Source organism: Mesitornis unicolor, unplaced genomic scaffold, assembly GCF_000695765.1.
Source record: "Mesitornis unicolor isolate BGI_N332 unplaced genomic scaffold, ASM69576v1 scaffold17028, whole genome shotgun sequence".
Classification (NCBI taxonomy): domain Eukaryota; kingdom Metazoa; phylum Chordata; class Aves; order Mesitornithiformes; family Mesitornithidae; genus Mesitornis; species Mesitornis unicolor.
The window spans coordinates 1-51,589 of NW_010202760.1; the positions used below are offsets into that span (position 1 = coordinate 1).

The 51,589-nt window shown below is 39.2% G+C and overlaps 2 protein-coding genes across 3 annotated transcripts; both read left to right on the forward strand.

Annotated features, from left to right (window-relative positions):
- Positions 1-664: 664 nt before the first annotated feature.
- On the forward strand, positions 665-11,461 carry LDHB (lactate dehydrogenase B). 2 transcript variants are annotated; one of them, XM_010190496.1, is made up of 7 exons: positions 665-814; positions 5,175-5,292; positions 5,813-5,986; positions 7,876-8,049; positions 9,330-9,447; positions 10,333-10,456; positions 11,111-11,461. In XM_010190496.1, exons 1-7 carry the CDS (start codon positions 689-691, stop codon positions 11,276-11,278), a joined length of 1,002 nt encoding a protein of 333 aa, XP_010188798.1. In that variant the 5' UTR covers positions 665-688; the 3' UTR covers positions 11,279-11,461. The 2 variants fall into 2 exon arrangements, with proteins under 2 accessions (XP_010188798.1, XP_010188799.1); XM_010190497.1 differs by lacking the exon at positions 5,813-5,986 and having other exon boundaries at positions 689-814.
- Positions 11,462-23,174: 11,713 nt separating this feature from the next.
- Positions 23,175-49,363, forward strand: GYS2 (glycogen synthase 2 (liver); the record flags this gene model as incomplete). The annotated part of the gene is made up of 6 exons (XM_010190498.1): positions 23,175-23,295; positions 32,525-32,706; positions 36,274-36,465; positions 37,264-37,449; positions 48,292-48,436; positions 49,331-49,363. Coding segments are annotated over exons 1-6 (859 nt in total), but the record flags the coding sequence as incomplete, so codon positions are not given.
- Positions 49,364-51,589: the final 2,226 nt, after the last annotated feature.

A 51,589-nucleotide genomic window follows, 5' to 3' on the forward strand; every position in this document is an offset into this window, starting at 1 on the left:
AAGGAAGGGGGGTGGAGGGGAAGTGTGTCACACCACTGGGCGACCTCGTGTGCCGGTCTCTCGCTGGTCTGCGGAGGTGGGGGTGGCACCCCCGGCGTGGAGGGAGGGAGGGATGTGCGGGAAGGGGGCAGTGGGTGGCAACGGGTAGGGCTCTGTGGGTTGAGCGAAACCGAGTGGAAACGAGCCGGGGAAATCCCAGCAGGTTTACTGCTCCCAAACTGGTTCGTGGTGTTATTGCCAGTGCCACAACTCGGAGCCCTGATGGGTGCTTTGAAAGGAGGTGAATGCCGAAGAGCTGTTAGCATAGGAGGTGTTTCTGCCTTCCGCGGGTAGGCTCTGGCAACTCAGCGAACAGAATGATACTCTGTTATGTGCTGCTAAAATAACCACTGCCACTCTTCAGCCCCTCACTGGGCACCAGTAAATGCAGGGAAGGATGGGAGCTGGACTGTGGCCAAGGAGGGGTGGGTGTGTGAATGGGCTTGTAATTCGTGAGATGGAAGGAGGCCTGTGAGCAAGGGCAGCATGCCTGTGTTGTCTTACATAAGCCGTCGACAGCAGCGACTCACAGCACTTCCATCTGCAAGTTTCCGGCTGTGGCAGATGCCCTCTTAAATTCAGAGTGTGCCTTTCGGTTCATGATAGCTTGCTTTGAACCAGATCTTTCTGTCTGTCCTTGCAGAACACCATGGCTACTCTCAAGGAGAAGCTGATGACCAACATTGCTGCTGGATCCAAGGTTCCAAACAACAAGATAACTGTTGTGGGGGTTGGACAGGTTGGGATGGCCTGTGCTATCAGTATCCTTGGAAAGGTATGTCTCAAGGACAACGTGTTATTCAAGTTTCTGCTGCTGTAATGTTCTGCACTGCCTGTTTGTCTTAGCAAATGATGGGAAATTTGGTAGATTAGTACAGGAACGCACAAATGGATTGTTTGCACTTTATGTGAGTGAGCAGTGACCTGCACTGTTCATGCAAGGCTGACCTCCTCATTCAGCTTCTCTGTGTTCTCTCACCTTTCTTCTGTGCTTAGCAGTAAATCTTTCATTAGGCAGAGTTATTTTTCAGGCTGCTGGGAAGATGTAGTGACCGATGGCTCTGAATCCCCTGCTAAACTTTTCTTTCTTCTCTTAATTTTTTTATTCTTCCACAAAAAAAGCTGGAGTTTGCTTGGTAGAAGGGTACAGCTGGGCAAAGAATGCAGATAGAGCAGAGATCCATGTGAAATACAGGAGAGGAATTGGGACTATATATGTTTGCTTTCTACTCTTCTATTGCATATGTGCTGTAATAACTGAAAATACTGTAATCCCCCTCAGTAGGTTTCTTTTACTTGTAAGAAGTCCTTGTTGCTTGGTTATATGACTTTATTGTTTCTAGAGAGGATTTAGCTGCTTTTCCAAAAACTGAAAATAGAGAATTAAAAATAGAGGGCTGGACTTAGAGGTTTTTCTGATTCTTCCTGTTACTGGTTTCTGAGTTTTTTTGGCAAATCTTTTATTGCAGTGTTTGAGAGAAGAAAATACTATGCAAAAAAAAATATCTCTGTACTTTACTCTTTTTTTAGCAAATATTGTGAATGACTTAAATTTGATTTCTCTCGTGTTGTTTTTGAGGAGAAAAATGGGAGCCACAGATCTCCCTTTTTAAAAGAAGGCATAGACAGATATGTTCTACCTATGTGCAGGGACAGATCTTAAGTAGCTCACAGTGAGATCGGAGATCTTGCATGTACTGCTAAACCAGCTATACTTTATTTGGAGATGATCTTCTACCTATTTCCTTGAGGATGTATGTTTTAAAGTACTGGGGTTTTAATAATTAAAGAAAAATTTAAGGGTTTTCACTTGCTGATATTCATGAGACTTGTGAGCAAGAAAAACTACCAGCAAGAAAAGGCCACAGTGAAACTAAACATTGATGTGGAAGTAACAAATAGTTTTTTAAAACCTTGTGGTCTGAACTCATTTGTTTTTGAAGGAATACTGTAACCTGTAAAGTTGGCAATGAGGGACTGTCATGGTTTTACCCCAGCTGGCAGCTAAGCACCACCCAGCCACTCATTCATTCCCTCTTAATGGGATTTGGGAGAGAATCAGAAGAGTAAAAGTGAGAGAACTCATGGGTTGAGATAAAGATAGTTTAATAGGTAAAGCTAAAAGCTGTGCACATAAGCAAGTGCATGAGAAATCCAGCCATGTCCAGGAAAGCAGAGTTCCATCACATGTTTGGACTGATAGCATTTGTCTTCCCAAGTAACCATTAGATTTCCCCCTTTTTCTTCCCTTACCTTTATATGCTGAGCATGATGTTGTATGGTGTGGAATATCCCTTTGACCAGTTGGAGTCAGTTGTACCAGCTGTGTCCCCTCCCAACTTCTTGTGTACCCCCAGCCTACTCACTGGTGGGATGGGGTGAGGAGTGGAAAAGGCTTTTGATTCTGTGTAAGCACTGCTCAGCAGTAATGAAAACAACCCTGTATTACCAACTTGTTTTAACACAAATCCAAACCAGAACCTCATACCAGCTACTATCTCAGCCAAAACCAGCACAAGAACCCAGGAAGGTTACCATAGACTTTACTACAATCCAGCATTCATCTGTGATGTACTGGGTTTGCATGGCAAGGTTTTGGTAGTGGAGGTGTTACGGAGGGGACTTCTGTGGGAAGCTTCTAGCAGCTTCTGTTATGTCCAGTAGAGTCGATGTCCATGCGGGATCAGTCTGTTCCTGAAAGACTGAACCCTGTGGAAGGGAGGGACCCATGCTGGAATGTTTAGTGAAGAACTGTAGCCTTTTGGAAGGACTTTCATTGTGGAAAGAAGGAGCAGCTCAAACATGGTGAACTGACTGCAGCCTCTGTTCCTGGTTCCCTTACATGGCTGGGGCAGAGGAGGTACAGAAATTGGGAGTGAAGTCAAGCTGGGAAGAAGGGAGTGGTGGGGAGAAGGTGTTTTAAGAATTAGGGGTTTTTTCGGTATTCTACTCTGATTTGTTTGGTGATAAATTCATTTTCCCCCAAGTCAAGTCTGTTCTGCCTGTTACTGTAATTGGCAAGTGACCTCTCCCTGTCCTTATCTCAACCCAGAAGCTTTTAATTTTATTTTCTCTCTCCTGTCCAGCTGAGGAAGCGGAGTGATAGAGCAGCTCTGGTGGGCACCTGGTGCCCAGCCACGGTCAACCCACAACATGTTTAATATGCTGCTCCAAGCAGGATGAGAAATACAGGCACAAAGTTTTAATGTTAATAAGTTATATGCACCAACCTCAGAGTAAAAACAGGTTATACGTCTTTTCAAGCTTGGATTATGGCATGGAGTTTATTTTAATGAAGCTTCTGCTCTCTTTTATTCTCTCTCACAAGTATAAGCTGCAGTATAAGACATTTGTATAATGAAACCATCTGATGCTTGTCACTGAGTTAGATGTGGCTTTGACTTGTACAAGATGATTGGCTCCCCAGTATGTCTTTTTGTTAAACCATGGCATAAGATTTTGTACTGAATTTTCTATACTCTAATATGTAGATGAAATTGAGTTTTACATGGCTTTAAATTTTATGAAGTTAAACATTGTGCTAATACTAATTTCAGTTTGCTGGTACTGCATTTAATATAAATTTGAATGACACTGAAACTTCTGTGTTGGTTATTTTTAGCTTCTTCTCAGTGAGAAACATCACCAGTGATGCCATACCATTTTAGAAATGGAAACATCTCCACAGTCACAAGTCAGCTGTTTTCAATGAGAGTATTTTAAGCTGCATTTGGTGATTTTGTAGATTTCATTCTTGTGTGTGCTAATAAAGAGTTGAATTCTTCTCTAGGCAACACTGATGCAAATTAATGCAATTAGTTTTGGAGTTATTCAAGATGCCCTTCTGTTTCAGTGAGAATTGATTCCTTGAACTGAGTCTGGTGAATATCAGTTGCAGGGTCTAGACAGAAAGTCCCATATTGTTAGATTGTGTATGCTAAATTGATACAGTTGCACATGTCCACACACCCTTCTTCAAAGTTGGATTTCATGAACTTGTTAGTTTAACATCAGTGACTTCAGTTAAGGATACTTTTTCATAATGTTTAACTGAGAAATTAATTTTACCATGATTATTTTGAGAACAGAGCAATTGCAGATACAGACTTCTAGGATTTTCTTCACCAGTTGATCAAATCAACTGTGAAAGGAAAGAATGCAGGAAAGCAATGAGCTCTAACTTGACCTTGAAGTGTAAAAGGAAAAACTCGAATATGCCTGCTGCTAAATGTTTTTCCTCAGATAAAACAGTTCGTATGGTTGCTGCATGTTTGATGTAGTTTAGTTGATGCTAATAACTAGTATTTCCATCTGAAGTAATGAGTGTTACAAGTAGTAATTTGAATCTCAGTCTTAATTTACTGAGTGATAAACCTTTAAGTATAGTATAATTTACAAAAGTAGTAAACACTTCTGTCAAAAGGCCGTAAAACTTTGCATTATAGCATTATGCATTTTTTCTCCACTAGCATATTTTGCTGTTTTCCTGTTTTGAGACTATATGTCATTATCTCGCAACTTTGCCTGGCTGGACAACAAGCATATGTGGCTAAATCTGTTCTGCAGAGTAAATATAATGTTGTAGCTCTAGTAGAGAAAAAATAGGTAAATAATCTGCTTTCTCTTTATATCATTTTCAGTATTGAGAAAGATAAGGCTGTTCACATTCTAATTTTTTTGTGAAATGAATTGGTTGAAGGAATGATATAAGAGTACCTGTTTGATAATTATGTGGAATGTTGTATTAGGTGTTTAAATATTTAAAATGGGTCTATTTGCTGGATAGATTTAGAGGGTTTGTTAAGACTCTGAAAGATGCAACTCTTTCTTAACATAATAGCTACATCATGAAGTGCCTTACTAACAAAGGGGTAGCTGTGCACTTAAACTCCCCACAAATAATATTTTTTTTTGGAAAGTCTCAACAAGTTTTATGAACTTGTGCTGTAGTAGCCTCTGAATTTGTTACTGTGAAATACATCAGAACACCAAGATAGTGCTGTCCTGGTTTACCTTTGGAGAAGAGATACTTTTACATATATAACTCTAAAATGTAATATAGCTCAACTCAGGGATAACTTAGAAAAATGCAAGTGAACTGCTTCATTGGTTCCTTCAAATTTTGTGGTTTTCAGGATCTTTGTGATGAGCTTGCTCTGGTTGATGTTTTGGAAGACAAGCTAAAAGGAGAAATGATGGATCTACAACATGGGAGCTTGTTCCTTCACACCCACAAAATTGTGGCAGACAAAGGTGAAACTGTTTCATTTCTCTAATACTGATGTTCTGTGAATTTGCTTAATAGTGAAGGATTAGTTCTGTAGTAGTAAAGAACTCTAAGGATTTAGCATTAAAAAGTTTAAAGTATATGAATTAGAACGAGAGTTCAGATGAACACCGTAACAATGGGAATGGCTCTGAATCTGGGCTTTCTCTTGTATCTCTAATGGTCACTGTACAGTTTTGGGCTTGTTGAGTAAAATTGATTTTAATGAAACTCTAGTATCTCTTTGATGTAGAAGAAATAGTATTGTTATTTGAATAGCGGAAGTGAGATTCAGAAGTACTGAATGTACTTTCAAGATCCGTGTATTGATGTATCAGGACAATGTAAGAGATGTTTTAAGCTTTAATGTTGTCTCATGGTTTTTGGTTTTAAATGTATGCACAGTGGAGAAGCTACCTGTAATATCTGTATGCACATAGTGATGTTGAAATTAGTGATAAGACTATCTGACGCATTCTGTATCTTCTACCATATGCTCTGTTGTAGACTATGCTGTCACAGCCAACTCCAGGATTGTGGTAGTAACTGCAGGAGTTCGTCAGCAAGAGGGAGAGAGTCGTCTCAACCTGGTTCAGAGGAATGTGAATGTCTTCAAATTCATCATCCCTCAGGTTGTCAAATACAGTCCCAACTGCACCATCCTGGTGGTTTCCAACCCAGGTACGGCAGACTTTTCCTAGAAAGTTTAAAAATATTGTTTGTCAGAGAACTGGTGTGTTATTTTATCAGTCTTCTTAAATACAAATTGAATGTTGAAAATTAATAGCTTTTTGTAGATGTCTGCCATGTAGTTGCTAAGAGCAGAATACAAACAAATACTTGACTTTCTGATGCTCTTTATACAGAGCTCCTCATGGTGTCCATATTTTAAAAGCATGCCTTATGGTAAATACTTCAGTTCTTTACATACTTTGGCTTAAGCAGTAGTTTAAAATTCTGTCTCTGAGACATCCATTTTGCTTTAAATTGTTTGTAAATCGTAACTTTTTCTTCTCTATCTGGATATCAAGTAGCCATTTTTAGGATTAAGAACTTAGGCTATAGTCTTGGCTATATTTTCAGGAAAAAGAATTTGCATGCTGAAGCCTATGGTTGGGGAAAGGCTAACTGCACTGCATAGTTCACTTAGATTACAAAAGTTATAATTGGTTACAAATACTTGTGTGCTCACTTGCAAGCATCTGCTTGCACTGGGGCAGCTTGAATGTTTGGATGTCTAAAGCTGTCTGTAAACATTGTGATATGCTTTGTAAGGTGTCTCTGTAGGGTTGTCTTTGCTTGATTTGGCATCTGAGTGAAGCCATTCTTATAGAGCCCTGGCAGTGAAGTGGTGCTGCCTGTAAAGATAACTTGGCAGAGTCAAAATGTGCATGTAAAGCTGCTCAGCTGGTGGTTGAGCAATTAGCCGGTATACAGTTAGTACTACTGAATGCTAGGGTACTGAGCAAGTGACTACTGTGCAAGTACAATAACTTAAGGCAATTTTAAACACTTAATCTAAAAATTTAACTGAGTCTAAGAACAAATTGTTCTTGTTCTAGCAAGGCTGAAATTGAACTATAGACTTCTCTCCAGTAGAGCAACTGCAGGAGAATTACACATTGTGTTTTTCAGAATTATTTTTATAATGCTTTTTCTCAATGTGTGGGGTTTTGTCCACTAGTCTTATGTAGTGAAAGTTATGTGCCCATTAGAAGGGGCTTCAGGGGTGCTGGAGTGTCAGGGCTATCCAACCCATGTGTGTTGGTATGTGACCTTGGTGTTCTTTCCTGTACTGAGATGACATGCTTTTGGTCCCTGAGCAGAACAAATGATGTATTTTGGATCTGTATACACAAATATATTCCCACCTGAGAACTGGCCGGCTTTTGAGAATTTTGGAGCCATAATTAATTAGTGCAGTCTGTTTATTGTTGCTTTGAGCTGCGGATTAGAAGTTTTACTTTCTGCTCACATCCCTCTTTGTTAGCCCCAGCTTGTGTTTGGTTTTTATCTAAAACTACATTTTTAGAGCTACACTTAGTTAAAGCATACTGCTCTTCTGGATTTTCATGCTACAGAGGTAATCAGTGCAGAAACTGCTTAGTGGTTTGAGAAATTAAACTGAAATACTTACCAACTAGAAACAGAGTATGTAAATAATCAAACATGTTTTATTGTGAATCGTTCTACCTCTTATTGTGATGGAGTGGAAGGTACCATTAATTCTGGAAATTGCTTGAATGTGTTAGCCATCTGAGTTCAGTCCCCATTCTGGATGCCCTAGGGATTTAGCTGTGACAAAAAAAGTGCCTCCAGCTTTAGCTGGTAGGATTCTAATCTCCAAAGGCCTTCCTCAGTTCGCTTTACGCAGTAGCTTGACGGGTCCTAAATTTCAAGCAGTGCATTCATTTTAATCTCCCAAATAGTCAGACCTAAAATGCTTTGGTCAATGAGCACAACTGTGTTTTTAGTCCTCCTGATTGTCCTACTACTTGTAGTAAAGTAATTGTTGGAGTGTTCTTGGTGTATGTGAATGGTTTCACTTACTGTGAAGCTTTTCTTTTCAGTGGATATATTAACCTATGTCACATGGAAGCTGAGTGGCCTGCCAAAACACCGTGTGATTGGAAGTGGCTGCAATCTAGACACAGCTAGATTTCGTTATCTGATGTCTGAGAGACTTGGTATCCACCCAACCAGCTGCCATGGCTGGATCTTGGGAGAACACGGAGATTCTAGTGGTAAGGAGCAATTCTGACCTCCTTGGGAATAAGCAGTACAAGGTTAGAGGTTGAGTCCTAAGGGTGTTACAAAATTCTGAAAGAACAGATGCAGTTGAGCTTGAGTAACTAGTACTTTGCTGTATTTTTATGACTATTACAGTTGAGACAAGTCCAGAAAATCTAGCTACACACTTTTATGGCTGTATGATTAAACTCTGAACTGAAAAGGGCAGTTTTATTAGCTAAAGTTGTGTCCTAAAGGCTACAGCTCACTATTCTGTTTATCTTCAGTTTTGCAGTATCATAATGTAGCCACTAGCACAGATCTTCTCTGAAACCAGTATTAGTTCTTGTTATCCCAATGGCAAAGCTTGCTGCAAGTAGTAGAAAAACCTAGCAATCCAGATTCAGGCTAACAAAATTATCCCTTACTTTATTTTATGACTTTTTCTCCATGCTGTTTAAATTTGAAGGTTGTTTTAAAGCTATGTGGAAAACAAAACTTACTTGTCCTCAGTTCACATATTTTAAGCCTGAAATGTTGCAGCAAAACATCTGTGTAGATTGGTACTGCTTTATATTTTAGTGCTATGTATTTCTAACGGAGCCATTTCTTCAGTGTCCCATTGCAACTAGTCAAAGTACAGTGTCTGATCAACCACAGTATTTACTGAAACCAGCCTTACACTGTTATGAAAGCAGAGTTCAGCTGAGCATACACAGAGCTCATCTTGCTGCAGTGTTATAGCTGCTTTTGCTTTGAAGTAACTAAGAAATTGCCTAGTTGCTTAACGGGAACAGAGAACGAGTCTGCCTGTAAGCTTCCAATGAGGGGAGATGTGCAAATTCCTCTCTTGGTATTCTCAGCTTGCATAGTGCTACCCGTTACTCAGGTAAATATGAGAATTCTTGAAGGCTAACCCTAATACTGATTAGTGGGACAGCAAATACATACTTGCTGCAATTTTCGCATAAAATTAACTTTTAAAGGCTGAACAGGCAACGTGCTTTGGGTTTTTTTCTAGAATTTACTCCAAAAGTAGCTGTCTAGACCTTTAAAGAACTGAAAGTTCTGTTCATGTGTTGTGATTGACTTGTTAGTGTCAGTACTAAAATAGTCTCATATTTGACCCTTGATTCTCAGAATTAACTGTAGTTAAACAAAGACTTAAAATCTGCTTCAAATGTTATTGTGGTTCTGGCTGCTACTACTGCTTTGTTTCCAGTTTTTTTAGATGGGAAAAGTGGAGGGGATGTTGCTAAATGCTACTGAAACTTATATCCTCTCTTTGTTACAGTGGCTGTTTGGAGCGGAGTTAATGTGGCAGGAGTTTCTCTCCAGGAGCTGAATCCTGACATGGGATCTGACAAAGACAGTGAGAACTGGAAGGAGGTCCATAAGCAAGTGGTTGACAGGTACAATGACTTGAGGAATAAGAGGATATACGTGGTGCTGGAAGTAGCTGGTCTGTATGCTGCCTCTCCATTCTGCTGCAGGTTTCCTGCCCTTTAAATAAAAGGGTTGCATTAGTACACTAAAGTTTCTGATTTAAACACAAAATGCAGGGTTTCAGTTGGTAAGCTTTATTATCCTGCAGTGAGACAAGCTATTGCATAACATACCCACTTTAATACTGCAGTGCTTAAAGCTATGTGCATTTGTTTTCTCACAAGTAGATTCTTAAATGGTTAACTTTATTGAAAGGGCACAAGACCCTGAGCAAAGATAGTGTTTCTGTGAGCAGAACACTGGAGTTGACTTGAGAAAACTTGTTCATTGATTTAGGGAAATACGTCTAGATATAACTATACATGTTGCTAAATCACTTGTCTCACCTGTGAAAGAAGGACTACACTGGTATAAACTGTATGCAGCTGTTTAACAAGTTGTGTGTGTACACTGTGTGTACATAGTGCAAGGCTTTGACTTTAAGTGTTTACCTATTGCAAATATACTCAATGATTGTGCCACTGGAATGGAGAACTTGTTCAGTTGTAGGTGTTTTTTTTTTACTTAACACCAAGAACAATTTGTAGCTGGAAGCTATTTTTCTTTTCAGCTAATCCTGTGAGAACAATAGGGTTTCTTTATTATACATAGGGGATAATGTAGACTTTATACTTTACTCTCTAATGCTGAAATATGTCGCTTTCTTACTTTACATTTTAATTCCAAAAGTTACAATGTGTCACAGGAGTTTCATATTGTTTTTAGATGGGAAACATTTGCTCATCTTAAGACATAGCATTCAGACAATGTCTTGATGATATCTTAATGCAACTGTTTCAATATTTCCTTAGTGCCTATGAGGTAATCAAACTTAAGGGATACACAAATTGGGCTATTGGCCTTAGTGTTGCTGACCTGTGTGAGACCATGCTGAAGAACTTGTGCCGCATTCATTCAGTCTCAACACTGGTAAAGGTAAGAAGTGGTAGCTAATTGGATGCTCTAGTTAATTTTGTTAATGGAAAAGGTAAATAGTCTTAATTAGCAAGGTGTTGAACAAAGGAAGATTTGTAAAATACTATTTTGATTTTTAAATGTAAGCTTACTATTGTAACTTTTTTGTACTCCCCTTGTGTGAAGTTTGCTATGTGTGGCATGCAGACTTATTAAACGTAAGTGCAAAAATGGAAAACTTCATGGAGGCCCATCTGCAATTCCATGAACCACTGCCTAGCAGAGGTGCTAGGGAAGGAAGCTGTGTCCTTTTACAGGTAGTGTAACTGGCAGCATCTAGTCTGTACCAGCTGTATAACCTTGGGTGCAGCAGGGACTCTGAGCAGGCTGAACTTACTGCTCCCTCTATAGTTGGGAAAAAACCCTGCCCTAATCCTGTGTCTGAATTTTATCAGCTACTTGTTGTTAGTAAGTGAGAGTTTTGGAGGTGCCACTCACTTGGTCTAAAACAGCTCTGCACTTTTTATTTTCCTCAAATGCATTGTGACTGAATTTTCTGCAGGCTACAGAATGATTCAGTCTTAAGTTTTGCTCTCAAAGTTTCCTTCTATATAAACTAAAAGCACATCTGGGGTGACAGGCTCATGTCTGAATGATCTCTTTTGTTTGTGGCAGGGCATGTATGGCATTGAGAATGATGTCTTCTTGAGCCTTCCTGCTGTTCTAAGTGCCTCTGGATTGACAAGTGTCATTAACCAAAAGCTGAAGGATGATGAGGTGACTCAGCTGAAGAAGAGTGCAGATACACTGTGGAACATCCAGAAAGATCTCAAAGATCTGTAACTCATGAATGTTAAATTAAATCAGCAATAGAAAAACAGCATGTTGTGTGGACATGTGGGCTCTGCTCTACATCTGTATGTTTTAACATTTAATGGTCTTCCAGACTGAGCTTTGTCCACAGTAGCTAAACTTATGCTTGCTGTAACCCGCAGACCTTATGAACAAATAAAGCAACTTTCAGGCGTGTTTTGTTGTCCTAGTGACTTATTTTTTGGTATTTAATTTATCTGGCTTGCTCTAGCATATTCCTTTAATGTTTGTCACAGACTATGTGGATGTGTAGACACACGTCCTTTTAAAAGGTCAGGAACAAGGTAGTAATCACCTGTGGTGAGATTTCACTAATACCATCTTACTGGAAGCCTTTTCTGTATGATTTAGTTTCAATTCAGATGCTGAGTAATTGTAGTTTGTTCCTGAACCTTTCTGAAACAGTACTTCCTATTTTTTTTATTGATAGGTAGAGGAAATTGAATGGGAATTTACCTCGGGGCAACCTGCCAAAAATATGCCAGTGTTAGGATTCTTTATGCCACTGGTGTAGAAAAAAGGTCCTTTAGATTCTTCTGTCTTCTGGATTCAATTCTTTGCCTGTTACTGTTGTCTAGTTTTCATAATGTTTAAAAGAAACAGTCTGTGATTATCAAATTCCAAGGGTTTTTAGAGCTTAAAGACTGGAGTCTCATGGTAAGCATCTTTATAGAACAAGTCAAATTGCGCCTTTAATATCAATTTTGGCATGATTGTTTCATGAGTGCTTATATACCGGGGGGAGGGGGTGGGAACCAGATTAAAAAAAAAAACCACAAAACAAAACCAAAAGTACTGAAGTTTTATTTCTTAACTTACAATTGTGGGGTAGACATTGACTGTAAAATAGTACTTGCTTGGCATGTCTAGAACTGCTCAACCTAGATGTCCAGGGGACAAACAATATCAAATCCACCTTGTATCATAATTCATGGGCCTGCAAGTCTTGTTTCATAACAAATGGTCTGAGACTAAGTTTGCTTTGAGTTTGCTCAAATGCTTTGAGTAGTGGACTAAAACACTTGCACTTCATTTTCATAGCTCCTTTTAAGAGAAAAGATTGTGCAAGTCCTGTTATATTGCAAGATAACTCCTGTGACTTAGTAAGTGTCTTGTAGTTAGCAAAATACCATACATGGAATGCTGGTGACAGCATTATTTACAAAGGGCATCCCAAGGAGACCTTGAGAGATGTTTTGTTCTCAGTGGCAGGCTAAATGCCAGACTTCTTTAATGATAGGAGAAGGAAAATTGCAGTCTCTGCTTTTGTAACTCGGCATGGACATCTTACTGCAAGGCTTTCTACACCTGAATAGAGCTAAGTTCCTGCTAAGAACTCTTGATGATCAGCTGTTATGAGATGGATAGCAAAAGCTTCTGCTCTTCACTCATTCTCACATCTAGCTGGCTGCCTTGCACAGTTTCTTCCTGGCTTTCTTGTTACTTCCCCTGTTCTTGGTTGATGAAGTAATTCAAAGGGTCACTACTTTGCAGGATTCTTGGTACTCATGTGCATGAAGAGGCATCAGTTGTTTTAGAGGACAGGGAGTGGGACCTTTTCCCTTCTGGTAGTGAATCTTGATTTTTTTTTTTAAATATAGCTCTGCTACAATAAAACTCGGTTTCATCCCTGATGGCATCAGTGTGCATTCATTGCCTATTAAAGTGGGTGGTTCTGTGTCAGCAAACTGAGACCTGAAGTAGGTTCGGTCATCTTGAAATGAATGTGGTAATCAGTGCTTGAGCTGGGAAGCTACTGTCATCCAATGTCTCTTAACACTCCTTCAGTCCCCTCTGAGTCTGCAGAAGTTTGGAAAGGGTTTTGGGTGGGTTGGTTGGTTGGGGTTTTCTTGGTTTTTTTTTTTTGTTAGTGATCATAAACTTAACAACAGTACAAGATCTTTTGTGCCTAGACATTAAGCAACCTGAGAGCTGATTACAGTCTCTACTACAAAAAAACATGGATACAGATGAAGCAGGGAGCTGAATAAAAGGGGGAAAGAACAGTGGCTCTCATGATGAACACTTCTTAGCAGCAGCTTCACTATATCAACTTCTTCTTTTGGTGAGATGACATAATGAAGGAAAATTCTAAGAAATATAAGCAACAATGAAGTGGCCTTGTGGGTGTTATGGGGGATTGGTTCAAAACAGGACTGAGTATCTCAGGCTAGAGGATATTGAGATTTTATAAATAGGCTCTTCAGATTACTTTTCTGTAAGTATTATGTTCATAAGCCCTATGCAAGTATGTTAATTATACTGTAATTATTTTTAAGAGTCTTATCACTCAATCTTGTATCTTAACTTAATTGGAGCTTCCCTGTGTATGCTTACACAACATCAGCTTGTCACTTTCTGTTACTTGGAGTCATTCTATAACATAGTCTTACATCAACCATATAAATCCCTTTAACTATATTGGCATAGTACTTTAAAAGATATCTGTGGGTTTTTTTCTGAACTTAATAGACTCATGTTTATCTTGTATATGCTTTGTTTGTACAGCCCATTGATATATGAACTTTCTTCTTGTTTTATCCCGTGAAAGGCAAGACAGGTTTTTAACTGCATTTCTGTGTGTCAGGAGGTACCTTTGTCACTTCTTGGTCTAACAGGAAACGTTGTGCTGTTGGACAGAGTAGTACAGCCAGTAAGAAGCAGCACAGCAGAATACTTCAGAAGGTGGTGAGGACAGCTTGCTTGGCTCACATGAGGTAAGACCAGCAATCTTTTTTTAATAGTTGTAAGGATTTAGATCCCCTCATATTTGCAGCTATATAGATACAGGCTACAGAATGGGAAGTCAGTCTGACTACCCTGCCTTGTCAGACAAGAAACAAGGAGATACTGACAGACTGGGGAGGAATATTACTGGTATGGTTGTTCCAGAGGACTGGAACTCAGTCCTGTAAGTTATGCTCAGCCTCAGATATGTGCTGTTATCACTGTACTTCTATCATGACTTTCCAAAGAAATATACATGAAGGAGAGACAGCCTTAGTTTTCAACCTGCACATCTAGAACTTTGAGATACATGAGTAGCATCCTTTGCTTTATTTCAACCCGCATAGTGACTGTCTGCAAGCTTAGTAAAACAACAGTGCTGTTAGTGGTAGTCGACCATCACCCAGGCAAGAGGTAGGCTTGTTCTGAGCTCAGATGTCATGTTAAAACAACTGCTTTTTTTGGAGTCAAAGGATAAAAGTGGAGCAGGGAATTGAAGGCAGTTTTAAATAGTAAAATAGTGTGAAAAAGAACATATAGGCATAGAAGAATGGAAATGTTTTATAGATGTGTTTTGCTAGACTGGTAGTGCTTATATGACTTTCATACTGGCTTAAAACTGTTAAGTAGGTGACTTTTGTCTTAAGTTGCTCACAGAGTTTCTGCATTGTGTAGATGCACTTCATGTCAGCCTTCTGCTGCAAAGAAATACTCTTCTCAATTTACAGATATAAATCAGAACAACTAAACCACAGATTCTCAGTGGAATGTAGATGCTGAATTCTCACTGATGTCAGCATGACCAGGAGCCTGAAAACATTTAAAAGTCATATACTTATATTGTAGTCCAGAACCACACAATGCCATAGTGCAATGGCCTCCCAGGGCAATGTGTAATTTTGGTCATTTCTTTCTTCTATGAACAATTTTCCTCTAATACACATCTGTGAATCCAGCCTCACATAAATTAAAACTTTCAGAGCTTTTCAGAGTCTATGGAAGCCAGGGCCTTCATAAAATCCACACCAATCACTGTGCTATACTACATTTTTATGAACCATTCCTAAGATACCATTGCTATGTGAGTTATTCTGTGCAAGCAAATGAGTCATGCAAATAATTAACTGAGATTGGTCTATTGGAGAGGTCAGGCTCTGGAGGGCTGGATTTGCTCAATGTCTGAAATTAATAATTTACCTGCAAACATAAGCAACAAAGCACAGTCTGACACAAGCAGTGGCTATACAAAGTAAGATTTCTGAGTAAATGTTTTCTCCCTTATGCTCTCCTCTGTAATAGCTCTTCAACATTATTTAGATGTATTTACACATTCAATATCTGAGGTAAAAAAAATCCAGAAAATTTGTCAAAGTAGCATGAAGGTAGATTCCTACCAGCACTGATTTCTGGAAGGGAATATTCATAATTCTTGATCTGTGGGAGATGCTAAATGAAAATCCAAGGGGAAGAAAAAAGACATTTTGCTTGAGAGAGTTTTCTTTGTGCTGCTAATACTGTATTTCAGACAATAAGACAGAAATTCAATGATTTCCAAAGCCTCTGTTCATTCAGTGGTCTCCACCAGTAGTAGAAACTGGAATTCTCTCCCAGTGGGAAAAGGACTCAGGAGTGATTACAATGTCTAAAAATCACATAAAATACATTTTCCTATGCACATATGACAGTAGAGTAGTCCCTGATACTCTCAGACTGAAAATCAGTCTAGAAAAGTATTTGTGGACCTTCTGTTTGTTTTACTGAGTTTGCTTTTTCCCAAATTGTTGTGCAGTAGAAGGAAATAAATGATTTTTAAATTATTTCTGTATGGGCTGATTCTGCATGCTGCAGTTCTAGGTTTTGGTTTGGTGGGGTTTTTTTGGTTTGTTTGGTTTGTTTTTTTTAAGATAAGTCTGAAGAAGAATAAACAGAAACATCTATTTGACATGCTTCGAGGGCATTCAAAGTCAGTGGAATGGTTCTGAAACAGAAAAGAAGTTAACACCACAGTCACTTTAGATCAAGTGCCTATATTCCACTGAGTAGGATTTATGCTTAATTGGTTTGGTGAATGGAGTTAAATTTCAACATGCTAAATTTAAATCTTAATGCTGATCATGAGACAGCCTGGTTTTTATTATGTCTTTACTGTACTGAAAGTCCTTGCTATAATTACATAGCTGAATGAATGGAAATGCCTCTCTCAGCTCTACACCTTTGAATTTACGTAATAGTCTTTCAAAGCATAGAAACCCTTGTTTGCAGCCAGAAAATTAAAATTATGCACTCCTGGTAACTTGAGGAGATGCAGATAAGGTCTGCAAAGCTGAGCTGCCAGTCCTGATAACAGTTCCTCCAAGTTCACACATGGTAAGAGATGTACTAAGAATTCATACCTGGCTTGAGCTTTTTAACATTTCTAACAAAAAACCCCAACAAAACCTAAACCTAAAAGAGTGCCCTTTGATGTAACAGAAAGGAAAAATTATGAGAAAAGGAACCTTGAAAAAAAGGGAAGCTCCAAGAATATTAGGCAAGTGATGCTTCAGTCTCTCTGTGATTACTACTTACAGTTAAAGAAAAAATACAAGTTACACCAACACGCTGACAAATCCCTGTGCTAAATATGGTACACACACTGTGCTGATCAGATAAATAGCAAAGCAAATATGTGTGTGTATATCTATGAAAGTGTTTGTGAATGTCTTTGTACATAAGTCAATTATAGGTGGGTGCATGGCACTGTGCAGTAGAAGAGGCAGGCAAAACAGTGTGTTAGTCTTGCATTTTACCTACTCAGTTACAGCCATATTGGACACCACACAGAAAATCTTGGTGTTCCTCAGAAATTGTGTTTGCATGTGCCTGTGTATGTATTTGCTGAAAGAACTAGTGGACTTTTATTTTCAGTCTCTAATGCCTGGCTGGAGATAGAGAAAGGGTGACTGCTCTCTCAGAGAACATGGGCTATATGTCCATCCTTTGAGAAGAGATCACTTTAGGTACCTGGAGTGAAGTTGCTTAAAAATGGGAATATTTCCAAATCTCTACTCATGTGGGAAAATGCCATACATAGTTTGTAGCATAGCTTTTATGTATTTAATAGTCCTGTCCCTCAGAGAGATACTTGGTCATCACAGTATTTATTTTAAACTTTGAAATAGGATGCATTCAGATGCCTTTTCAAGTTGCAGAATCCAGCTTAGTGGCCAAGGTACTCTGGCATCCTTTTCCAAAGCCAAGTCCAAAAGGTTTAATATTAAATTTTCCCCTGGTGAACTAGTATCTGCAGGATGACTAACTCTCATTCACACTTTTCCTGATGAAGCAACAGAGGCCATAGTGATCGGCAGAACTGAGAACGTCAGCCTCTCAGACCACCTGATATGAACAACTTCTGTTTGATGTGACTGTCATACAGTCCATGCATTCCATGTCTGCTTGGGACAAAACATATACCAGATGTCACTGAGAAAAGTCCATTGTGTCACATCACTCGCTCAAACTTGAAATGTTTCATACCTTCTTCTGCCTACTGGCCATTTCACAGAGTCACAGTACAGCTGTCTTATAACTGGAAAGAACAATTCTCCACTCGTGAGATTTGGAGCATTTTTTTGGACTTGCACAAAGCAGAAGTGAAGGCTGTCACTTCACAGCTGGAGCAATGTGAACTTGCTGAGTTCAGGCAGACAATTGGGGCTGGCCCTAGAGCATTTCTGAAAAACTGATCTTCCCTAAACTCTGCAATGACTCTAAGTGACCAATGTGCTAGAAATCGAACTGTGCTCTCAATGAGCTATTCTATCTGCAAACAGCTCTGTTGTCCAACAGCTTTCTGGTGTGCTGCTAACAATGCTGGAGAGCCTTCAGCTGGCTGTTCAGGCAGCCTCACTTCTCATGACATTTACACAGCAAAGCTAGCAGCTCAGGAGAGCCCATGCAGTAAACAGGTAAATGGCAGCAAAAAAGGAACACAATCTAGCTGACGGTGTCTGATTCCCCAACAGCTAAGGCCCCTGTGAGCAGTCTTTTGCAGTCATTGCAAAAAGAGCATTCAGCAATGCTCCTAGGAGTTCATATGCTGTCCTGAAGCATGAATTCCTTTAACTTTCATACATATTCTGCCATGGGTAGGAAAACAAAATTGTTTAGCTCTGTCATACAACACAACTGCTATTATCCTCTCATCAGTAATTATGGTTTTGAACAGGCTGTTTTCTCTAAACCCAAATTATTCCTTTCATGGCAGCCCAAATGCCATGAAGACCTGGGTATTTTTGATTAGTATTTTAACAGATACATACAAAATAGTTTGTAGTGCAGATACAGACTCAGTGTCTATCAGACTGTGGCTTTAAGAGGCTTATAACCATATACAATTATCCTTAACGTGTTTGGGAGTCAGGATTGAGGAAGTATCTACGAATTTGGGAGTATCCTCAGCCAGGAATTTCTCAACAACCATTTATATCAGAATGCAGGGGTCTGAGGCTGAGTTTGAGGCTCAAGTCTTCTACCAAAGTTAGAGTGCTTAATAATACTTCATTTTACAGTATTAGGAAAGTAAGACCAGGCTGATAAACATTTATGATCCATCAAAACTAATTGATGGGGAAGTTGTACATCCCCACCAGCAGATTTTTCCAGAGCTCCCTTGGGTAAGCAATTTACCACAAGTATTGAATGGAGAAAAATCATAACTGTGTCTCAACTGGAGAAAGAGAACAGGGTAGCGGAGTTAATCAGACACATGTCCCCTACCTCTTCAGAACAGGTCCTGATTTTATCAGCTACTAGGACCTGGATGTGAAGCTCCCAGAAATATTTTCCATACACTTTAAAACAACTTTGACTAGAGTTTCATCATACACTAAATGCCAAATGCTCTAAGGGTAACTAAAGACCCTCAACATCTCAAGCAGTCTTATGCATACCTGTACACTACTTAAGTCTTATTTATTAAGGAAAGCCTGTCCATCATAGTCCATCTCTCCCATTGGGTTTTGCACCACATGACAGCTTGTCAGGTGGCTAACAGAGCTAAGATGCCTGATCACAGCACCTCCTTAAAAAAAGAGGAGAATGCTGGTGAACAACTTCAGACACATCGCTTAGAGAGGCTTTTTTGATTATTCTAATTTTTCACTACTACTTTGGGATTTATAATGAGCACAATATAGTATGACTTTACCCTTTCCTCTTTAGAAGAGTTAAAAAGAAGGGCAGCTGATATCTTACTGTGGTTGCATAACATAAAAGTAAACCACAGAAAATAGAACTTTCTACCTTAATTTTTTTTTTAATTGAGTAAAAATCTGAATTTTTTTCTAATATATTTCTTGGACGTGTCCAGGTGAGTTTTGAATGTCTCCAGAGAAGGAGACTCCACAACCTCTCTGGGCAGCTTGTTCCAGTGCTCTGTCACCCTCACAGTAAAGAAGTTTTTCCTCATGTTCACATGGAACCTCCTATGCTCCAGCTTGCTCCTATTGCCCGTTGTCCTGAGACATGAGAGAGAAGAGCCTGGCTCCTTCCTCCTGACACTAAATTTTAATCGTTATATTTTAAAATCTACTATTTTGGGTAGGTTTCCATCCTCCCACTTCAGAAGTTGTCCTCTGTTTTGTTAAAAAGTGACAAACTGTACAGTCATCGTCACAACCTTTCCCGCTTCTGACAAAATGGACACATTGTGTTAGTGTTAGCAGAGTGTCCCTTTTACCACTTGCACCTCGCTGTACTTCGCATGGAGGATAGAGCTAGTGACTACCTTTCTGCTCTTGGTGACTGCCCCTCCACTGTGTGTGCTAAGTTTGCCCATTCTTAATGTCAGAATATAGCTTTTTTCCTGGAGAGCTCATTTTGCTGTTCGTGCACAGCTACAGGCATTATCTCCTTTATGGCAGTAAACATAGATAACTCCAGGTACATCGCAGAGATCTCACATTTAATCCTCACAGTTTGAATAAAGTCAAATATACCCAGACTATGCAGGAATACTAATGTTCATAGTGCTATTGAGCACTTTTTGTCAGAAGATCAGGAAGACTTAAGAAAGCCATTAGTATTATCTCTAATATGTGAAAGATAAAAATGAAATACAGGATAGTTACACGAGAGGCCCAGGTTCACACAATGATTGTGTTGCCAGTGCTTGTGAAATTATCTCATGGTATCTTACAACCCTTTCAAACCAATTCTCCAAGGGGTTATATTGTCCTTTGCCAAATCAAAAAATTAAAAGAAGTATCTCCTAATTACAAAAAAAAAAAAAAGCTGGAAAAATATGACACCTAAGAACCTCAAAACCACAGACTATATAAGGAGCTCAAAAAATTTATTATCACATCTTCATTTATTTGCATGTTTTTAGGCTTTTGAGTGCTTGAGGACAGTGATGATGTCAGTGAACCAGTGCCACCACTTATCTAGCATCACTACTAGAACTACTAGACATACATCTCTGGAGAAGTAACTGGTATGAGCAGGACAGCTTACATGTCCTGAATGAATCATAGAATCACAGAACGTTAGGGACTGGAAGGGACCTCAAAAGATCATCTAGTCCAATCCCCCTGCCGGAGCAGGAACACCTAGATGAGGTTGCACAGGAAGGCGTCCAGGCAGGTTTTGAATGTCTCCAGAGAAGGAGACTCCACAACCTCTCTGGGCAGCCTGTTCCAGTGCTCTGTCACCCTCACTGAGAAGAAGTTTCTTTCATGGGTGGCCATCTCATTTTTGCTAAATAAAAGTCCATACATACCACCTAACACTATAATCAACCCCACCGGCAGTTCTGCTAGTGAGCTACCCCAGTACCTCTGCCGGCCAGCGTATGAGCGGGTTGCAACGGGCCGCGGGGACGCTGTGCCCTGACATGGCGGCCGATAGGCGGCGCCGGGTGCCCCCTGGCGGCCCCCTGGCAGAATGGCAGCAGACGGGCCCGGGCGCTAGTGGAGGCGGGGCGGGAAGGAGTCCCCAGGCCGCAGTTAGCGAGGCAGTTCGGGACGAACAGTCCCTGCTGTCACGTTTAAAATGTCTGGGATTGCACTGTATTTGTTGATACAAGGTTGACGAAGGCTTCTGAGGTTAGGACAGGCTTGTGGGCTGCGTTGTTCTTACCTTCTCCACTCGTCATTGCCTGAGGTGGCCTTTTTGAGACTGTCAGTTTTCAGCCTCACCTTCAGGGTCTCCAGGGAAAAGTGTGAAAACATGACTCAGGCAAATTTGATGGTTCAGAAATAAAGCAAACTTTAAAGTATTACTGTTCTTTTTTTTATTTTCTTTTAAATAGCATGTTTTTTAACCTATAGGATGATCTGATTTCCTACCTACTCCAGGTAGTAAAAGCCACAGACTTTTTTTTTGTAACAGGTAAACGAAGCAACTCAAACCTTTGAGATAAAAAAAGACACCCAGCCAACAGAGCCCTGAATCCTTATCCTAGGCAGGCTGTAATGCCTTCCAGTTAGCCTAGAAGGGAAAATTCTTTCCCTCCAACACCCAGCCCAGCATGTGGGGTGAAGGGGCACAGTTGAGCATCCCTACCAGCTCCACTGTCTGGAAAGGTGAGGCAGCACTTGCTCTCACCTGTCCCATCTCTCCCTCTTCCTGGCCATGCAGCTTCACCCCCTTCTGTCAGGCTCTTTGTGGAGACGGTGTCATTCCTAACCTGGCAAAAAAGTTTTCTGCATCCTTAGGTTGTTTTGGTGAGCTGCATCCATCAGCTCAGGAATGGTCCTGACTGCCATAAGCGCAGAGAGGGCATGGGAAGTGTAAGTGGAAGAGCAAGTCTTCTGGGGGAGAGTTGGCCATTAAATAGGCTTGGCTATATTATATTATGTCAAGATACTTTTATGCAGATTGATTGCTTGTGTTCTAAACCAATTGCTTTGGAATTGTTTTGTCTTAAGTGAGCTCAGAGCCTTTCCCTCTATGCTAGCTACTATGTAGTCTATGCCTATTGGTGCAATGTTATTCTCCAGAGTGCCAGAGATGCCCTGGATCTCACCTGGAGATTTGCTCACTGCTGAACTGCGGATGTTGGGCAGGTTGTGCTCTAAGCTCAGAATTGGATTCAACTTACACAGCTGTCCCAGAAGCACCAGCTTCTCAACCAGACGCATAAGCGCATAAGCATCTTCTAAGCAGGCAGATGCTCTGTAGAGGTTTGAGGATCTCAGGTGGTGAGTTAGGGACTGACATCTCTGCAGATGTGTGTGCACCACCTGCAGCATGTGCTGGAGCAAGTTGAGGCATACTGTTCCCTGAGTTAGTTTCCCTGAGTAGAGGACATGGGCCCAGAGGCCAGAAAAGAACTGTGGCATAGAAAAAGAGAAACCAGGACTGCAAGGAGGACCAAAGTGTATGCCAAAGTAGAGATAAAGCCTTTTTAGCTCCGTTTGTAAAATCTCTCAGGGCTACTCGAGAGCAGAATGAAGCCAATAGCTTGTGCAGAGCCCTGGGAACACAGCTGGGTTTAGTTGTGGAGAAAGGGTATGAGATAAACCAGTGTTTACAGACTGATGAACTGAACAAGAATACGCAACAGCATTTAACCTGGCAAGTAATCTAAGAGACATCACGTAGAATAAGTCTACTAACCCAGCTGCTAAGTGGCCAGCACATAGAAAAAGCCCATGGCTGTTAATGGGAGGGTGTATCTCAAGGGGAGGACTCAGGGGCTGGGCTCAAATCAGGTGGTGAACTGAAAGTGTCCTCTCTGCTGGAGTTTGCTTAGGGCAGTGCTGAATTTACAAGTGTTGAGTTTCATTTGTCTCCAAGGCGGTAGATACTGAATGCTGTGACTGAGGAGCTCGAAACCACTTTTTACCTCCCTGTAAGAGAAGAGAAAGAGAAAGCCCTGGCCCCAAAACAGGCAAGACCTTTCTCAGGTCAGTCTTAAATTCTTACCTCTGTCAGCAGCTGCTTCTCAAGCCCTGAGGATTTCACTGAGCCAATTTAATGCTGGTGAGCAGACAGTTTAAACCCATTAGCTCCCAGCTATCTGAATAATTTTCTCTCTGGAGCCTAGCACACCAGCCGACTGCACCAACCAGAACTGTGGAGAACTGCCACATTAACTGGACATTTGCTAACTGCTGTGGCCTGTGTGGTGATCATTCAAGGGCTGAAGAAAATGCCACTGGCTAGATCATTGTCCATGACTTCTCTTAATGGGCTCCCTCAGTGGGAGGATGAAGACTTACCAGTGGAGGACTTGTTGCTCTTTGAAGTTTCTTGGGAAGTTACCAACAAAGGTTTGTACAGCACTCTTAGGTGTTAGTATTGCTGTTTTCATGGGAGCAGTGTGAGGCACGAAGGTCTTGGACAAGAAAGGCATGAAGGTGAGACTGGGAAAAAGTGAGCCACAGAGCTGTACTATTGGAAGGGAGTGCATGTGGCATCTGTGTGTAATTGTGTGTGCTGCATGTTGGCTGCATCTGCCTGTGCTTGTGTGGGATGAGCCTATAATCAGGACATCTGTGTGTCTACATGATTCACCACCAGGGATAGGCTGTTTAAGCAAACATTTAAATGTTATGCCTGGGTGTGCAGATGTATAGATGTTGCTTTGAACATATTTATATTTTACCTTTCATGCAAATTCACTTGAGAATATAATACATGAAAATGAGCTGTAAAACAGACATCAGATTCAGAGTAGTTTAGCAATCTCTCTCAGCCTTCTAGAGCAGTGTGGAGAAGAGGCCAAATCTAAAACAGGTATAAATAAACAAAGCTGCACTGAAGCCACTGAACAAAAACTAGATGTCAATGACCAGCGGTCTTTATGCCAGGTGAAACCCTTTTGGTCTGGTCTTTGCAAACACAGGTGGAGCCAAACAGGGACTCCATGCTTTGTGCATGTGTACAGATTTAAAATTTGTCCACTGCGTGTTCAGCTTGTCATGCAAAGTCCACTCTGCTTGTTATGCAAAGACCTTTCTGCCTCCATTTCCAATTCACTCATCAAATCCTCCACTTTCAGCTAGGTGCAGTTTATCAAGGGGGAATGGGCTCCATTTTTGCCACAAAAGTGAGTTAGTATGAGTAAATGATTGACCTCATGTATCTTATTGTCCTGGCAGATAAATAGATTAGTCAGGAGAAGGGATCTGTAAACTGTTAGGATTTTAACTCTAAAGGGGAAATGTGTGTGAGAGGAACAGACACTGTTAGGGTTTATCTCTGTGGTGAAACTCGACTTACTATTCTGTGGTAGCTTCTGGTATTTCATCTGCACTGCAGTGCAATTTTACATTGCTCTTTTTAGGGTAGTGAGTAGTATCAATACACAGAGGTAGTACAGAGTAGCTTTTGCACTTTGAATCCCTGTGGGCTTATTTTTCAGCAGCTTCAGTCAGGCTTTTGGAGTGAATTTGCTATTGTCAGAACTTGGAGCATGCAGCATTTAGCTTTGCAGTGTGTGTGATAAATAAGTCACTGGCAAGCAGATGGCAGCAGAAATCTAGCAAATTCAGGTGTTCTTGCTCACATCTCTGAACTCTATAGTGTATGATATTTTCTGAGTCATCTGGACCCACTGGTTATAGATATCAAACAATATGTTTAAGAAAAGGTTAAACACAATTAGACTTTCTGTGTATGTACAAAATGCAGTGAATCTAGCTCTTGTTGACTTCACTGAAGCCAAATCGACTGACACAACTAAAATTTATTATTCTCACATTTTATGAGAGAATTAATATTTATGAGTATGTATATTTATTCAGTTAGTTTAAAAATATGGTGCAGTTATAACACCATATGGGCCACATAACAAGCCCTTATATACAGACAGGGCTGACTGAACTAGTCATGTAAAAAAATTTCATCATTAAAACCAGATCTCTGTGCAAAGTTTCCATCAACCAACCTTGACTGGAAACATTTTTGCAAAATGTTTTGCACAACTTTTTAATAAGCTTATTTCAGCTTATTTTTTTTCTGGTAAATTCTTGATACTGAAGGGTTTTTTCTGTATCTTCCAGGCAATTAAATGTCTAAGTCATGTGGTGAGATACTGTTCGCTGGTGACCTAACTTTTATAAACAGTTCTTGGAAAATGTTAGAGCACTGTGTTTCTTAGGAGAGAGGGTAGCCAAAAAAATATAGGGAGATTCATCACAGAAGATACATAGGCTTAGGAAATAATAGCTTACACTGTATTTTTCTGCCTCCTTTAGCAGAAGAAAGAACTGTTTATTTGACTAAGTAAGCTGACCCCATATAGATTTACTACTGATATGTGTTTTGGTTTTAATGTTGCTAAATATATTCCTAATATAGAGGGAAGGATAAGCATTAGCTGGGTTTATTGTCTGACAACCTAATTTTAAGCATTTTGTCTTTTCTGGCATGCAAAGTTGTGCCAGGGCAGTTCAGCATGAAGCTTCCTTGCACTGCTAAAGTGGTACAAAGCTGTTGTTGCCTATAGGAGAGAGTTCAAGTCTTTGTATTAACTTTGTGTGCACCCCTATATGCTTGGCTATGGGTTTGTTTCCTCCTTGACCTGTGCTGCTGCTTAGTGGTTGTTCCATTTCTCCATCGCAGTGACAATAAGGCTGCATGTCTTTTTTCCTGTGAGGAACACGCTCATAGATGACTATCTATTTATAATATTTATAATATATACTTTTATAAAGATGGCACTTTATAGGTGCTGAGCTGTTTGCTGAACCTCTTAAATATATTCTCCTTCAGAGGCTGAGGATGATGAAGGGGTCCTGCAAATTGGAGCATATCTGAATATGGATTGTGAGAGGATTTTCATGTGCGAGGCTGCCCATGGGGAGTGAGCATTTACTGGGATTTCTCTGAGCAGGAGATGGTACTGGTTGGTACTGAGGTACAAAATGCAGCTGTAGGGAAGGACAGGTTAGTTGTATGAATTTGGTGCTTGGAGATCTTCAAGTATCCATTATTTCCAGAGTCTCATTACTTCTTTCTCAGCAGCTGGTACAGTGGCGGTGTCTCTCTTCTTTTTTAAATCTAGATCATTTTAACACATGCTCTAACTAGCCAGAAGTTTCTACTTCTGTACTTTTTTGTATATTGTCTGTCCTGGCCACTGCCTGTGTCAAGTGGCAATTTCTGACATATATGTTGGAAAGCACCAGCAATTCCTTCTTTCTCTTTTCTCTGGAGCAAGGAAAGTCAAGGTAGCTGAAGGAGAGAATGAGAAATAAAAAAAGGCTCATCTGCCAGTATCGCTCTCCATGTGAAAAGGAACTCGCAACCTAAGCTGAGCACAACATTGAAATAATCTTGCATTGAAATCCCCCTGCGAAAGAAATGAGAAAAATGTAGTTTGTTTTGCAAGATTTTCCTCACTTTATTTGATTCTTGACCAATGGGCAAGACCCATACTCTGGAGTAGGTCTACTGTGTTTCTGCGACAGAAGGGAAAAAATGCAGGCAGACCAGGGCCCCAGTGCCCTGCAGTGCCACATGGTTTGGTAGTAATCTTGGAGAAGTTCAGCTATTTTCACTCTTCCCCTTCTCTTCTGGCCACCATGCTCCAGGTCTGGTCATAGCTCTGTACATGCTGGAAAGGAAGATTGGTTTTACTTCCCCTATAACATGAAGACCAATAAAAACCTGAAGGACAGAAGCACAAACCAAGTGGCTACAAGCTATGTAGGTCTTATGTCTGAAGGCCCAGAGATGCAAATTGTCAACAGGGAGCAGCCAAAGGCCATTGCAGGAGTAATGGCAGCAGTCCTGGACATTTTTCCCACTAAGAATTTAAATATTTAATCTGAGTACGAGGGAGCAGTCCAATTCTGTAAGTTACAGTAACAGTTAACTGTAGTTTAGTGTTTTTTTTCTGATACATTAATAAGACGGGCTGAGAATGTTCAAGATCTGGACTGTGCTCTATAAAGATGTATTGAAAATAATTCCAGTAATATTTAGACTAATATCTCCTGCTGTAATACTAACAGCTTTTAGATAGAAAATAGAAGAATGCTTAAAAATGCTGGGCAAACAGCCGGTTTGTATCATCATTCAGCTGTGAACAGATTAGCTCAGGAGTCACTGGTATACGAATCCTAAGTAATTTTTTCCATCCCTACTGGAATGTAGGACTTTGCTAAAAAACAAACCTTTGTTCAGTTCTTCCTGGAGCAGAGCTCTATGTACAGTTTCTCTGGTGAAAATTTGGACTTCTGGAAATTAAATCCTGAATCCACTGAAGTTAGTAGAACCAGCATTTCATCCTCTCTGCATTAAACATCCATCTGTGATGAAAGTTCCTTGGGAGAATGTGAATGATGTAATCTGTGACACACCTAAGCTAACACATTTTAAGGAGTGGGGATGTGCTGGCATAAACTTGGCATAAGCACAGCATCAAAGCCCCATGCATTTATAGAGTGGGGTGGTGTGTCAACATCAAATCAACCTCAAGTGAAATCTTGTGAATTGAGGGTGATGCACACAGAAATAGCTTCTGTATTGTGGACATCTGTCATAAATTTCAGTGTTTCAGCATTGTTTCAGAATATGTTTGGAAAGACAGAATTTCACAGAATTTAGAGAACTTCTGTCTTCTGATGAGTCCTGCCCTCAAACATAGCCAAAAATACATGGAAAACACCTGTTATCTGAAAATATTGGTTGGTTTTGTTTTTAACAACCTTTACTCTAAAAATGGTCCCCAGGTATCTCAACAAGTAATAAATGAAATTCCGACCAAACATTAGAAAAAAATAAATTCAAGTCCGATTTTATCATGTCTCTATAGATCACATACATTCTGAGGGTAAGGAGTAAGAGGAGAGTTGACTTAATTAGTAATTGTGGCAGTGAAGTCAGTTTGAATCCTGAACCTGAGGTACCACTGCTGTCTTGGATTCCATGGCAGTCATGGTCCTCTTAAAACCTTTAGTGCTTTCAGAGTGGCCTGGTCAGGCCATAGCAAAGAAGCTGAAGTTCCCCAGGAGCACTCTGTCTCTGCATAGCAAAGGTCTGTGGGGGAGGGCTTCTGCACCGATCAATGACAGTCTCTACTTACCTATGTCTCACTTGCATGGCTTCATTTCCAATCACTCTCCTTCCTTTTTTGGTTTCTGCTGCTCCTTTCCTCTGTCTTTATGCAATGTGGGCTGGGTGGGAGAGCAAGTAAGATGAATGGTGGGTATCTCTGCCAGTTTTGAGAAGTTTTGGCAGTTTCATGATCCTTCTGGAGGTTACACCTCTAGAAGACAATTTTTGTCAGTGCAATTCCTGGGTAATTCTGGACATTGTGGACCCTTCCTCATCAGGTGACAAAAAGCATTGGCAATGCATCTTTTCATATAACAGCTTGCAGCAGAAAGATCATATCTACATATTAGATCTTGCCCAAAGGTCTCCAGTTGCATAGTTAGATCTCCACCTCTGCCTCAGTAGCGATATGGTATAGGGAGGCTGTTCTTGACTCTATTTATTTAAACAGTTCTGATATCTATCCTGGAGGGCTCTAATTGCTGCTTAGATTTTAAATATACAAAAGAAATAATGCACCAGAACTTTAAATGAGGAAAGAAGAAAATGTCTGGAGTGATGCAGATAACTCTTTCAGACAAATTCATAATAGTTGTAATGTATATGAAAACATTAAAACTTAAAAAAAATTCTATGAAATATTTTCTGAGAAAATATTTTTGTTTTCATGTTCTATTTTCAAAAGACGTCACTAAAAACAAAGCCAGACTTCTCTTAAATTAACAAAATCCTTCTTTCCCGAATATTTTAGTTCCCCTTTCCTTCTCTGCTTATTTTTCCCTGGAAAAAGAGAGTATTACAGAATCACAGAATATTAGGAGTTGGAAGGGACCTCAAAAGATCACCCAGTCCATCCCCCCTGCCAGAGCAGGATCACCTAGACTAGTTTGCACAGGAACACATCCAGGTGGGTTCTGAATGTCTCCAGAGGAGGAGAAATGAGAAGAGAATGGAAAGGAAATAAATGAGTTAAAAGATTTGTTGCTGATTTCCTTTTTAACATATATCATATCATATATCACATATCATCATAGAATACCAGGTTGGAAGGGACCACAAGAATCATCTAGTCCAACCTTTCAAGGTAAAAGTATAGTTTAAATGAGATGAGTCAGCACCTTCATTCTGGCGAAAAAGTTAAAAACTTATTTTAAAAAGAAACAATAGAAATACTTTTCTCTCAAGGGCATTTTAAAATTATTAAAACTTAAAATATTTTAATAAAGCATTTTGGTGGAGATCATAACACTAAACCCGCCCTGTATCCACATTTTATTACTAATTCCCCATGTTTGAGAAAATCCAAACCAGTTCTCTGGATCTGATCTCTCCTGATTGTGCATCTATTTGTCATTTAGTCTTTTACTGTTTGTTTTAAAATCTGTTCCAAAGTACAAAACTTCAGAGGCTGCATACAGAAACCTGCAACATCATGGTATTTTGGTACACCCCCGTTGTTTAGAAAGGCTTTCTGCTTATATGACAAACTTAAAAAATAATAGAGAAGATGAGGAGGTTTACAAGTTTTGCAAGTAATTTGAGAATTCTGTTGGGTTCCAAGTGAATATGTAAATTCATTCTGTTACTCAGTAAGATACGTAATGCATTGCTTATTGGCACAGGTATTTCCAGGGAATTCAAAGTAACTGAGCAGATAGAAGTTATCTCTTAATTATATATAATGTGTTCCTTGAATTTGCTATGGAAAAGTGCCATTTCTAAAGTCAATACATTTTTGTTGACATCGCTCTGTTCTTCTCAAGATGTCTAAGTTATGCCCAACACTTTCCACATACAAGTTTCACTTGCACATTTTCCCTCCCCTGTTAATTAAAGCTTATGCAAAGACATGCTATGTGAGTCATATTTCCACAGTAATGGAGAAGATAAAAGCAAGTTTTGGGACCAAGTAACCCAAAGCTTCTTCACAGCTGTCTTCTGACTCTTTTTATTCTAAGTACTTTTCATTGCATTTCAGGCAAATCAGTGCTCTGCAATTTTCTTTTTACCTTACTGTGCAACAGAGAGCACAGCATCCTCTCTACTCTTTCCATCAGAACAGGTCTTCCATACATCTATGGTAGGGCACACTTTAGGATACACAGTGATACTAAGCAAAACCTTGTGAAAAGAAACACTCAGCTGTTGGCTATACAAAACAAAATCCCAGGCTCTATTCAGCTCCTGAGCTGCAGCTTTCTTATTAATCTTAAAATTATTAGCTGTGGAAACTCAGCTATCTTGCTGATCCCAATGCTGAGTGCCTTGTAGTGTAAAAGAGGCTCTTGTTCAGTCTTGTGATAGTGGGTAAAGAGCACCACTCTGGTCATATACAGCTTTATCATGCTACTTTGCTTTGCAAATAAATATTTTCTCTTTTTCCAGCTTTGCACAAAAATATTATTGTAAACTCAGTCTTTCTGACAATTAAAACCAACTAGTTTCATGACTAAGATTTCTACCAAGCCTGTTATTTATCCATGTTGGATTCTGGGACCTTGTGTTCGTACGGCATAATACCACCCCATGAGAACAGACACGTCATCATAACTGCATCACTTTATGGGTTGAACATTCTGACTTGTATTGTATAATTAAAATTATATGTTTGTCTGAATCCAAGCTATTCAAGTAGTCATTTTCAGCTTGTGAGCAGAGGACCATAGAGATAATATGTGGTGTCATTTATCTAAGATTTCTCTAAATCCCTGTCCAGAGCAGCTGTGGTAGAATATGATGACTATAAGTCAGTTTCTTCGCTTCCTGGCCCTAATGAAGGGCAGAAGAATAGTCTTGTGCATAGATTTCCTTCTGTGATTCCATGTCTATTTGACCTGAAACTCTTGAACTGTAAGCTTGATTTAGGAACATATACCTGTAAGATTCTTGTCTTCTTTGGTCTTGAATTACTATATAGTAGAATAATTTACTGTAATGATTTGTTGTAATAATTCTATTTAGCAAGCTGGTAGATTGGAAGTGTGTTTGTTTTTCTTTGTTAAATACCTAGAATTCTGAAACATCTTGACATAAAAATAGTAGGGCTAGACATCCTTCCAGTGTTCAAAACAACTGAGTATTTGTAAAGAAAAGGATTTTAAGTGCACAATTTCTTTTCTAGGAGCACAATTGAAAACATAGTTCTTCCATTCAGTTCCTAAGGACTGCAAGATACCAGGCATGTCAGGTGGCTTTCTACAGTTGTCAGATGATATAGTTTAATTAATCTGGGAACTAATCTCCCGAATTGCTGAGCAACTTCAGCTGCTTTATTGTAAATAAAGGTAATTTGTGGCAGATTTTTAAGGAGACTTGGGTAACTTCTGAAGATTTTTGCTGTATGCAGTTGGATGCAGTGTATTTGCACCTTTAGATACACTAGTATCTTTAAAAAAGTAAGTCTGGAGTACTTGCTATCAATCATTGGCAACCTGCAGTGCTGACTTCATCTTGCCTGATGTATCACCAAACATTTCCAAATTCAGTGAAGGATGAAATTTTTAAGTAGGAACACGAATTCCCTTCCTATTGTTTCCATTGTTGTTTGCTTGTACCTGTTGAGCTTCATTTATTTTACCATGCTTTAAAATCACTGGATCCATGCTAAACTTTTATCTGATGTCCAGCAGCTCACTAGCCTCTGATTTTCTCTTCTCTTGCCTTCCCTTCCACTTACTGGATTCAAGCATGTGCTGTTGTTCTTTTGAATTGGTGGTGGTGGAAAGCCCACAGGCTGGCACCATGGGTCCTGTGGCAAAGGGGACTTTGCAAGACTGCCCTGCCAGTGCATGAATTACAGGGCTGACTATGGAAAACTGTGAGGAAGAGCAGCGAAATGAATCTTGCATATCATGTGCAAGACTAGATAGTTTTGTATTGACTTGTCAGGGGACATTGCTGTCACATTCTCTTATACATGTTAATATTATGTTTATTTTTTAAATGGATAATGTTTTGGTGGAAGTTGCTACAGACCTTTATACTGGCAGTGTAGGCTACCTTCTTTCCAATTTTAACAATTCTTTAGAATGGTGGTGGAAAGTGACATCTTTTGCTTTGAGGATACTAGTTTTAATCCATTTTTGTAGTCAATCGTCCATAAAATCCATCAGTCCCTCAACTTCTTTCAATGAAGTGTCTGTAAGTGCCAGATCTGTTCTCACCAAATGTATTTCCACATCACAAAAAATATGTTTGAAAATTATAACTGCTGCTGCTGGATCAAAAGAAAAAAAAAGGCAAAAGCTGAAGGCTGTACTTGGGCTTCCATAGAATCAAGATTAGGTATGCGAGAGTGGAAGCATGAGCCCTGGGATTTGAGTCCCACAGTCTGTAACTGTAACGATTTCAAGATCCAAAAGGGAGGCAAAATCTGAATATGTGTAGTGATTTAACTAGAGGCGTATCTGATCCACAGGTGGGTTGGAGCTTATTCCAGGGTTTTGTGGCCTGTACCCCTTTCTACTTTTTGTTCTTTGTGATCTTCTTTTGCAGTGGGAGGCATTTACACTGTGATCCAGACAAAAGCCAAAATTACAGCAGATGAATGGGGTGAAAACTATTTTCTGATTGGTCCCTATTTTGAGCACAATGTGAAGACTCAGGTGGAAGCATGTGAGCCTCCAAACCGTACAGTTAAGAAGGCAATGGACACCATGAAAAGCCAAGGGTGTCAGGTAAATCAGATGTGCTATTGCTTCCCAGGCCAACAAAGCTGACTCTGAGGAGATTACAGTTTTGGTTAATGCTCTTGCTGTTCCACTTGACACAGCAGTCCTGGTCAATGTCACAATGGGAAAGGCTCAGAATCCATGGTTAGAACAACAGAGACAATTCATTAAAGGTTATTTTTGAGGAAGAACCAGTTTATCCAATTACAGGTTTTAACAGTCATTTATCTGCAAGTCTACTTAATTGGATTAATTACTTATTTACCCAGTCTCTAAATACAGTGAGATTTTAGTAGATACAATATGACCTTACTTTGCCTGAACCCTTATGTTACATTCAGCGTTCTTACGCTGAAGAGAGAAAAGCTTTCCACTAACTTACATTTTTTCTTACATAACATTATATTGAGTTGAAAGCCAAAAAGGGACAAAACACAGGTGAACTTAGAGAAACACTCAGCTGACAAAGAATCTGCTTCCTCAGATCAAGGCAACTAGCTATCTATTCCCTAGAAAGAGAGGTTAAACCACAGCACAAGGAGTGATGTCATCTGTGTTTCCTTCACTGTTTTTAACCAGTGTTTTCTTTGTGATCTCAGTCAAACCTCATAGCCTCTCTGTGACTCAGTTTCTCCAACAGTAAACTACGAATAAACTTCTTCCTGTAAAGATGATCTGCTGAAAGGAATAGAATCTACTGTGCTGATGGGCAAGCTACTGAGCTGCAAGCAGCTGCAGCCTTGAAGACAACTGATGACCTGAAAATGTGTCGAAGATAACATATGCTAAATCTGACCTCCTTTCTTGAAAGTCCTTATCAGAGAGCTAGAACTCGCCTTCACTCTATTTCACCGTTGAGTTCCTCAGAGATGCTAGTTAGCAGAAGGAAAAAATATCTGCTTACAATATGTGCCAAACAGATGTGAAAAGCATTGAAAGGCAGCAGCAAGAAAGCACTCTTACAATGTTCTGTTGCTGAGGAGCATGACACACTTTATTGTAGAAATTCATAACCTTCTTGGACTGAACCAGCTGTGGTACTGTGTTATATCCCTTTGTAACAGCATTTCTGCTGCTCTTAGTCTCTAATGCCCTATTGCATATTATGTGCAAGCATACTGTTGGACATATTCTTGGCTTGAGAGGTGGGCATGTGTGAACCTCATGAAATTCAACAAGGCCAAGTGCAATCCCAAGCACAAATATAGGCTGGGCAGAGAAAGGATTAAGAGCAGCCCTGAGGAGAAGGACTGGTGTTGGTTGATGAGAAGCTCAACATGAGCTGGCAATGTGTGCTTGCAGCCCAGAAAGCCAACCATATCCGCATCAAAAGAAGCATGACCAGGGAGGAGATTCTGCCCCTCTACTCTGCTCTCATGAGACTCTACCTGTAGTACTGTGTTCAGCTCTGATCTTCAGATCTGTCTTCAAATCTGAGGGCTGGAACACCTCTGCTATGAAGACAGGCTGAGAGAGTTGGGATTGTTCAGCCTGGAGAAGAGAAGACTCCGGGGAGACATTATTGCAGTCTCCTGGTACCTGAAGGAGGCCTACAGAAAAGTTGGAGGGAGACTTTTTACAAGACATGTAGTGATAGGACAAGGGATAATGACTTTAAAGTGAAAAGGGGTATATTTAGATTAAATATTAGGTAGAAATTATTCACTTTGAGAGTGATGAGACACTGGAACAGGTTGCCCAGAAAAGTTGTGGATGCCCTCTCCCTGGAAATGTTCAAGGCCAGGTTGGACAGGGTTTTGAGTGACCTGGTCTAATGGGAGGTGTCCTTGTCCATGTCAGTGGAGTTGTAACTAGATGATCTTTGAGGTTCCTTCCAACCCAATCCACTCTATGATTCTATGGTATGTGCCATAGCTTTGGAAATTCTACTGGGGACACTAACATTGTGTGATGCTTGCATTTTTTAGGCTGAGGTTCAAACTAAAAGGTCTAATCTAACTGTCATTTCTTATTTCTAATCATATTTTCATAAGTGATTGATCAAGTTTTTCACATTGCCTCTGTTGCTTACAAAAAGGTGTCTCTGAAAGCTGTGTAACACTCCTTTGTTTGGAAAACAGCTAAAGACTTGTGGGGCAGATTAATTGCAATGCTATATATACACTTCATGCTGTTCCAGCAATACATTCAATTTAATCAGCCAACCCTCCCAGCCTAACATGTGCATTGTGCTGCTGGAGTATTCATATATAGCAGCAAATCTGTCCCAGGTACGTCAAGTATAGCTTTGATCTCAAATAATGACGCTCTAGTTTCCAGGAGCTGTGCTTATCCTATTAACACTTATGTCTGGATTTTGATTATGCATCACAATGGATCCCTTTAAACCAGGGGGCCTAGGAATGCTTCCAAACTTCTCAGGTCAGGTGTGTTCCTTGCCACAGCCTGACTCCACATTGAGATGAAGTCTGGGTTCACACGAACTCCCTGCTCTTTAACCTGATTTTCCTGAATAAGACACCTGATAGGCTGAAATAAGTGTATAAGGAGCTGACCCTCCTTCACACGTCTGTCTTTGTTATGACCTGTATTTTTTGTGCAAACAGGTCTGAGAACTTTCTTCTCATTGTTTTCAGGACTTGACCTCTATCAGGATTTGACCTCTATTCAGTCCATTCTAGCATCAGGGCTGGGTTCAACCCCTGAGGTACCAAGAGTTGGTGAATGAAAAGAGATTGAAGAGTGGCAAAAAATATTCTTCTATGTGGGGTATAAATTGCACTAGCCTCCCTATAGTGCTTTGTTTTTCCCAGTTAATATGTCTCTGCTGCTATAGCCGTTTTGATGGTAGGATTAATGTGAAATAATCTGACTATGCAGACTGGTACAATCTGTAGTGTGGGCCCAGCTGTGCTGTGTTGCCTTATGACAGTTCAGCCTACTCTCCTGGTTGGGTAGGTTATACCAGTGGAGTTCTAAATACTCTAAGAGATATTTATCTATACTGATGTAGATAAAGCAGGAAAGCTGTATTTTTCAGGCTGATGTGGTTTTAGGTATTATTACACCTTTTGATTGATCCTTCCATTCTGTCAAAGGGCATCAACTCCACTGCTTGGGCAGAATGAGGAAATGTCATGGTAGATGCAGGTCCCAAGCACCTGCCCTACAAAATCTATCGCCAGTAATCTGGCAAAAGACTGGTGACAAATCTGACGGAAATAGAATAATAATAAAAATAATAATTTTGAAATAACAACAAAAGTGGCATAGATCCTTCAGTAAGCACATAAGACCTTATTGTTCAACCAAGTATAATCTTCCTAAGGTTTTTTTCATTAAAAAAATGTTAACATTGCAACGAAAATCTAAATTGAAAGTCTTAAAAAGAAAATGTTCCTTAAGATTGTAGTTTCCTTTTACTTTTGCCTTTGGTCTAGTATTACTCCATGTATTTTGCAAGGAAAACCAGGAATCCTGGGTATGTAGGACTGCTGTCATGTATTCCTTCCATAAAATATTTAAGATTTGATGGATGAAAAATAGTTATGCTAACTGGTCTTTACATTCACTTTAACATTTTCTGCTTACATCCTTGCCTCTTTCCCATAGGTATTTTTTGGAAGATGGCTGATAGAGGGCAGCCCATATGTCTTACTGTTTGATATAGGATCAGCAGCCTGGAATCTGGACAAGTGGAAAGGCGAATTTTGGGATGTCAGTAACATAGGAATCCCTTTTCATGACCGAGAAGCCAATGATGCTGTGATATTTGGATCGTTAACAGCCTGGTTTTTAAAAGAGGTACAATTAAAATCTAAAGATTTTCAAACCCGGGCATTGTCAGCAGGGCAAAAAGCTTTGGGATGTGGTCTCTCTTCTCCAGTTTGAAAATTATAATTTTAAGGAAGTTGATACCTGTTTTAGATAAAAATTGTATCGCATTTAAAACTTAAGATTTAAGTGGTCATTTAATTATTTTTCTGGGGTGGGGAGTGCTCTGTGTAATGTGTCTTTACTGTCACATCCCCCTCTGTTTTTCTCAGCTCCCTTATTTGTCACTGGATGCTCTTACAGGTAGGGTCTTAAACTGCCTTTTCCTCTCCTGCGGTAGTCAAGTTGTCGTACTCTCAAACTGTCCTTAAAACCAATCAATCCATACCTTGGCTATTAGATACTACCTTGCACAGAGAATAGAGGCAAACAGAAAGAAATAACAACAGCACTGTGACCTCACATGTCACTCTACCACAGCCTACATGAAGATGAGAAACTTTGTTAATCTGTTATAGGTGCTCATGATTTTCTTTCCCAAACAAGACTTTCAACAGCAGAAGAGCAAGTCAAAAGAAAGAAGAGTGACTGTGCAATCAGAGCTCCTCAACACTCTAAGAAGGATAATGTTCTGAAGTACTAGTGAGGCACATGTGCTTCTTGGGCTAAGGTTTAGGGCTGATGGGAATCAAGATAGATGAGCACTTAGAATCCTGTACTGCTTTGTCATATGAAAGAAAGCAAACACACAGAAGGCAGCATGAAAAAAGGTTTCTGAGGCTGGGTTGATGAGCAGGATTCATGTATGTTCTTTTTAATTATTTTCAGCTTTCCTGTCAGTTTGACGACAAGCCAAATATAATTGCCCACTTCCATGAGTGGCAGGCAGGAGTGGGTTTAATATTGTCTCGATCTCAGAAACTTCCTGTTGCAACAATTTTTACCACCCATGCAACTCTGCTTGGGAGATACCTGTGTGCAGCCAGTATAGATTTTTACAACAACCTTGACCAGGTAAGAGACATTTTTTTGCATTCCTTCTTTTTTCAGCTAATCAGGTCCTGTCTCCTTTTCTGCTTGCTGTGCTACACCGTATGTCGTATTTTCTGTCTTGTGGGATCATTTATGATTGACCCACAGCTGAGTGATAGGTTGTCAATACTAGAGCATAAGAAATACTGTTTGTAAAACCATGGCATGTCTAGACATGAATGCCTTTGTCTCCATGTGATCTGACAGGTCCTAAAGCTCAGTAGATTCTAGAATACTTGCAGTACCTTCGGTGAACCTTGATTTACCAGATTTGCACTGCAGAGTACTGAAAATTATTCAGCCTCAAGTCAAGTCTGTACCTCAGTGCAGTCTACTGATATATGAAGTAGTATTGCAGCAGTACAGGATAGACAACATTGATTCTTAACCTCCTTTTCAATAGCCTGGGACATTTTCAGAAGCAAGGGGAGAGTTACAGACCCAGACATAACTGCAACTCCTTGAGAATCTTCCCCTTTGTGTTCAGAAAAGGCAATTGACTCAAGCAATAGATGTTATGGTTTGGGAGTTACTGTTAGCAGTGTGAGTAACCAGTGAATGTAAAACCTATTCAGCTGTAGCTATCAACTGACACCTCACGTGCAGTTTCACGGCAATCTTTCTTAGTGAAAGGCAGTAGAAAAAACAGCCAGTAGCCCTCCTGTTGCTGAAAATACCCTGGAATGGCATTAATTTTTTGGTTTTTGGGATTTGTTTTTGTTTTTCCAGCCAACTTCTCAACTCTTGCAAGCCATAATAATACTTTCAAGCTTTTCAGGTTAGACTTAATGTGTAACTGGCAAATACAGGAAGTATTTTCTGAGTTCAAAAGACTCACATCTGTTTCTTGGAATTTTTATAAACTGTCTAGTGGTTTTGGTTTTCACTGTTCTCTTTCCACTCAAAGCATAACACAAACCAACATTTCAAGGACCCAGAAGTCTTCACTGCCTTCAGCAGAGGTACATTACATGATCTTGGATTTCTGATATGGTTACGGACAAACTGAGCAGAAGAGATTTTTGCATTCCAGCTTTTATTGAGGGTAGGGATAGTTAAAAGGCTAAAACAACTGCCTTATTCACTGTTCATATGTTTATTTCACTGACTAAAATCAGTGAAGAAAATTATTCAGTTGTCAATTTTCAGTTGGATGTTTGTTTCAAAGCATGTCAAGTTACAGCGTCTTCTAAAGACAAGGCCCAAGTTGTAGTGTGCTACTGGCCTTATTTAGAAGCACAGAATAGATGCCATTTCCTTATGCTCCAAGGAAACCGTCATTCACCTTTCTCTTCTTTTTTTCCCGCCCCCCCCCAACCCTTCTGCAGCAAAAGCAACAACTGAATCTACTGAACACACTAAGAGTAAAAGACTAAATCTGCTCATTTACTCATATGCATAAAGATTGCTGTATGGTAGTGGGTAGGGGGAATTCTCTCCGCCCAATATGGGGTAACCAACATAGGTGGTTACTCCTCCTAGACTCCCTGTGTGATCACTGGAGTTACACTGGCCTTTTCACAATCAGTGTAAGGCAAACATCCTTAAAGTACCTTCTGAAAGACTTATTTCCATCTATCACCCAGGAAAACTAGTTTCCTAAATTAGATATGTTTATTAGGTGCATTAAAGAGGCAGTACAAATAACCAAGTCATGCTGTCAGACCCAAGTTTCAGGAGTCTAGACGTTCCTACTTCTGCATAGTCTCCTTATGTGTGTAAATGAGAAGTCTAGCTTTGAAGTCACATTAAACTATTTTTCTCTGGGCAGAGCTAGATTGAAAGAACTAAACCCATGCAGTTTCAGGTTTTACACTTGAGAAAGGGGAGATTTTTCTGCGGTAACTTTGTTCATTCACCCTTGCATTCTTAGAAGAAAAGGAGGCTGAAGGGAGACCTTATCGCTTAGAAACTGATGCTAAAAGTACTATGTCAGAGCCTTGCCTTCCTTTTGTAAAGGAAATTCTAAAAATACTGCTCTCTTTTGTATTCTGGTTAATTTGGTGAGCTACAAGTAGTCTATCAGAACAGGCTGGTTTTCTCAAAAGTAACTTTTTTTCCCTTCATTATAACTTTAGGGACCTCACCGTTGTCCATATACTCAAAAGTAATGATCTTACATCTGAGCAGACTTATAGATTTTAATGTACCTATAATCTAGCCATAGTAGTAACAGAATTTTTGCTGTTCACACATGACATGGCCAACTTTATGTGATAAGGTACTGTACATCCTTCTACAAAGCTTCACAAATTCCACTGGTAACTATTCACTATGTGATAAATACAGAAATATCTATTCAGATTTTATTCTAAGAATATATGGAATGAAGCATATGTATCAGTTTCAAGTATTACTATAAACTGATGTAAACAATATGTAAGGGAGAAAACTTTGTGGATTTCTAGACCTTAATGCTTTATGCCCTCTGTGAAGAGATTGACATTTAAAGATACTAACAGAAGAAATTATACCAAGCCATTATGCTACTGTTTAACATGCTTATAGGGTGTTAAAGCTCTTCCTCACAATATTAGCTTTTAGTAAGAGATCAGATATCTTAATGAGGACTGTTTTGGCTGTAAAAAGGCCAACCTGGCCCAAAAGTCAGAGAGGTTGATCTAGAGTACAGTAATTAATTAATACAGATAGCTACATTTTCAGGGGCTACTCTTGTTGCTGTCTTCTAGTAGTAAACTATTAAGTTCAAACAAAAAAATTGTCCATTGAAGAAGATTCTCCAAGGCTTTCTAATGTTTAATCTTTGAATGAGACAATATTTTTTTAGAGCATGTCATCACCTTCTACCCCAAAGTAGAATAGCTGCTTTTCTTGTTTCAGTGCTACTGTATAATTTTATTCCTTTAAAGTATAATAGTAATTGACTTAAAGTTCTCACTTTTAATCAGTGTTTCATGGTTAGATCACAATTTCCACCAGCTTTAAGCACTGCAGCTGACATGGGTGGAAAGGATGCAGCTGTAGTATGTACTGTGCCAGATATCACAGAAAAAAAGTTTGCAGTGCAAAGGAAGGGATATGGCTTGGTTGTGCCTAGACAAAATCAGGTATCCACAGCTTCTACAGAGAAAAGAGGAAACCTCATGTTCCCTTTTCTAGTCCTCAACACAGTTCACAAAAAGCTGGCTAGAGAGAGCTCTACTCAGCCCTCTGAGGCTAAATGCTTTTCTGCAATGTGGAAAGATTTAGTAATAGGATCCACAGGCAAAACCATGACATGCTTGATGACTGATAAAAGATATTTACCTGGCATCTTCACAGTCCTTTCTCCTTTCACAGTGTCCTGGGTGTGTGCAACCAGTGTGGTGTTCCTCACTGCAATATTCCCTGTTAGCCCTGACACTGTTACACATTCTCTGTTTGTCCTCCATTGTTCATCAGCCCTACCTGCTCTGCGCACTCACACACCGATGCATGTGCCCGTGCCCACACAGTGCAGCACTCTTTCACTTCAGTGTCAAACCACCCCTGTAGCTAAGCAGGACCAGAAGATACGAGTTGAAAGATCTCTTTCAAAAATTTAAAAGATTACTGAGATTTTCTTTCTCTGGATTCCACAGTGGAAAAATGTCGCTTTAATTCACCTTCCTAGCAAAGCTCGATATGTGCCAATTGACATTAAGTATAGAAGGTACAAATGTATTCTCCGAAGTAAGCCAGTGAGGTCAGTAGCATTAGACCAGAGAAGACTTTGGCCCAGGTTCCAGCCTGTTTGGAGTGAACATTAATACCAGTGATCAGGCAAGGGGCGCTGTTCTGCAGTGTGGCTGACTTTTTCTCTTGCACTTCTGTGAACAAAGAGTTCAAGTCACCAGCCCCTGTCAGGTGATAAAACTGGAAGGGAAGGCTCTGTGGTCTTCTCATAGCCCTCACAAACACTGGACCTGTGAAAACTTGAACTTCAGCCTTACTAGTCTTTCTGGGAGAAGTCAAGAATGATTTAGTGATGAGTTGCCATGCTGTGATGCATGATTCTTTATGGACTCCTTAAATCACAGAGGCCTGAAATGTAGGCTATCAAAACTCTTTGTTCATGAGCTGAGGGCACATGTCAGCCTGTGAACTGCAAGAAGACATGTTCTGGGGGACTGAAAATCTAGTCAATGTAGTAATTAGAACTACTGGAAGATAGGAGGGTGCACTGTGGCTGTAAGACTGTAATGTCTGACTTTTGACCTCTTCCTGAGCCATCTGCTCTTTGCCTCAGTCAGAGATAGGATTCTGGTCCTTATACAGCATTACTGTATGAGGTTATACAATTCTTGCATTCTTACAGTCTTAACTCAGTTCAGCTGGACTGGGAGAAATTTAGCTGTCTCTGCTTCAGTGAAAACCTGGATCTTAAACCCTTAACAGTATGCACAGGAGCGTAGTAAACATCACAAGTAACACTGTTGTGTCCTCAACGGCATGTAACAAACAACAGGGCTAGGTCTGAGCTAAGGAACACTGAGGCAACAACCATGTAACAGCTATTCAGTGTACCTTGTAGTTCCTAGATTCACATTTAAATCACTCAGATTCTGGAGGAAAGAAGGTAAGGAAAACAAAAATAACAAAATGGAAGGTGACTTGCACAGTAACTGGTAGTTTGTGGTATTTTTATTTACTTTTAAACATCTGAAGCACCTTGGGTAAATGGCTGGGTCAGGGACTGCTAACCCTACCTACAGGTTACTAGCTTGAACTCTTCCAAAATCAATACTTCTGAATCTCAGTAATAAGCAGGGTATAGTATGAACTTAATTCCTAACAGAGAGATTATCATAGATTAAACTATGTTTGAGAAGTTTTGCAGATCTAAATAGTCCAACCAGCAATTAATTTTTCACCATTGTCCCCATGTCCAGTGTAACTTTTACACTGGTGTAAGTCACATTATATTTGTTGCTAAGATAAACTGAACCAAAATAGCTAATCCAGAAGGTAGGAAGTTCTGTGAAAAAAGTTCTGTGAAAAAAAGTTTTGACACTGTGGTACTTCTTCCTCTTCTGGAGGAACTGACTTCTCAGCTGAAGATCAAGAGCGTTAATCTTTTATTGCTTTCCCCATTGTTTAAGGGGACTGGCTTATTGAGCAGGTTTTTTCAGTTGATTGGTTGGGGTTTTTCTTGTTCTTATTTCACCGTTCTAGGGTTTTAAATAGACCAACACCTTTCATAAACTGACTGAGAGACACTGATTATCTGGGCTAGTTCATAAGTGAATGGACAGAAGTATCAGGAACAGTGTTTTTGGCAAATTATCTAACCTGGAATTTCATCTGAAAGGGTTTTGTGGACCACCAGCTTGGCATAATGGAGAAGATTGCATCAGCCTCTAATGCTTCTTCTTAAAAGAAAATCACCTTGAGTTATGATGGAAAAAGTGCTCTGAGGAGAAGAAAACAAAAATAGTCTCATTCTTCATCACTTTTTTTCATTATATAAGGTTGCCCTGCCAATGTGCAACACTTTTATTTAGACCTAGCAACATTTCACATTTGGCTTATACAAATTTAGTTGAATCTAGTTTGCAAAATGGTGGAGAATTCTATCTCAAGGGGTCTAAAAGGAAAAAGTACTAAAAACCCCCATGAAAATGAATGGCCAACAACTATTCTGCTGATGATACAGGAGCACAAGCTCTCATTCAGTACGGTACTGAAATGGCTGTCACTGAGCTCCCTTAAGCAAAGCTGATCCACTTTGTTAGTAGAGCAGCTAATGGAAATCTGACTTAAGCCAGGAAGTGTAAATTTTATTATTTTTCGGCATGGCAGAGCTATACCAGAATGAAAGTTTTGTTTGCACAAGATAACAATCAATGGGAGTTAAATTTGACATAAACTGAATTTTAAAAAGAGTAGCTCTTCCATAATTCAGACAATAGTAGCCAGTGAGATTATGCTACAAGCAAAGGTCTTTCCATTCTGCCTTCTGGTAGATAAGGAATTTGAATTTCAGTCCTACCTCTGACTGTTCCTGATTCCACTGCAGAATCACCTTGTGAACTTGAGTGTGCCACTGATTTTAAAGAAAGACTGTAACAGATTATTTAATTCTCACCTAAAATCCTCAGCCTATACCTTAAATTTGAGATACAAACTACTTACTAAAGCTTTATTCATCTTTGAGGTAAGGTTCAAGTGGTAAGGGGAATCTATATTATTTATACGAAGGTGACACAAAGTTATTCATTATCAAAACTATGTATTTTCATTCCAGTTTGAATTTGTCTTGGTTTAATTTCCATTGTCTTTCAGAATACCTTTTTTTTGTGCTTTATGAAAGCATAATCTAGTATCAGTATTTCAAGACTATATGCAGTTTGTGAAAATATATAATTTGTCTTTCAGAAAAGTTTTTACATAGCTAGTATAGCCTTGACTCTTTTTTCACTATCAAATCATTCTTCTTGTGCTTTTGTAAATCCTTGCAATTTGTCTTTATAATATGAAAGTAGGAATGTCTGATTTGGATTTGTTACTCCTGTTGCTGTTCACTGTTTTCAAGAGAAACATAATGCCAGTACCTCATAAATGCTTGATATTCTCTTCTTTTTGCATTTGAAGATCATCTTAGCTGTCTCAACCTGAATGTCGTGCTGGGAGGTTCCGTGATTACCTACTGTGCCCCCTAATATGCTAAATTTTAAGACATGAATGAAATGTTATGCTCATCACGTAGATCCATAGACAGGACAGAAATGAGCTAAAATTTTCCTCCGAATTGCTCCAGTTTTCCTCAATTTTACTCTAAAGCATTAGGCCGGTGGAATATCTTCCTGTTTCGCTTTGCAGTTAGAATGGCCTTCTAAGAGAGGCATTTTCCCCTCTAATCCTTGCCATCATGTAAATCGTAATAATCTGCTTGGTTTCTAACGGTCAGAGTAGGAGGAGATCCTTACTGGGAGTAGTGACATATTTACAAGGTGTTGAAGTCCTTAGTCTTTGAAAGTCACTGAGAGAATAAACGGTCTTTTCCAACCTAAAGGATTCCATAAACAGTTACTCTGATCTGCTTTTCCTTTGATGCAGCTTTTGTTTGTGGCTTTGCTAGTGTTCCCATTTGCTGATAACAGCAAACAGGCAAAAGTGTGCATGACACACTTCGCAGGTATTTTGGTTTGTCTTTGCTGAACATCAACACTATGGAACATAGTTCACAGGTGCCTGAGCTAGGGGTGGACAAGTGATCAGACAGCAGAGCTGATTGCTGAGTGAGAACGTTGGTTTGGGGATGAAAAGCAAACCAGCTGCACTGGTGTTCTGCTTCGTTTTGGCATATTGGCTCAATACAGCACCATATCCCATATTGTCTCTAATTCTGGAGCTAATACTGTCAAAGCAAGCTCAGCTGTCTTTGTACAGTACTGTGTAGACTAAATTTATCTCCTGCACTGTCTCATCAATTAAGATCCATTTAGCCTACCCTTCAACTTGACTAAGGCTTATTTTCTGAAGTCACTCATCTTGCCTGCTTGGAGGTACGCAATGAGGTTTCTTACTTCACACTATAAGTGAGGTCAAAGGTTCACGCTTTACCAATTGATGCATGTAGGAGGCTGCTGGACAGTGAGAGTAAATGAAATGTGAGAACTCTGTGTCCTCAGTTTATACTTGCTAATAGACATGAAAATGCGTACCTTTGAAAAATTGTGCAGAAAGTCATGCGAGCATGTGCAAAATAAAATCTTTCCCATTTCCAGAAGATAAAAAAGTGAATAACGATGAAGAAATAAACATCAATATGTATATGTGTTAAATGTGTTAAATGCTTTCATGCAATCAAAGAAATAAAAGCTAGTTAGAAATAAGCTATAGTGCTTTGAACAATCCTTTTATGAACCTTTTTCCTAGTAGTGCTGACGGGAGTGTTTATCTACAGCTAGTGAACATGTCCCAAATATAGTTTTTAATTAAATTTTGTAAAGAATCTATTCTTGTTGAGAAAAGGAAAGAGAACAAAAACCTTTTAAAGTTTGGCCAGCTATTTGTTTGCTAGCAATTTGAAAAATATCTTTGATACAAAGTAAAGAGTATTTGAAAAAACGTGCATGATTTTGACTGTGCAGTGGTACCCTGTCCCATTTGTGTGTTTGCCCAGCATGCTAAAGAACTGTCCCATTTTGCATATTTGGTACACAGAATAGTTGAACAATCATAATGATTTTTGGTTTTGTTTTTTGTTCAATATGCAATTTCCTACCTTATTTATTATGTGTAATTAAGATTTCTGATCTGAAGAACATATTTGTGATTTTCTAAAAAGCTGTTTTGCAGCATTAATCAGTGTTATCTGAATGCTTCAGAAACATTAATTAATTAGTTTACTACACCCATATAAACGGAACCTTTATTGGAGTTTGCAGTATCAAGTACTTTATAACTTCAGAGTGTAGGTCTGGTGGATTTCAGATGGAATGTGAATGCTCAACACTTCAACAGATTAGACTCAAATATATCAAGATAGTCTCTCAGAAGAGGAGGAACACACAGGTAAGAACTGCATGTGAAAGATTTGGTTTAGGTTAAGCAAAACATCATGCTAGAGATCTGTGGCACTCTCAGGAGTCAAATTTATTCACCTTTATTTCTCTCTTCTTCTGCCCTGTGCTTTTTCCACCATTCAACTTTTGTGACAAATGATATCTATGTATTAGAGAAAAGATCTTTTGTGACATGGTTGTATTTCATGCACCAAAATTCTCATGGGGAATGCAGAAAATATGATATATGATGATACAACTGAAAAATTGTATCTTAATGAGTATCATATTATGTGGTAAAACATATTTCCTAGCTTTTCTAAAAATCTCTTTAACAAGCTTAGTAACTCTTGACACACAGGATCATCAATATCAAAAGAAAATATTTAGTTTCTCTAGAACTTTTAAACTGAATTTTTTTTCAAGATTCCTTTTTTTGCTCACATTAAGGTGGCATTTTCAACTAATATAGTAGAAGCCACTTTCCCACCAGCAGTGTAGTACCACTGAAAAGTTAAGTGCTCAGTAGATAAAAGCAGTTAAGTTTCTTAACAAAACAGTTCTTATATATCTATATCTACTTCTATATACCCAGGTAAAAATAAAAAAATCTTGTTCCCTGAAATGGTTCATATTTGCTGAAATTTCTTAAAATATGTTCTATACCAACCTTAAGCATGTACTCAGTATGAAAAGTCATGGTCTTTACATAGCTTTACATCTGGCTAAGTTCTTAAGCACTAAAAGCAACTAGCCACGGCAAAGGTCAGATAATCCTAACTATAGAAAGTGCTGTCTGTCCAGACTATAATAATGGTTAAATCTATTATGGTCAATGAAGTTACAGAGTCAAGTGCAATCAAAATCAGCCTGTGCACCTAGAATTAGGCAGTGATAATGACAAAGCTTATTGACATTGTCACTCTCTGCGTAACTCACGCAGTCTATTTGGTGCCCATGCTGTTGACTCTGGGAGGTCAACACTTCTGTTCCTCAAAGTGAAACATCATACAAGACTAAGAGGATTGTAATTTAATTGTAATCATTGACACCCCATTAGCATTATTTTCTTTTATACTACATTGTTGTGATTTTGCCGTGGATATCATTAGTGAACATTCAAACTTTTAAGCATGGGCTCAACAGGCATTGTACATTTTCTTCCCACCAGGATAATGTAAGATTGATTTAAAAAGGGATAGCAGCCAGGTTTCAAGATAATTTAGAAATACTTTGTTATTTGTGATGATCTTACCTAGCGGTTTAACTTATATCTGCCTCTAGAAATCAATGGAATTCAAAATGAAGTAAAAGGAGCAGCAAATAATAGGGGTGGAGTTGGAGGAAGAATATTTCTGACTATCAGAAAATATCTCGTATTTTCTTTGTTCCTCCAGGATTTATGAGTTCTTACATCCTGCCTCTCCACCACAACTCTGTTTCTCTCTGGCCTATCCATAATTTCCACCATTTTACCCAGTCCCCAGGTTCTCTCTTCATCTCTATTTCTTTTCTTCTCTCTCCCCTATACCTTTTATTCACCAGCAACTTCCCTGCTCTTCCATTTTCCAACAAGCACAGGCAAGAGGCAGCATGACCTATTGCCAGCCAGCAAGCCAAGTAGCACAGATTCTTACCTTTCACAGAATCACAGAATCATAGAATCACAGAACGTTAGGGATTGGAAGGGACCTCAAAAGATCATCTACTCCAATCCCCCTGCCGGAGCAGGAACACCTAGATGAGGTTGCACAGGAAGGCGTCCAGGCGGGTTTTGAATGTCTGCAGAGAAGGAGACTCCACAACCTCTCTGGGCAGCCTGTTCCAGTGCTCTGTCACCCTCACTGAGAAGAAGTTTCTTCTCAAATTTAAGTGGAACTTCCTGTGTTCCAGCTTGTGCCCATTACCCCTTGTCCTATCATTGTTTGTCACTGAGAAGAGCCTGGCTCCATCCTCGTGACACTCACCCTTTAAATATTTATAAACATGAATGAGGTCTCCCCTCAGTCTCCTCTTCTGCAAACTAAAGAGACCCAGCTCCCTCAGCCTCTCCTCATAAGGAGGATCATTAATCATGGGATCATTAATCTAGGTCTACCTCGATTGCAGAGCTGCCATTTTTTCATGAGCATGCAAGAACTGAGACTTCTCTTGCTACTTCAAAGCCTCTGAAGTTGATAAAATGGTTAAAAAACCAAATACAAACCAACAGCATAATCACATTATTTTTATTCTTTGGGGAAATCAAGCTTAACAAGAGAGATCATCTTTGTGGTAATAAGTCTGATAAGCATATCACACTGGTGTCTTTTTTGTTTGTTTTGTTATTTAACAGTTTGACATTGACAAGGAAGCAGGAGAAAGACAGATTTACCATCGGTACTGTATGGAACGGGCCTCTGTACATTGTGCCCATGTGTTCACCACAGTCTCACAGATAACAGCTGTAGAAGCAGAACATATGCTTAAAAGAAATCCTGGTAAGACTTGAATTGTGTTCTTATATTCCCTATGAGTACCTGCATTTGCTCAGACTGAATGAAAATAATAGAGGCAGGTGTACAAGCATGTGGAACAAGGACATATGCATACGCATGTCTGGCTACACTACAGTGAACAACCAATTTTCAAAAGAAAAGTGCAAATAATATAACTTTAAACACATTCTAGTAACATATGTAATCCAGAAGAAATCAAGTTCCACACCATTTAGTAACTGCTTTCAGTACCATTTCAGGAGAGCGTTAGTTTAACTCCATGTATGTTAGGCTTTCTTTATAAGAACATCTCAGCTTCAGGAGTTCTGTCTCTAGCAGGGTTTCCAGTGATGGTAATATATTCAGGCCAACCGAGGAAAGTAGAAACTGGAACCTTTGTAATATATTTCACCAGCTTTTCCAGTGTGAAGTTTATTGCTTTGCTAGATATGAGCAATACATTATTTTAGAAGTGTAGCAAAAATTTTCACATGCAAAACAGGATGTTAAATGAGTTTTGTTTTCCAGTGCTAATGCTGGTTTTCTTTATTTAATATGGAAAGAGATGAGATGGCAAAAACCAAACTATAAGTCAATACAGTTCATTTCCCTGTATCTTTCTCAGCTATGAGTAACAGTGTGGTTGTGGCCATGATGATCTTAGAACCTAAGCATGATAAACTTACATAGATAGATAGAATGTTTTCTACTAGACCAATCAGTACAGTTTGAAAAAATAGTCAAGATATGTGTCCAACAGTTTGATTTTCCCCTTTTTATTAGTCTAATAAAATATGGAACATACCAACAAACCTTGTTGTGTTCCATGTATAGAGTTTGAATATGGTCATGATCCCAGTTTGATGTGTCATTAAAGTTTTCTTTAAACCAACACAGTGCTTTATAAGGACAAGCCACCTCCATCTGCAGGTAAGCATCATGGGGGAAAAAACTGCAAAACCATTTTGAGACAATTTAGCAGGTGTATTCACATCTTAGTTGGTTATTTTAAGTACAAGAAAAGCTCAAATGACTTTGGGGTTTTTGGTTTGCTTATTCTTTGTAGATTTTTTTTAGTTGAATTGCAGTTCAAATTGTGGTTTGGGACCATTATCCCAGTTAGCTTCAATGATTCAAGCCACACTGTGGCTCATGCATCAGGATGATGTTCATTGGATCCTTTGCTTCATTCTTGTCTGTCAATAGGATGATGAACTTGGAAGATTTGTCCTCTTCATTTTAAACATGACAACCATGTATTAAAGTAATTTAAACGTTCAGTCATCTAATCCAGGATATCTCTGAAAGGTTTTTTTTTTTTTGCTAAGTGCAGAGCGCTTGACCTCTGAGAATCAGACTTTTGAAGCTGTTTTATGCCATGAGGCTTCTCCCCACAACAGCTACTCTTGACAATTATAGTTTATGTTTTGGGATTTTAGGAGACTGAAATGAGTCTGAATCCAATTTAATTTGGGAGAGAAAATCAGGAGACTGCTCACAGATAGAACATCAGTTGAAGCTGAAGAGAATTCCATGCAGAGAGATTCACAGACCTGAGGTTTTTTGCTTATTCTTAGAACTTTGAAGAAACCAAGTAAATATATTTAATGTTTGGGTTAAAAAATTTTGAAACATATCATGCTTCATGTTGACAGAGCTAGAAAGAAATTCAATAGGAATTGATACCCCAAATCCTAGGAGACAATTATAAGTGGAAAATATGTTCTAATGGGAATGAGTTGAATAGTTTATTCAAATCTTAGACCACAGATAAACTGTGTAGGAGTTTATTCTCATACTATTTATTCCTTTTGAAGTTGTGAAATCAGCATAGACATTGGTTGTTCAGAAAGGTCAGCAATCCTTCAGTAGATTATCAAAGGAATTTGAATACTGAAAAAAACTGTACACTTCTCAATCCACTTTCAAAATAAACTTTTGAAAAGGGGATGTAGAATTGGCATAATTAACTTGTATTTGCATTTTAATTTATTGAGAGTTAAACTTTGTAACAAAGTTTTTAACTAAAAATAAGTGAGGGAATGTGGTAAGTAGAGCAGTCTCTGCTACTTCTTATTAATGTTATATAATATATTATCTAAATTATAAATCTCATCACTTGGAAAAGCACCTTTTAAAATTCAGTAGATAGAACTGCTTAGAGAGCTTTTGCATTAGTACAAAGGCTGATTTGCCAGTCTAAACCTGGCAGAATGAATGCTTGCATTATGCTGATTTCACTTGCTGCTGTTGTAATTTGATCAGCAATTTATCAAACCATATTTGTCAAAAGCTTGAGTATCTAATACTGAATCTGTCATCTTTGATGTATTGTGCAAGATTCTGTTAATGATCATAAGTTATATCCCCATGATTTGAAAACCAATACGGGATTTCTAATATTTTCATTCAGATATGAAATATATTTCTCATTAGCAGTAAAAAAGACATAGAAAAAAATTCCAAAAGACTTAGGAATATGTTAAGATCTAGATCTAAACTTAATATCTGTATATATTTGATCAAAATCATAGCAGTAAACTCTGAAAAAGTGCAAGTTAACCTTGAATCTTAGTGACTTATCAACAGAAAACATCATACTGTGATATTATTACTTAATACCACTTTCTTTCCTATAAATACAGAAGTCAAATCATTACGATTTGACCAACTGGGGACAATATTAGAACAAAAATGTTAATAACTCATTAAACAACAAGAAACTCAAAAATAGCAACAAAGCTCTCTTTCATGACTTTTCCTTATTCCAAGGGCACATTGCCTCACAAGTATTCAAAATATCATTGTATGTTCAGCAGAAATACTGAATCACAGAATCACAGAATCTCAGGAGTTGGAAGAGACCTCAAAAGATCATCTAGTCCAACCCCCCTGCCAGAGCAGGATCACCTAAACTAGGTCACACAGGAACGCGTCCAGGTTGGCCTTGAATGTCTCCAGAGAAGGAGGATACACAACCTCTCTGGGCAGCCTGTTCCAGTGCTCTGTAACCCTCACAGTAGATAAGTTTTTCCTCATGTTCACATGGAACCTCCTATGTTCCAGTTTGCACCCATTGCCCCTTGTCCTGTCATTGGACATCAGAGAGAAGAGCCTGGTTCCAACCTCCTGACACTTGCCCTTTACAAATTTATA

Bases quoted from the DNA above. Each gene is read 5' to 3' on its own strand.
- LDHB (XM_010190496.1), top strand. From the start codon at position 689: ATGGCTACTCTCAAGGAGAAGCTGATGACCAACATTGCTGCTGGATCC. The intron at 5,987-7,875 runs GTACGGCAGACT...TTTTCTTTTCAG, and splicing joins CCTGGTGGTTTCCAACCCAG to TGGATATATTAACCTATGTC. The intron at 8,050-9,329 runs GTAAGGAGCAAT...TCTTTGTTACAG, and splicing joins AGAACACGGAGATTCTAGTG to TGGCTGTTTGGAGCGGAGTT.